This window comes from Thermobia domestica, chromosome 1 (assembly GCF_964235325.1).
Source record: "Thermobia domestica chromosome 1, izTheDome1.hap1.1, whole genome shotgun sequence".
Lineage (NCBI taxonomy): Eukaryota > Metazoa > Arthropoda > Insecta > Zygentoma > Lepismatidae > Thermobia > Thermobia domestica.
The window spans coordinates 304827528-304899616 of record NC_137454.1 but is presented as its reverse complement, the minus strand read 5'-3'; the positions used below and the strand labels follow the sequence as shown (position 1 = coordinate 304899616).

Below are 72089 nucleotides of genomic sequence, written 5' to 3'. Positions count from 1 at the left end.
AGAGGTGATAACTTGATTTTGTCATTTTGTAAATAGTTGAAATAGAGTGAAAAACTGACCCGGAACGTTTTATTATTTCAAAAATGTATAATAAAGCGAGGCGGTATACAGGCTGCACGCTATTTCATAAATCAAAAGAACGCTATTTCCAAGCAGAAATTCGTACTCCATGGGAAAAACATGAGTGCGGTGAGTGGTAGGCCCGGTTTGAATCTCTTCGCCACCACATACCTTTTGTTTCAATATTTTTATTTATAATTTTTACTTCATTAATTTTTATTTAAATCTCATTTTCCAGGGGGAGTGGAACCCTTATACTTTAAAAAAATTTAGAAAATCACTTTTCGTCACATTTTTCCTTCCTTCAATTTACACGCTAGAGCGCGGGAACAGTGGTGCGTGTTCTCTGGCGAGATTATAATGTTAACAATTAATTACGAAAATATCTTTAAAAGATAATGCTTTTCCCAACTTTTTAGTACAATCTTGCAGAAACTCTTTGCATCAAATAACAATAAATGCACAAATTTGGTTATGTAAAGAATCAAAGAGTTCTGTATTTTCTTATTTTTTTATTTAGATAAAGTTCATCAAATTTATTTTTTCTTTCTTTTCCTTCTTTCAACCTAATGTTCAGTAAGGTAACCCAGTTATTATTTATTAAATCTTTAAAGTCTCTTGTACTTCGTTGGGATCTTCCTACGGTCTCAAAGCTACATAGATTGATTTACTTATTTATATTGTGTCCCTTCACTGGTTTCTTCCCAATGACTATAGTTACCGTAACACATATGTTGCTGAGTCTTAAGGAGCCTCATAAACCAAATTAAAGTACCGCTAATTTTATCGTTTTTCTGTAATCAATCTGAAAAATATTCGAAAAATTGCTTCGTAGGAACAGTAGTGTGCATAAGATAGAGTGAACACGGGTCGGCTAACTCCTTTCGTTAAGCAGAAATTTGTGGAATTCGCATTAACGAAAGCAGTTAGCCGACTCATGATAACTATCTCGTGCACACTACTGTTCCTACAAAGCAATTTTTCCAGTTATTTTTTCAGTTTGATTACGGAAAAACGGTAATATTTAGCGGTACTTTAATTTCGTTCCTCCGAAACCTGGTCCTTGAGACAGGCATTTATTCATCCGGCTGCCTGCGTACGGATTTGTGGTCGTAAAAATCACAGATCGCTTACCAACCCGCTTGCTACATTTTGGCAGCAGCAGACAAGTTAGCGCTAAGCTGGCCGACGGCGGAAAAACTGTGAAGTCGTTGGTGGGACGCTGTCGATACTGGTCCGAGGCCCGCTGTTTGGCTGCTCTTGGCCGTTGTAGGCCCGCTCTTGTCCCGCCAGCGGATTGTCAATGGGTAACGCTGGTGGCGTGCCGACTAAAAGATTTTTTCGATAGGCAATTAGTGGAACAGTAAATATGATAAATTAAACCATGACTATTCTTTTCTTTGTAGTTGCCGATTATTGGCCATGCTCGCCAATAAAAACTAAAATTGACGTTTAAAATCCTTTTTCAAATACAGTGAAACCTGTCTATGTTGGCCACCGTTGGTTCCATTGAAAAGTGGCCAACTTACAAACTTACAAAAACTAAATATGATTGTTGTATTTTTAGAATAAGATTTCTAGTAATACTTGATTATAAAATTTTAATAAGCAATGACACAACAGCTACTTTTAAATAATGTATATAAAGTAATCATAACGATATACAGTACTAGAAAAAATACTACAATATGTTTAATATATGTACTAGTTGGTACACTGAATTATTCGTATTGAAAACACATTAACACAAATAATCATAAAATAGAAACTGTACGCATTTTACTGGAATTGATATTGTAGCACACTAAGTTATTCAGATTCAAAATAAGAAAAGTAAAATTATAAATTGAACAATTTGTATGCAGTTTATATGGCTTTTTTCTACAGTGACAAATATTTTCTGTAGATACTTTTCGAACAATAGCAAATCATTTATTGATGGTGGTTCATTCTAAACCTATTTCTTTTATTCTTTTTGGCAATTGTGCACGCACATTCTAATTTTGTAGTACACTATCTCTTGTTAATAAGCTACAAGTGTTTTCCTCGGAGCATGTTTTGAGAAGGATGTTAAGGAAATTCATATCTCAAAACTTCCGCTACCTTTCGACAAGCCGTCAGGTGCCAATAGTTCACAATTGAGATGGTTAGCTTTAACATTGCGAATTTTTTAGAATTACCAAAGCTCCCCACAGATGAAAGGAGCCGATATAACTAATGGTTTCACCAAAACAGACAGGGTAAACAAATACGTACAACCTTTTTTGAATTCCTATACGTGCTTTTTCTTATTCACATCTTCCTTTACCACCCCTTTATCAGGGTAGTGTTCTGACCATTGACCTCCAAGAACAAACCGTGGGAATCCATGTTCCTTGTGTCCAGTTACAAATACAAAACATCTGTCTCTCATATGGGAATACGAGAATTAAGAAAAATAACAAAACTGTATTTTGCGTGACCAAGATACGCAGGTAAATTTATTATTATCATTATAGGGTAAACATTGCCTCAGTGCGGCCAACTTCCAAGATAGACAGGTGGCCAACTTACAGAGTAATAAGTAGCGAATACCTTATGGGAAGATGCAGGTTCAAGACGAACCAGGCCAAGATAAGCAGGTGGCCAACTTAGGGAGGTAGCCAAGTTCACAGGTTTTACTGTAGTTGATGGGAAAACAACAGCCTGAAAAGTCCGTATTCCGACTGATAATGATGAGCAAATGCAAGACCAAGACCAAGACCAGGGTGGTCTTGGTCTTGATCTTGCACACCCAGTCTTGGTCTTGGTCTTGCTTGCAAGAGTCTTGCAAATCTTGCATTTAAGAAGTCTTATGCTTTTTATAGGTAAATTTTACTCTGGATATAAGGGATAATAAACGCTACAATGCGCCAATAATAACGAAAATACAATGTATGTTTCTATATGTAATATAATTTACCTTTGTGTAGGTATGATGATAGTGTACAACATAAGTGATGACCTTCATTCTTTTTAATGTGCCCACGCTTCACTATTTATAAGATAAATCACAACGTTTCGTAATATGTTTATATTTTTTAACAGATACAACACTCCACTATTTCCCAAACTGGGGAGGCTACCCCTGAGACGCATGAAAGAAAATCAAGATGCCACAGATTATTAAAATACCATGTATTGCAAAATTATTTTTAAACTCTAAAGACGTCAGATTTTTCTTTTCAACCACGATTAGCTAATCCTTGTATTAAACAAACTTCCAATTAAATATTGAGATTTTGTTTTACTGATTTCAATATCAGTATGGGGCAAAAAAAAAAAAAAAAAATGACATTACGCAAAAGCGATGAAAAATTGCAGACTTTCGAAACATGGGCATGGAGAAAAAATAAGAGAATTAGCTGTGTTGAAGGGAAAACGAATGAGAGGTGTTAAAAATATTAGCAGTAGGGGAAAAAAGAAGAATTTTAGCTAGTGTTAACAGTAGGAAGAGGAACTGGTTGGTATATTGGTGGAGGAGGAACTGTATTATGAGTGACGGGCTAGAAGGTATGGTGGAAGAAAACAGAGGGAGAGTGCGAAGGAGACTGTATTTGAAGGAAGGTATTAAAACAGCAAATTGCTACGTCAAGGCGAAGATACTAGCTGAGGACCACCGTACGTCTAAGTTTCTCAGTTGCAGCAAGTATCCTGTCAATAATAGTAGAATAGCTATGATGATAATGATGATGATGATGAAATGTTCAGCAATATTGACCAAAAAAAGGAGAGAGACAGAGAATTAAAATAATTATTATTACAATCTCTTAATATTTTAGAATAATGTGAGTGAAAACTGAAAACGACTCAACTGTCTATGTCTTTTGTGTAAACTCAAAAATACTTTCGACCTGTATTAGAAATATAGAATAACGGCATCAAACACCAAGTTATTTGAAGTCTCACTTGAGAATATGGATTACTAACACCAAATACCCACTTCGTTGGGTTAACTAATAATAATAATAATATATTTCGTTAGTCGGTCACTTTTTACTATTACTAAAGCGCTCTCTGATATCGGTCATTTTCGATGATTTTTATATTTTACTCCCCTCCTCGTCCCCAAGTTACTGTGTTGAATTTGGATTTAAACGGCATCAGAAGTGTCACTGTTCGTCTCAAAGACGCCGTAAACTATGAATTCGGCACTAATATCGATCATTTTCAATAGACTTATATATATATCCTCCTCTCCCATGTTACGAGGCACGGCATCGGAAGTGTCATTGTTCATTTCAATGACCTCGAAAACCATGAGTTCGACATTGATAATGGTCATTTTTGATAGTTTTTATATATCTTCTGCCTGCCCCTCCCCAAAGTTGTAGTGGCGAATTTGCATTTAAACGAGATCGGGAGTATCACTGTTCACCTTAACCAAGCCGAAAACTATGGATTCGATACTAATATTTGGTCATTTTTGATCATTATTATGTATCTCCCCTCCGCCAAGCTACGGGGCTGAATTTGGATTTGAACAGCATCGGAAGTGTCAGTGTGTATCTCAGCGACCCCAAAAACTATAGATTCCTCTTTAATATCGGCCATTTTCGATCATTTTTAAGTATCTCTCCCCTCTCCCTCCCCTAAGCTGCACAATCAATGTGATATGACAGAAACCATCTCAGGTCCGAAACTCATCTATGTTGAAAATGTGATTGAGATCGGGATCGGGTGTTTCAAGAGTTATTAAATTATATATATGGTCTTGGTCTTGGTCTTGCAGGTATGGTCTTGATCTTGGTCTTGCACCCCTTGGTCTTGGTCTTGCATCGGGATTCCTGGTCTTGGTCTTGATCTTGCATGCAAGACTCTTGCGCTCACCGCTACCGATGGATTGCTGCGGCTTTTTTTTCTCCAAAGAAAGCGTTTGCAATGAGCAAATTTTGAATGCATAGAACAGTGTTGTTCCTAGTGGTCCTGATAGTGAGAAATATGCTTTCAGGGGGAAAATGTACTGACAGTTATAAGTTTTTCACATTAGGCCCACAGACGTGTTAATTGAATTATTCTTAACGGGCATTATTAGCTGCTTACTTGTTATTTTTAGGTCGCTTTCAAGCATTTGTAAGTTATTCCCAGATACTTTCCCTCTATATGGCACTTAAGTTGTACTGATAATTGTAGAAATGTACTGCGTATGTACCGAGTGCAACATTACTAGTGGGAATCCGTCATGATTTCCATTGCATAGGCACCTTTTCTGGTGTTTGCCGACTGCTCGGAAAGGCTACATTTTATGCGCCTTTCCGGATGTTTGCCGACTGCTCGAAAGAGCCTCTTTTCGATGTCGGCTCCCGATTCTCCCATAAGCGGCATCCGACCTCTTGCCGCCGTCGAAAAGTGGCCCTTTGCCGACTGGAAATCAACCCTTCAGGAAGGCAAAATTTTCACTACCTTTTACAGTAGCTTTGCCTAAGTTGGCCTCCGTGCTATGATTTCTCGGCAAGGGCACAATTGCTAGCTCTGAAAGTTGTACTTGCATGTCTCATTCAATTTCTTCTTTTTTGACTTAGAGTGCTGCAAAAAAAGGAAGAAATTTTATAATGGAACACACAAAAAAAATCCATGTATTATACTTCAAGAACTTGCAAGGGTGCTCCTCCTCGAGAAATCATAGCATGGGGGAAGACTTAGGAAAGACTAGTGTAAAAGATGATGAAAATTTTGCCTTCCTGAAGGGTTGATTTCCAGTCGGCAAAGGGACACTTTTCGATTGCGGCAAGAGGTCGGATGCCACCTGTGGGAGAATCGGGAAGCCGACATCGAAAAGAGGTCCTTTTGAGCAATCGGCAAACAGCCGGAAAGGCGCATAAAATGCGCCGGCGCCGCCATCGAATAGTTGCCTTGCCGAACAGTCGGCAAAAAGCTAGAAATGAGCATTAAATGCGCCGGCGCCGCCGTCGGAAACTTACCTTGCCGAGCAGTCGGCAAATAGCCGTAAAGGCGCAGTTAATGCGCCGGAGCAGGCGTTGAAAAGAGGCCGGCAGAGGGTCGGAAAGAGACCTCTCCAAATGTTTTACCGACTCTGACGGTCGGCAAAGAGTCGGCAAAGGGCATTTTTTTTTTTACGATTTTCGACCACTTGCCGCCTCGGCAAAAGGTCGGCAACTTTGAACAAGTAGATCGTCGTGCCGCCGCGGACGTGTTTCGGCTGCCTACTGGCGGCCTGCCACCGTCGACGACGGCAATCTCTCCTGCCGACCACGACTTCCTGATGGGGTATATTGAAGTATTTACTTTTGGATCGAAATGAGTGTTCCACAGACAGCTAAAGATATACCACATTGACTTGACACCTAGTCTTCCGTTCTAAGCGCTGCTGTCGGCTGAAGGAATTCCACTCCCTTTCGTGATCCGTTCTCTCGCTTAGCAACAGCTGAACCCTCATTGGCTAAACACGTGGGTGTGTGAGCTTTAGTTCGCATTTTGCCACAGCTCAAGACATTTTGGCAGCACTATAGTCTGTATTTAATCTTACTAGCAAAATATTTTATTAAAACATTTTCTATTTGCTTAAAAGTGATAAATTCTTCATTGGGTGAGTAGAACCTATGTAATGTTATTTTATCAAATGCGTACGGAAATGCCTGAAATAACGTCTTATCGCAAAGATGCAACAATTTAGCGGTGTACTTTAATTTTTGTAAATGCTTATTAATGCAGCAGATACGATAATAGAAGAGGTTTCCTGCTATCGATTAAACACCCCGAGTAAATCTTTGCGGGACAGGATGGTAGTAGAATGTTCATCCCTGGTGCGTGGGGCCTTTGGTCCGATCTCCAGCCAAGTACGTTTGTTAAAGATAACATCGTATCCATGGGTTGGTGCACTTCCGTTTGCTCTTGCATTATCATTTCCCTAATTCTTCCATCATCATTCACTTGCCTTGATCAGCCATCTCTCTTAGCCTTTAAAGGTATATAGAATCGTAAGATATTAAACTAAAAATATTCATTTCATTTGCAAGCATCTCTATGCTTAACTATACTAAAACCGTAAGTGATTGAAATCGAGTACAACTTGTGCTTGCAATATTGTAAAACTTTCTCAGTCATGTAGGCAGTGGCGGATCTAGCAAGGGGCCGGGGGGCGTAGTCCCCCAGTTTTCAGAATACCGAAAATAATTTAAGCTATTATTTATATATTTTTGGAAGTTTATAGTAAGCTCATGATATACCTATCATAGTCTGGATTCTGGCAGGCTCCCAGTTTTTACCTTCTAAATCCGCCACTGTATGTAGGGTAGAGCAAAATACGGTACATTGGAGATTGGACTTTCCCATCACCTTTTTATTATAAAAGATCCTCCTGAGTACAAAAGTATATTACAATTAGTAGTTTACTCTAATTGAGCTGAGCGAAGCGAAGCTCTTATACTCGGGTTAGCCGTTTGGTTGTCCGCGAACTCCTCCTAGACCGTTTGGGCGATCTCAACCAAACTTAGCAAGCTGATAGAGTATGTCGTGCTGAGTGACAACATAGGTCGAAATCAAAAATCCGATGTACCATCGAGGAATGATCACCGAAAAACGCTTCCTCCTAGACCGTTTGGCCGATCTCAACCAAACTTAGGACGCTGATAGAGTATGTCGTGCTGAGTGAGAACATAGGTAGAAATCAAAAATTCGATGTACCATCGAGGAATAATCACCGAAAAACGCTTCCTCCTAGACCGTTTGGCCGATCTCAACCAAACTTAGCACGCTGATAGAGTATGTCGTACTGAGTGAGAACATAGGTCGAAATCAAAAATCCGATGTACCATCGAGGAATAATCACCGAAAAACGCTTGCATAGACTTAACATGGGGAAAAAGTCATGATTACGTAGTTTAAGCTCGCTCAGCTCATTTCATTGCAATCGGGTATATCCATTGCATTCCTAGTATATAGGTAAATAAGGAACCCACTGACCAGGCGTCTTAAGGCTTGTAGATTAGGTTACTCTCTTTGACCACGCGTCTTGAGAGGAAAAAGGAACCCAATGACCAGTTGTCATGAGAGGGGTAAGGTGTTTCCAATGGCCAGGCGCCTTAGGGCTTTTGGTAGTTTGATCAACTGGGTGAGATTGATACTTCTTATGGTGAGTTCTCCTTTTTTCTACCATTTTGTTGCTGACTGCTGGGCTCTGCGTCACAAGTCGAATGGTGGCGATGATTGACGACCCTTCTTCTTTACTGTCGTTTGAAGTGTGTTTGTTTACTGCAAGCACGTGTAGTAGGCACATGGTTACAGCATGGTGTGAAGACACGTGGAATCTTACAATATTGATCTACATAAATCGAGAACGATAAGAGAGAGCGAGAAGCGGTTTAGCATTCTAAGAATAGGCACCATATTATCTCTTAAATGTCTCTTTTAAATCTGAAAGTGGCAGAAATTAATTACTACCGGTTTTAACGTTACTCTCTATAGAGTAGAAACGGTAATATATATAGCACGAAACGGTCTCCTGCAATCAATTTCACGTCTCAAAAATATATTCCATCTCCAGTCTAATCTCTCCTAATCTCTCCACTAAATGCAGATGTAATGAAAATCTCCTACCACTTCCGGTTTCAGTATTAATTTAGAAAATATCACGCCATATAAACCAAACTCCTTCACATGTTGTACACGTGGAACTGTTACTTGTTTTGATATTCATAAACCAAAATTCACTTAAGTTATATTAGCTTTATACATAATGGCAATCCATTTTGACAAAGGGACTAGATTTGAAGAAACAATTAATAAGATAAAACTATGGAAATCGTTGACCATTACAAATAAAAGACAAGAGCACTTCCCTATGTAAATCACGGGATAAAAATAAACAAAGATGAAGGAAATATATAACACCCTAAAGGGATCTAAGTAGGTCTTTTTCATGTGGGTAAAAAGCATTTACCAAGAACATTAAAAAAAATGAAAGCCTATCTAGTTACTAGATATGTCCCACTCCTCTGCATGAGTACGTTTATATTTGCTTCTTTTCCTTTGCATCTGATCTCTCTATTTGTAAAATGGAATTTTGTAGCTGCTGAGCGAGGGAAAATAGGATTTGGAAAGTGTGGTGAAAGAGGAAGTTATTTGCATGATCATCAAATAGGTATCTTTCTTCTTCTTCTCACGCTAAAAGAAAGAGGAACAAACTTCTAATATTCGATTGAAAGAGATATCCATGTCATTGGAGACCCATTTAATGGGATCATATTAAAGGAATGCCATTTTGTGGTTGCTGTTGCGACGAGTCTCTTCTAAGTGATCCATGGGATTTTCTCCTTCTGGGAAATCTGCTCCGAAACCTATGAAACTTCAAAGGTATAAAAGATTCTCTTCAACAATTCCATTTTCTTCTTTTCTATTTTGTTTCTTCTTCTTTTTTTTTTTTTAAAAAAAGAAAACTTTTGTCAAAGTCTTTTGTTTTCCTCATCACATTTGCAGACAAAGGCATTTTATCGTTTGTTTTTTTTTCTTTTGCTATTCCTTTCAAACCCAGTTGATTAGTGTGAGATCCTCGTTTCCTTTTAACTCACAAAATACTTGAAATTGAACTATTTCTGTAGGGATAAAGAAAAAATAGATATTGTGAATTATTCAGTTATTTGTGAATAATGTTATTTTTATTTAGAGTTCAGTTGATTTTCAGTTGAGCGTCCCTTTCAGCAGGGAGGCTAAAACCTATGAGACGAGACCAACTGATCAACGTGGAATCCAAACCACATGAGCTTCCGCCGGGAATCGAACCCGGATCTCCCACGCCAAAGCAGTGTTGGGCAAAATCAATTGAAATCAATTGCAATTGATCAATCAATTGAAAGTAATTACTCTGAAAATTAATTGCAATTGATTTCAATTTGTAATTGACAATTAATTTCAATTGCAATTGAATTCAATCATAAAATTTGCAATTAATTTTCGTCATTTGTTAATTGGTCGCCAGGCAATTGAAACATTTAATTGTTAATTGTCAATCGCAAAGGGTGCAATTGAAACATTTAATTGTTAATTGCAATTGACAATTGAAAGTTGTAATTGTTAATTGTGATTGTTAATTGCAATTGAAATCAGCAATTAAAACTGAAGATAAGAAGATGTGTGTATATTGTGTTGTCCACTTGTTACTGTTTTACATATTTCAAATAAGTTACTTATAAGAAATGCTGGATAACTCCCATCCCTTCGCCCCCCTGGGAAGAAAGCCGTGAAACTAAGTATTTTAAAATATATTATGTTTATGGTTCTATCCCCCTCGAAAGAACTTTATATGCCCGTCATGCATACAATAATGATGGGCACGAGCGAATTCGAGCGCGTTTTCTTTAAAACTCGACTCGACTTGAAGCAGACATCTTTGAGCTCGACTCGAGAACTCTGCTCGAAAAATTTCCCCCAACTCGACTCGAATTCGGATCGAGTTTCGAATCGAGTCGAACCAAAACGAGCCAATTCGAGCTAAATCCTTTGTGTAGTTCCAAGAACTACTCTCTACAAGTATCCTACATAGACAATATAATTATCAATGATACTACTACTACTACTATAACTAATTATTATTATAACACCGTGTATAAACATGGAATATAGGCGGTTTGTATCGGAATACTAAAAATTAGTTTACTGTCGATCTCGGTCGTCAAGAAATCTTCAGGAGGCAAGGACATCGGTCACGAGGTTCTAGGTTTGAGTTCAGGAGGAGCAAGTATTCGGACTCGAGCCAAAAATTGTTAAAAGTTATAGGAATCCAGCCAAACATGTTCAAAACTGCTCGACCCCGGTTTAGGGTTGTCAACGACTCAAGCGGCTCGCTCACAGCTCATTCACTTATCGAGCTGAACCGAGAAGTGAGCCGAGTCAACAGCTTACCCAACCGAGCCAGCTCGAGCCGATGGCTCACACGAGCCGAACCGAACCGAGCTGATTGCTTACCCCAACCAAGCCGGTTCGAGCCATCGGCTAGGCGAGCTGACTCGAACCCAGCGTATGGACTCGTTTCAACCAAGCTGGTTCGAACCATTGGCTACAATCGAGCCGAGTTGATGACTCGTCCTTACCAAGCCGGCTCAAGCCATCGGTTCAATTGAGCCCAGTCGATGGGTCATCCCAACCAAGCCAGCTCAAGCTGTTCGCTCAGTTGAACCGAGCCGAGCCGGTTGACATCACTATGCCTGTTGGGTTTGTGCTTTGGCTAAAAAATTGGACCGTGGAGTTCTCACTGTCAGTCTTGATGGTAAGAACTACAGTATATACTTATATTGGTGCTCACGGCATCATTAATTTCTTCTGCCACCAACGAATTTCGAGGTACTTTGTTTTGCATCTTTTGTTCGTGTTTTGTGTCGTTTCCTGCGCCTATTCCCACATTTTGTGCGTCACCGGAAGTGGGTCAAAATGGGCCTATAAATATGGCGGAACAAGTTATTGCTGTTCCGCCACCAACGAATTTCGAGGTCGTTTCCTTCACATCGTTTTGTATAATTTTGTGCGTCTACTTCCACGTTCTTTGCGTCATGGGAAGTGGGTTAAAATGAGTCCCCAAGGTGGGACGAAAATGACCTACTGTTCCGCTACCAACGAATTTCGAGGTCGCTTCTTTCGTTTCGTTTTGTGCCAGGTTCTTGCCGTTTTGTGCGTTACCAGAAGTGCGTCATAAATGGGCCTCGAAAGTGTGGCGAAAATGACCCACTGTTCCGCCACTATCGAATTTCTAGGTCGTTTCTTTCGCATTGACTAGTGCCTATTTTGTGCCGTTTTGTGTCCCTATATCCACGTTTTCTGCATCACCAGAAGTGTGTCAAGATGGGCCTCAAAGGTGTGACGAAAATGACCCATTGTTCCGACACTATCGAATTTCTAGATCGTTTCTTTCGCATCGTTTAGTGCTTTTTTAAAAAGTTTTCTGCATCTATTTCTCGTCTTGTGCATAACCCGAGGTGAGTTAAACAGGCCTTTAAAGTGGGAGTTAAATGGCTCTATGTTCAGCCACTATCGAATTTCGAGGTCCTTCCTTTCGCATTGACTAGTGCTTATTTTGTGCCGTTTTGTGTCCCTATATCCACGTTTTCTGCATCACCAGAGGTGTGTCAAGATGGGCCTCAAAGGTGTGACGAAAATGACCCACTGTTCCGACACTATCGAATTTCTAGATCGTTACTTTCGCATCGTTTAGTGCTTTTTTTTTTAAAAAAAAAAAAAAGTTTTCTGCATCTATTTCTCGTCTTGTGCATAACCCGAGGTGAGTTAAACAGGCCTTTAAAGTGGGAGTTAAATGGCTCAATGTTCAGCCACTATCGAATTTAGAGGTCGTTTCTTTCGCATCGTTTAGTGCATGTTTTGTACATTTTTTGCGTCATCGGAAGTGGATCAAAATGGACCTACGAATATAACGAGACAAGTTAATGCTCTTCCGCCACCAACGAATTTGGGGGACGTTTCCTTTACATCCTTTAGCGTGTATTTTGTACCTTCTGTTCGCCCACTTCCACGTTTTGATCATCACCAGAAATGCGTCAAAATGGTCCATCAAGGTGTGAGGAAAAAGAGCCATTGTTCCGCCACTATCGAATTTGGAGGTCGCTTGTTTTGCATCGTATAGTGCCTGTTTTGTATCGTTTTGTGCGCCTATTTCCACTTTAGTGTGATAACGATAATGGGTCAAAATGACTTACAAGTATAGCGGAATAACTTGATGCTGTTCCGTCACCATCGGATGTTGAGGTCGTTTCCTTCACATTTTTTATGCGTGATTTGTGTCGCTTTGTGCATCAGTGGAAGTGGGTCAAAATGTACCTTGAAAGAGGAATGAATATGTCTTTTTCTGACATTTTTGTAGGCCCTCTTTGACCCACTTTTGGTGGCGCACAAAACGTGAAAATATACGCAGAAACGGTACAAAACATGCACTAAACAATGCGAAAGAAGCGACCTCGAAATTCGATACTGGTGGGACAGTGTGTCATTTTTCTTCTCACATTGAATGCTCATTTTGACCCACTACCATTGATTCACAAAACGTGAAAATAGGCCTACAAAACGGTAGAAAACACGCACAAGACGATGTGAAGGAAACCAATTCGAAATCGTTCCTGACGGAACAGCATTAAGTTGTTCCGCCATATTTGTAGGATAGCATTGACCGATTTCCGGTGACGCACAAAACGTGGAAATTGGCGTACAAAACGACACAAAAATGGTACTAAACGTTGCGAAAGAAAGAACCTTGAAATTCGATAGTGGCGCAACACTAGGTCATTTTTGTCCCACCTTGGAAGCCCATTTTGGCCCTCTTCCAGTGAATCACAAAACGTCGAAATAGGCACACAAAACGGCACAAAACAAGCATGAAAGTACGTGTAATTAACGACCTCGAAATTAGAAAGTGGCGGATCTCTTGGTCATTTTCGTCCCATCTTGAAAGCCCATTTTGACCCACTTTCGGTGACGCACAAAACGTAGAAATAGGCGCACAAAACCGCACAAAACAGGCACTAGGCGATTTGAAGAAACGACCTCGAAATTCGTTGATGGCGGAAGAGCATTAACTTGTTCCGAAATATTTGTAGGCCCATTTTGACTCATTTCCGGTGACGCATAAAACGTGGGAATAGGTGCACAAAACGGCAGAAAGCACGCACAAAATGATGCGAAAGAATGCACCTCGAAATTCGTTGGTGGCAGAACAGCAAGAACTTGTTCCGCCATATTTGTAGGTCCATTTTGACTCACTTGCGGTGGCGCACAAAAAGTGAGAATAGGCGTACAAAATAGCACAAAACCATGAAAAAGGAACCATATCGAAATTCGTTGGTGGCGGAACAAGTTAATATCTATAGTCGTTTCGCTATCGAGACGAGACGTGTGTTTAGCGTTCAGAGCTCAAGGAAATCAAGTTGTGAGAAAAAGAGACATAAAATTTGTACTGTAATCTTAATTACATGGAAATTTTAAGTTTGTACGGTACGCTTAATTATATGGAAAATTTTATATTTTTGTTTCCTTTACGTTGATCTACTTTAACTAGATTTGCGACTTTCAAATTTTATTCTTTTTTCCACTGAAGAGTATCTATAATTCGACAAGGAAATAATTATAAATGATAATTAGAATAATTATCTATATAATTGAATTCATTGTAATTTGGTCCATGACAAACACTTTACCATTTCGTACTAGTTGTTATGCCCGTTCTTCGCACGGATCAGATAAAATATCAATGTAAACAAACTGAACAACGGGAGAACAATTAAGAAACATTTCTAAAATTGGATATATTTTGTGTGAAATATATCCAACAACATACATGTGTTTTCATTGGGAAGGCCGATGGGGGCTGAATTTGAACGTAAACACTATCGGGACACGTGTCAATATACAACTGAGCAACCCCGATAAATATGGATTCGACACAAATATTGGTCATTTTCTACTACTTTTACATGTCCCAGTGAACGCCCCCTGAGACCCCCTTGGTTCGAATTGTGAAAAAAATCTCTGGCCCCCAACCGATACCGCGAAAACTATGAATGTGACACTAACATCTGCCATTTTCTACTACTTTTTACATATCCCGGTAAAAGTCCATATGATACTCTGGTTCCAATTTTGGAAAAACAACGCCTCTGGTCCGCAGCCGATGGGGGCTGTATTTGGAAGTCAACGCGTGTGGAAGTATCACCATTCATCTCAGCGACAGTGAAAACTATGGATTTGACACTAATATCGGTCTTTTTCCATTATTTTTACATGTCTCGTTATTCTCCACCCCCGGGGACTCCCGGCCCGCATACAACGGTGGCTAAATTTGAAAATCATCGCTAATGAAAGTATCACCATTGATCTCAGCGACCGCGAAAACTATGGATTTGACACTAATATCGGTCATTTTGGATTACTTTTACGTTTCTGTAACCCCCCCCCCCCCCGTTGACTCCCGGCCCGCAGCCGAATAGGATGGATTTGGAAGTTAATGCGATCGGAGTTTCACCATTGATCTCAGCGATCGCGAAAACTATGAAATCGACACTAATATTGGTCATTTTCTACTACTTTTACATGTCCCGGTAAACGCCCCACTGAGACCCTCTGGTTCGAATTTTGTCGAAAACGGTTCGCCTTGGTGTGTGACCTGGACCAATGTATCCGTGACCAAAATTTGGTAACTCTCGGTCAACTTGTCTGGTACCCAGGCCTGTCCCGGTAAACGTCCCCCTGAGACCCCCCTAGTTCGAAATTTGAAAAAAGCTCTTCGTCTTGATCTGGGGCCTAGACCAAGCTACCCGTGACCAAATTTTGAAAACTTTCGGTCCACTCGTCTGGTCCACAGGCCGCACAAAGGTAGACAGACAGACACAAATAAACTCTTTATTTTATTTATATTAGAAAGGGAAGATCCACCGTTATTGTAATAGAGCGGTGCTTGAGCGATTAATCGTACGTAGAAATTCAAACTCCGATGAGTGATAACTTCATATGCTTGTTTTATTACAAGTTTAAACTCTTAGTCAGTAGAGAAGAGGGCATGAATCATGGTCAGAGTTGATGACAATGGGTTTGGGTGGGTCTGTGGGTTACAGTGGGTGAGAGTGGTTCATGGTGTGTGGTGGGTCAGAGTGGGTCACGGTGGGTGGTGAGTCAATTGGTCATTTCTAAAGTTTTTATAGCCCCACGGCCTCTCTGAACTACACGTTGAAAATTAATCAGTGAAAATCAATTGCAATTGATCAATCAATTGAAAGTAATTGCTGTGAAAATCAATTGCAATTGAATTAATTTCAATTGCAATTGAATGACTGAATTCAATTGCAATTACTTTCCAGTGCAATTACTTTCAATCGATTGATTAATTGCAATTGATTCTCCATTATTAATGGCCAACTGCAATTAACAATTAACCATTACTTACTTCAATTGTTAATTGCAATTAACAATTAAATTTACAGATTAATTGTTAATTGTTAATTCAATTGAAATTTGCCCAACACTGCGCCAAAGGCACGTACGCTACCCGCTTAGCCACGAAGGAGTCTTATATTTCCATTTAAAGTTAGATATTGCTACCTATAGTTTAATATAACGTATTTGTATAAATACCAGTAGTGATGATTGACCTCTAAAAGAAGTGGTTGCAAAATCAAAGACATGTGCGTAAATCTACTTAGATACTTACTTCAATATTAAGAAAATCTAAATACGAAGATGTCTTCTCTGTTTTCATTATTGTTGATCCAAGATTACATTCTTGGCTATTATATTAATATTCACTTGCAAACATAATGAATAATTACAGCTCAGCATTAAGATTATAAATTATTTCTACACAAGACTTAGCTTTAATCTTATTTAATATTAGTTATATTAAATATAAGTAAGATCTACTGTAAGGCAGAAATCGTATTTTAATAACTAAGCATATTGTATTTCATTTACGAAATTAAACAATACAATAATCACACTCTCTCTCTTATAAAAAAGGACATAATGCATGGTGTTTAATTTTTAATGAGAGAATTAAAAATATACTCGGGGTATTTTTAATCCTCCCCCTACTACCCCATTCATAACTCAAATTCAATTGAATGCACCTCCATCACGCTCACATATTAGTTTCCTTTCACAAAGTGCGTTTGTGTTTTGCCAAACATTCATTCCTTTCCTTCTTCCCACTCCTCTGTCACATATTCACAAGATATAGAAAATGTTGAGTCAAGCGCTGCTGAGGAGTTATGGGAGTAGACTACCGGTAATTTGTAAGTAACTGCATGCAGTTGTTAAAAGTACGAGAAGGAGTGAAGCAGGTTCATATGTGCTTCTCCACTTAAGAAGTAGAAGCCCCATATCTTACGTTTAATGTTACTGGGTGCTCTAATTGTTTATATATAAAGAACATGAATACTGTGAACAAATTAGACTAAATCTTGATTTCAAGTATTCAATACTCCGATTTTTGTATTCAATATTTTGATTTTGTTCTTAATTTCATCTATAGAAGTTATCAGAATTCTTCTGGGTCACGATAGATCCTCGAAGAGTTTTGATATAATGGCATTTTAACCTATATCTATTATTAAAGTATATTATGTAATGACCTGCGTATCTTTACAAGTTGATAAATACTCTTTATTATGTTCGTACAACCACTTTATCTATTTAGGTTTTTTTATGCTATGAATCACGTAACACCAAAGCAGTGTTCGAGACCTAAGATTTGGATGAACTATGCTTCCCATGTAACTCGAGAAATTTTCCGTTTGTCTCAAATTTGAAAATTTACTTCTCATTTCTATTCTCGTCTCGTTATTATGTAACATTGCTTGATTATGATTCCAACTATACGACTACACTGTTTTGTTTCACACTGTTAATTCATAGTTCTGTTTTATTTTCAGATATTATATATATATTGTAATATCCTATGGGATGTTCTAAACAAACAATTCCACGCATCAGTGTTTACGAACACCACCATGTGATTCGGCAAGAGGATCTCCCATCAGATGGATCTACAGTCACATGCAGACGACGGCTTCTGACATCTCCAACGGAGCAGAAGACGACACCGGAGCAGCAGGGCCAACGGTACCCAAGGAACCCTATAAATTGGATGGACGAAGGCAACTCGAGACCAGTTTTCTGGTGACCCTCCTCTAGTCTGCTACGTCACTTTTGGAGTAACCTAACCCCAGGCCTCTAGTCTGCTACGGGACTACGCCTATCCTATCTCCTGGCTTAGTCTGCTACGGGGCTCTGTCTGGGAATCCTAACCTCAGCCGCTTAGCCTGCTACGGGGCTCTATTGGCCACTTAACCCGCTTCTGCTTGCTACGGAGCATTGGTTCCTTAATTCCCATCTGCTTAGCCTGCTACGGGGCTCTGTAGAGACCCTGTCAAAGATCACCTATTTCTAGCTTTTCATATTAGAGAGATTATTTTGTATAGTATTTTGTGAAAAATACTTTTATAGTTGAAGCTTTTATAATAAAACTGGTAGTGGGAGTCGATTCCGGACGCTCTTTTTATTAAATGCTCTACCTACAACCTATATGGGACAAAGTTTTACAATATATATTCAAAATAGACTTTTACTACTATTTATTTTAGGTGCCCCAGTTTTAGTTGTTGAAATTATCGTCGCCCTATTCCGGAAGCTTTCCGCCCGAAGTTGTCCTGCCCGCCTTCCTTCCGGAGCTAAGGTAAATTGAAAGTAGGTATATATGTCCCTCTTGCGCAGAGTACATCTTTTAGCAAATAGTGTTCCAGTATAGCCACCTAACATTTTGATCTTCTCTTAACAAAATTTTCTCAAAGAACGTCTCATCAATGAAGTACGTGTTTACCTGTCTTTGTTACATCTTGGTTCCTCATTCCCTAGCGATTTACGACAACGCAATGCAAATTTAGCATTTTGTTTGCGATATTCAGCATTAATTACTTGTGTATGTTTTACGTTGCGTGATTCTCAAATTTTGCCGAGCACCGTTACGGAATGAGACCTCCTATGTTTCTCTAGTTTACGGAATGAAATGTTTCAGTTCAACATTCCACGATTATACCGTGTGGGTTAAAGGACATGATGGCGATGGTAATGAACGAATGGTCATTTGAGATTTTGCCAGGGAGGGAAAGATGCTCCACCGACATAAGAATTTCACATGTTTTATTACTATATCAACATACAATCGATTAAAAAGTATGGACGTCTCAAGAACGGGAGATGCAATTACTTTACCTGTCCTCCTCAAATGAGGCCCTTGCTGGAGAATTCAAGAAAAACCACGCACACTGCGCGCCCACCTCAAAACCCACTTGGCGCGAGCTACAATAGAACCACGGACTCTACACACCCAAGGTGAATGATCTATGTTGTGAATATGAAAAGCAGGAGTTTGAATTGACTGATCGATCGCATTAGAGTATTTCGGATTTTGAGAATAACCCTGAGGGAAAATAAAATCATGGTCAATGTGGATTGCCAATATTTTTCCAGTACTACTATTGACCCCCTGTGGTTTGAAACTTCACCGAGGAGAAATCTGAAATAGCAATGTTTCGTATTGCCTTTGACCTACACAAAATCTCAACTGAAAATGTATATACTAACATCCAATATATCACTATTTTAATGCCAATGTTAATTTAGCGCACGTTCTGAAATGTACCGCAAATTTTTCAACGTTTGGTTGCGTTCTGTTAATATGCTATTCTATTATAGACAATTGGAATACACGCTCGCAATACCTCAGAAACGGCAAGTGTACATTTGTGAAGTTTTACGTATAGAAGTTTTCGCGATCCTCTTTTAAAGTCATCTTTGTAATTGATTATGCATAGGAAACCCAGTTCACGATTCCATCAAATACCTGAGCATTATTATAATATTATATATAAGTACTATTTTTAAATCTTACCATAGAGAATCCCAAATAAAAATTCACGAGGGTATATGAACATTTGAACGTTTCTTCAAAATTACAGATTGATAGTATTATTTGTACTTATTTATACTCGCAAAATATGTTTGAGTTTCATGCATACACTAATTCTTGAGGAGTGGTTAATAATATCTTAAACAGGACCGTATCCAGGATTATCTGAGGGGGGTGCACCAAATAACTGCAAGCAAGGGCGCCCATCAGGGAAGGCAAGGTGGAGCGCTCGCCCCCTAGAGGAAATTGTACTTCGGAATATCGAAAACCCAATAGAATTTTTAGAATAGTTACATCAAAATTTGAAATTATATTTGAAATGTCGCTTATGCTTGCCACCCCTTGGAAACCACAACATGGGCGCCCTTGACTGTAAGTACATTTGAATTAAATTTGAGTTCTTTAAATGCCTTTAGGCATCTGTGGTGTGAATGAGGAAATGCCCTGGAAATGCTAAGTGTCTGTTATTTGATGAATTCTTTTCCTTCAACCTTCAGAAAATTGACTGAAACTATTGATTTTGCAAAACTCACTGCTAGATTCACTTTAGGTAGTGTATATTTACAACGAAAGGGGGTGCACGTGCACCTATGCACCCGCCCTAAATCCGGCCCTGATCTTAAACTATTTTCTTGCGCGTAGTTATCTAACACTGTTGTAAACATTGGACCTCGTTACGTAGACCGTCCTTCATATCTATTAATAGATGTATCTGCTTATCTCTAATCTTCTGCAGTGAGTCTCTAGAAAAATACTCAACACCATTAATATATTTCTTTCTCATTTTCTTTGTTTCCTTCACTCCTCCGTAAAATACGAGCGAGATTAAGTACTATATAATCTAGTACTTCTTCACTATGTAATACAATCCTTAAGTGGATTATTATTTAACAATGTACAAAGTGAATTCTCCTCAAGAAATTAATTTCGGTAAGTAGTTTGTAAAGTTCATTTCAAAACATAATATTCTCATTACCAGGAGATTGTTACTATTAATTATCCGAGGCCAGACATCCCTAATACTCTACTTAATATCAGAACTGAAAAAACTGCTCTTGACTGTAGGTTTGTCAACTTCTCATAAATTTATTGGCATTGAAGTAGAAGTTACCTTCAGGCAAGTGTATGTAATAAAGCATTTTGAAATGAACTATGTGCATATTAATATAACTACTTTCAGTGGCGTAGTTTTTTGGTTATAATTTTGAGTAAGCTCCTTCAGGGATGTGTTTCGTTCTCATATATCGTCTAACAAGACAACGGTGAAGATTTAAAATAATTGTTTAAAAGTTTTGAAATATCAAATCAACATTAACATGAAAATATTATTGAACATTAAAATTAAAAGAAGTGAAATTAAATCATCATAATCATAATCATAATTTACTGCATCCGTTCATCGTCATACAACGAAATTGGACATGTCATTTATATATATATATATCAGTATACATAAACATACATACTATTATTATATATGGATTCTTATGGTTTCACTAATTTACTTACTATACATTTAATTTTACGTATACGAATTATTTTCTACATATTCTTCAACCGAGTAAAAGCAATGTTCTATCAAGTACCTTTTAAGTTTGGATCTAAAGCTATTGACCGAGACCTGATTTTTTATACATGATGGAAGTAGATTGTATAATAGAGTACCTTTGTGCGTAACTGATTTATTGTATATATTTGTCCTATGTGCATGCAAGTGAATGTCGTCCTTACTTCTTGTGTTATAACTGTGAATGTCTTTGTTAACAATAAATTCACTACTATGTTTTTTCAAATACATTAATATTTCGAACAAATACATTGAGGGAAGAGCCATTATTCCAAGTTCCTTAAAAATATTTCTGTAAGTAGAGTCATTTTACTCCTGCAAGTATTCTTACTACTTTCTTCTGTAGCCTAAAGATAGCAATACTTTTAGGTGCATTTCCCCAGAACATCAAGCCATATTTTATTGTAGAATGAAAATTTGAGTAATATATACACTTAGCTGTTTTTACATTAATCTTATCTCTTACACATCTAATTGCATAGCATAGTTTGCTTAGCTTACTTCTTACCTGTTCTATATGTGGTTCCCAGTTGAAATTATTAGATATTTTAACTCCGAGAAAGGTAGCAGTTTCTACATATTTAACTGTTCTATTATTTATTTTTATTATTGCATTGGCTTGATTACTTTTACCATTGTTAAAATTTAAGGCACGTGTTTTATTTACATTAATGATTAGGTCATTTTTATTCATCCAACTTGAAATCCTTGTGGTACTCCACGATTAATAGTTTCTTCACTTGACACACATTTTTGAATATTATTTTTAACTATTCCTGTGATTTCAGTTACTTGTTTCCGATCTTTAAGGTATGATTCAAATCATTTATTTGCTAAGCCTCTAATACCATAGCTACTAAGTTTTTCTAGCAATATATGATGATTTACTAAATCGAAGGCTTTTGTCAGATCTAAAAATCTATCTATATATATAAAAGAGAACGTACAAATCCTTTGTTAGCTCATCACGCTAATACGGCTGAACCAATTTCTTTCATTTTTGGGGGGTTATTAAGATTTGGACCCTAGATGGTTTTTATCATATCACTTTAATTTTCAATTACCAGTGTCTTGAGATAATTGACCATTCAAGTGTCCATAACGTAGAAATCCTTTGTTAGCTCATCATAGGTAAATCTAACCGTATTTATATGCAACCCACATGACCGTGTCACTCGGCGGGTTAACATAAATGACAGGCGATATAATGTTAACATTTACTGCAATCTTCTATGGTTTTTATCATATCACTTGAAAGCGAAAAAGTAAAAATTATCTAAGTAACAAAGTTTATTGCGTTCCGGGGTGACCCCAGCGAAGCGGGGTGAACGCTGCTAGTATTCCTATAGATAATTTTTTCTCATCCAGTAACTTCCTGCAGTTTTCTAGAAAATGAAAAATTGCTGTCTCAGTAGATTTACCTTTTAAGAAACCATGTTGTGTGTTGGATATAATAGAAAATTTATTAATGAAATGCATTTTTTTATTAAATGATCATCCTCTTAAATTAAATATATGAAACATTACCATGCTTAGCATGAATCATATTGACCAGAAGTCTCCAAACTTTTTAGCCTAAGGGCCGCACTGACTTCTCCACTGAGTCCCAACGTCAAGACCTAGGTAGCTCATAATATCAAGATACAGTACTACCAGTACCCTCTTGCGAGTAGCGGCGGAGTTATGCGGAAAGTCAAGTATGGATGGTTAGTCAAAGTATACAGCGCTATCTTGCATCGAGTAGGAAACTAAAGCACACTCTTTAAAAGTTCTGTTTCGTGATCACTGGTCTGAAAGATTCGAGTACTTTCGAGTGTTTTCAAATATCTTCTACACACAGAGGGCGCGTGGTATAAATACGGGAGACAAGAGTTGGACAGCTTCAAATTTCCAGTTCGGAGCGACAAGTGCGATCTGAAAAGTAAAATATAGTACGACTAGTGTGTTTTGTGACTAGAGTTTCTTAGTGAAAATATAGTGTGTGAGTAGATAATACAAGTGCGTACTATTTATTCAGAGCCCTGGCTTGTAATGGTAGCATAGAAGTAGCCACGGCGTGTGCCGGGTGTGCCTAGGCACAACCTAATGTTCTGCTTTATCAAAGAGAATTAAAGACAGATATTTCAATATAGGAGAAAATTTGCGTAACCTTTCTTTTTCCAGGGCAAAATTATTAAAAGTACAAATTATTCGAAATATTGAAATTGCTGAATATACCCTCGAATTCCAAATCCCTTCCTCAAGTTACTCCGAAGTCCAGATGTAAATCTACTTTCCGCTGTATCTAGTGTCAGATCGCTTCTCAATACTGTGTAATCCATGAGAAATTCGTCTCAGTTCATGGAACTTTACAACAAAGCTATTAAGATCTGTGATAGTCTGGAGATTTCAATTCCTCCAATGAAGGACGCCAAATTTTAAAGTCTTGACAAATCAAGTCAGCTTGCAGTATATGTTCGAAACAAAGAGAAGATGACAATTCTTTGTTATTATTTTCTTTTAGACTCAGTTGTTTGTGGTATTGATGAGAGATTTAGTCAAGAAACTATTGGGGTCCTCAGTGCCATGGGAAATCTGGTTAACTTGAATATAGAGGATGAAGAAATAACCCTCTTAGCTAGAACATTCAAATTGTCAGGAGGCGAGTTGGCAGCAGAAGAAGACTTCTGAAAGTAAAATCCTAAAAGGAGTTCTTCCGTTATGCTACAGGAGTGGTTTCGGTGATTGGAAAAAGAAGATAGAAAGAAGATATTTACTGCATTCTATTCTGTAATACGGCGCTTCTATACCTCTTACAAGTTGCATGTGTGAGAGAGCTTTCTCCAAGCTTACCCAAATTAAAAATAAATTAAGAGCAACTCAGGAGCAGGATAGATTAGAAACCCTGCTCTTGATGTTTGTTGAACAGAAAAGAACTTCGTCCATTGATGTAGATGAAGTTGCTGATGAATTTAAGTACATTGTACCTTTTGACAGACATCTCTTGTTACAAATTATGTGCATTTTGATGTATTGTTTGAAACATTTATGAACATTGTGCGTGTGTATAATTTCTATGCAAGTTGATTTCTTTCCACCACATAACTATATCTAGAAATTTTCAACTCTGTCATTTAGTGAATTTATATTCCTTTAAAAACATTAGTGGAATTAAAGAGCCAAGAGATTGTATTGCAAAGCTACAAAGGTATTAAAAAGGCACAAGACCTAATTTGTTTCCTTTGTGCACACCCAAATATAAAGTTCTAGCTACGCCTTTAAATGGTAGTAATTAACATTATTTTTATTTAAAGTTGCATGGATTTTGTTTGGATTTGTAAAAATATGGGAGAGAAATGACAGATAGATTGTGATTGCAATACAATGTAACCGCTCAAAATTTATGGATTATTCAAAATAGTACTGGGATAAATTCTAATTACGTAGGGCCAGAATTTTTTCCCTGAGAATTCATACTTTTTTGATAATTATAGCCTAATTTTGGTTAGGTTAGGTTAGGTTATATTATGTTGTATTTACCCTCATTTGTATTAGCCTCCAGCCATTAGAATTAACCCATAGTACTGTGACGTTTCAGATCTAATTGTTCCTTCAACGTTAATTTTATGTTGTATACATGAATAATTCTTACGTTTGAATTTGTTGGACATTAATGCGGTTGCAAATTAGAAGGAATTTAATGTTAGTTCAAGTATTGTTAACCTGCACCTGTTGCACCACGTCTATTTCTGCATAAGAGCAAGCTTTTTAATAACTACGCTAATTGTATTCTATTTTGTATCAACTGACATTATTGAATCTCTTTGTACGTTGAAATTGTGTCTTGAGTTCATGTGAGTTGATCACAAAATGGTGGAAATGGGAAAATGGATTCTATCTCTATGCCAATTAAAGAATCTAGATCCAGTTGCTATTATTCTTTCTGCTTTCAACAATTTATATCGGAGGAAATATTCTTTCTCTTTACGAGTTTACAAACCGTGAATTCCTTTCAAACAATATTCCTTATTAGTATTACATGTTGTATATACATGAAATAGATTATTCTGATTTCTTAAATCCAATGTTAGAAAATCCAGGAGGCAGTTTTCTGTTGACGTTTATAAATAATTTATTTGCCAATTAAGAAAGCTGGATTGATTTGTAATAGTTTTGTTGTGTAGAAGTGCATTGATGTATTTGTGTCTTGGTGCAATATTAAGCTTATATGCACTAATCATGAATAAATTAAACATTTATCTTTCCTGGATTTATGTATCCGGTCGAATGTTAGAATAGGGATGTTATTGGTCCTATATTTGTTATAGTTGTAGATCAATTCGTAACTACTTTTAAAGCCAGTTATGTAACATTAGATCTCCTCAATCATGAAAGCTTGTATATTATGTATGCAGCTCGTTCACACACGGAGATCCAAAAGTAGTAATTTGGTCAATCGCATTGTATTGTTGCAGAGGAAGGATAATCATATCTTGTTAACGTATATCTACATTATGACACTAATCGTTATTGTAATATATCAATAGCCTCTCCTTTGAAGAAACTCTCTTCTCAGATAAGATGATGCCCTCCATGGTTGATGATGATACTTTCCGTGGTCCATATAGTAAATTGTATGCTACTGTACTGCATATAGAAGTTGAGGTCCTTTGTATTGCACCAAACATTGTTACATTTTTTGCGCCTTCAATAGTTGTTTCTTGCGATAAATACTTCTTGTACTGCCGTCTATTTCTGTAGTTTTATGACGATAACTACGAGAAGATCAGTTGTATAAAGTTGCTTCATGTGAATAAAATCTTTCGTTTTATTTTCCTACGAACTAACGACAGTTACCATTGATTCAGTGTTCATCGTGGCAAAATCCTCCAGTTCGCTGCGTCGACATCTATGTCTCTAGTCTATCGAAGTTCTCACATTTTACGAGATTATTGCCTCCGAAACAGTACGGTCAACTATAAACGTTTTCCACCTCGGGAGTGAGCAACGACAATATAAGTAATTTGCTATCAAACAATACCAGTCTTTAAAGAACACAATATAAAACGTCATTATGAGATTATACATTCTCAGAATTACTTCAAATTTACAGGAAACCTACGGTTGGAAAAATATGAATCTTTGAAAAGTGAGTTGAAATCTTGGCAATGTTGTTTAAATAAGTAAATCCTGGACAAGAAGCAGCAACTCGTATTAGTTTCCACATAGCTCATTCAATATGAAACATTGCGAACATTTACTGACGGTGAATTAATCAAGGATTGCATGCTTGCAGCAGCAGAAGAAATATGTCCAGGAAAATCTAATTTATTTTAAAAAAAACAAAAAAAAACATCAGTTTGTCATCAAACAATGTGGATCGATGGGTAGAACAAAATTGCAAATGTATCAACTCGAGGCAAAACGTCAGAATGTATCAACTCAATTGTCTAGCAAAACTCGATACTTAGAATGGTTCTCTGGACCTAGATGAGTCAACAGATTTTTCAGTTTTTATTTGAGGTAAAGATAAAATTTACGAAGTGTATGAAGGGCTTGTTGACATTCATAGCATTTATAGCAACCGCTGGAGAAGATGTTTTTAAAGAAGTTGAAAATGTTCAGGAAACAATATTTATTGGAAAAAATAAAGTGTATCACTACTGATGGTGGCAAAAATGTGTGTGGAGCAAATAAAGGTGTCGCTATTCTCGTTTTGCAGATCGTAGAAAATGATGGTGGTTCAAAACCATTAGTCGTATTATATTGCATCATTCATCAACAGTTTTTGTGCGGAAAATGTTTGCATATGACAGAAATTTTAAAACTAGTAATGTCAGCTGTTAATTACATCAAATCACATGCGTTTAATCATCGTCAATTCCGTGAATTTATTGAAGAAATTGGAGAAAATGACTTACCGAATCATACTGCACTGCAAGCAAATGACTTACCATATTAACTGCGGAAAAGTTCTAAAGGGATTTTTTTTTCGAACAATAACCGAAATTTTCTTGAAAGAAAAATATCGTTCTCTGGCTGAGTTACACAACAAGGAATGGTCACGGAAATTAGAATTGTATACAGTTTTAGCTAAGTATATGAATTAGAAATTAGTTGGAGAAAATCAGCTTCTGCCTGATGATGCAGATGACTCAGAAGTAGAATTAGATAAGGATGCTGTGAAGCAATTAGCTGGCTTAAATATGACAATAATGAATAATATTAATAGTAATAAAATGAATGAATAAATAAAATAAGACCAAAAACATAAAATCACTGAAATGTTACTTTTAGTAGGTTACTATATATAATATTTGTAATCTTTTTAGTGTTGTAGCTAGAATTTCTTTTCGGGGCACAAGTTGAGCTAATTTTATTTCTCCAATCAATCATTATATCTATCTCTGAACCTATCTATCTACAATTATTTACATGAAATTATTTAGATACTACTACAATTTCATAGGTTTTTGCCGCAGGTGCCTTCTCCTGCCTACCCTATTGTTTTATAAAAATTCTTAAAGGTACTTGTAACAAAAGAATATGAATGGACCTTGAAATTTGTAATTTATATTATATATATGCAGCATATTTGATGTGTCTCCAATAGTGTCCACAATGACCTCTGAAGTGAGTAAGTGGGAAGAATACTTCCTACATTATAATTTATGGAAAAAATGTTAAACTTTTTAAATCTTGTTTCATAATTCTCTTACTTTACGTTTTCGGTATTAGAGCCACACAATCATAACTGTGATATTTTTTTTAATTTCCCACGAAAAGAGTTAAAAAACGACATTAACTCTGCAGCCAAAAAGAGTACTCTGTACCTTTGATGAGAAGCAAATTGTGGAACGAGTTAAGACTGTGTGAATTCTACTCAAAGAATTTATATCATTTGTTTTGCGCCAGCAACTTGTAAGTTACTGAACAGAATGACGGAAAAACTTAGTGAAATTTCGACTGTGAATGGGGTAACCAAATTTTTAATTGTAAGTAACTCTGTCACTGCTAGTACTATACATCTTCGCAATTGTATCTGCCTTTGTCTGTGACCAGGCCCGCAACCAGATGGAGGACTAGGGAGGCCTGGCTCCTTTAGACCTCAATACAAAATGTCATTATAAATACAATAAACAATTTGTAGGAGAATTTTTAATGACTTTCCTCCTAACATATTCGTGCCCCCCAAGCCCCTGAGACTGTTTGCGGGCCTGTCTGTGACTACGGCAAAAACTGAGTAATCATTCAGTAAATTAACAATTATCGAAACATATATTCGTAGCACAATGTCACAGATGAGCTTGAGCTCCTTGTCAATCCTGAGCATTGAAAGTGAAGAAAGTCGACATAATGATATTGGGCAAATAGTCAAGAAATTCTTTTCCCAAAAGGACCACCGATTTGGAAAGTTGTGAGCAGAATTCAGATTTTTTGTTTGTAAGTTTCCATATATTAATTGTAAACATTTCATGTATTAATTTAGAATGTTTTCTGTTACGAAACGCTTTTTTTAGTTCCACGTAATTGCTTAATAATAATAATAATAATAATAATAATAATAATAATAATAATAATAATAATAATAATAATAATAATAATAATAATAATAAATAATAATAATAATAATAATAATAATAATAATAATAATAATAATCTGAAATTTTGTATAATATGAGCAAATAATGACTGAAAAGCAAAAAAAGAGCTTTCTAGTGCTATATTTTTATGTATTCATGGGCGTGGAAAGAACGGGAGCTTTTGACATATTCCGGGAGTATGACTACGTTATTATGTTTGAGCACTCCCTTTCTCCCTTTGATAAACTTCAGTGTACGCTACTGTGTGTAAGCACCATAGTTAGCTTGCTAATTTTGTCATGATTTATAGATATTAATGCCTCATTGAATAACGAATTGTATGTACGGAGCTTTCGATTGCCGCCTATACACAGACACCATCCGTTGGTAGCATTGAAAAGCATCTTGACATAGCTTTCAGATGTGAGTTTCCATTTCTTGGCGGCTATAACATAGTTACTATTATTTATAAAGCGACACATATTTACTTGCTTGCACACGAAGAACAATTACTATAAAAATTTGAATGTGAAAGTCGTGGAAATACAGAGTCAACATAGAAAGTATAATTACTGTGAACAAGGAAAGGTTCTTTGGATAAATTCATTTTGGTGATGTTTCGTGGTTTATTCAAATTTTTGTTTGGTATAAAGCACAAAAGAAGTGAGAATTAAGTAAATTTACAAAGTAGATAGGACATGACACGAAAAGAAATCAAAATGAGCAACAAAATAAACAAACGATGCTGCAATTTTATTATGAAATGGAAAGTGTTTCATGCAACGAAAGTTAAATGGTTTTTATTTATTTATTTATTTATTTCAGGAATTTGTAAAGGCAGATTTGTCCTTATTCTTTTGTACGATTATGTTCTTGCCTATTAAAGTTGAAAAAAGGAAAAATGTTAACTTAAGATTTAGTGAAAGAAGACGAGTAGCACCTGCATACGTACAATGCGAAGAGGGAATGAAATTCAGTAAGAAGATGACGCAATATATATAAGCCTTCAGCATTACGTTTTCCATAAGAATATTTTAACTTCTCACTGTATCTTGTCAACAATGGAACTTGCTGTCGTTATTGTATAATCCTAATATTTACATTTAGAAGGTCGAGTGACTTCAATTTCGTTGAGAAATTTGAAAATAACAAACAAGCAACTTTCACCATAACTACAGTTATGTTAAGAAATAAAATTAACCAAGTTTTTATAAACAAAGTCTGATAAAGACGGTAAAAAAAATCACGCTGTTTCATATCGTCCTATTATAGACAGTTAACATTTCTTTGCTACTGTGTAAATTATATAGAACCTACGGGATGTTATATGAATAGCTATCGTTAACATCACTGTTAACTGTAAAATAATAATAATAATAATAATAATAATAATAATAATAATAATAATAATAATAATAATAATAATAATAATAATAATAATAATAATAATAATAATAATAATAATAAAAATAACAGATTCACTCTATTAACAAACTCGTCCAAGATAATCGCTCTAGCTGTCTATTGCAGAAATAGAATTTTAAAAATTTGCTTGCATTCAAGATTTATTGTGTGGAGTAACGGACTGGTGGACTCAATCTTATTAGCCCTACAATGGCTGGACGAAAAAAAAAAGTTTCATAAACGGTCGGACTGGGTCTGAGAGACCCAACAAAATAAAACTGCATAATTAGTTTGTTACCGATATTTTTTTTAAAAATAAAAAACATACTTTTGTCTAATTACAAGTATTTCTAAAACAGAAAAAAGCATTTCAGCTCAACACTAGTGTTTTTACTTTTTTTTTTTAAAAAAATGTAATTGTTTACATATTTTTGTTAGTAAATTATATGAGCTTTTGTAGAAAATTATATAATAAAGAATACTTGTTTAAATGTTGTTATAGATAAGAAATATTGTAAAGGATTCTTCTTATAAGTTTATTTAACATAACCTAAGGCACCACTTATGTTGAAATGTACTGAATGTCAGCGGGTAAAGTTTTTCATTTTTCATTGTTGGCAAGGTTGTTATCTAATGGCGGAGTAGATGGAGTTTTCTCAGCAGCAACAACTGATAACTGTTCTTCACTCTTATCATCTTCTTCACCCCACTCATTGTTAACATCATGGTCACTAAATAATTCAAAATCAGGATCTGCATCGGAATCATCCAGTTCACTTTATGAACGTATAAAATTCTATGAATTTTTCACTCACAGAAACTGTTTCGCGACTCATTACGTTCTATAGTTGTTCAAAATACCAACTGAAATGTTCTGATATATACACTTTAAAAAAATGTCGAATAGGTAATCACAATAAAAAATCTTCCTACAAGATTCTTGATTAGCAAAAAAAAAAAAAAAAAAAAAAAGTTACGTGAACGGTCGTGCTGGGTCTGACAGGCCAATGAGAGGTTCGGAGCAAACTAACAATAAAACAAACTGGTTTGCAACACTAGCGTCTGTTATCCGGCGCTTCAGGAAAGTAAACAAAGTTATAACTCAAACCGCTAACTTCAAGTTGAAAATTTTATTTAAAATATATATAGATGGGTCTCACAGACCCGGCCCGACCGTCCTAGAGTTAAGCCCAGTAGCGCGATTCTAATAAACAAATGTAAAATCAAACTTTAGCCTGAAAGCACTAAATAAAATTTAGGCACAAAGCAAGCACTGAATAAAATTTGGGTAATAAGAAGTGCAGAAGGGAACGTAGGATAATGAACTCTGGGTAATGATTGTATGTTACCTTTACACTCCATATTTTAAGAAGGAAATGAGAACCGATGAAGTTTATCTATGAAAAAAAAAAAAATAGTCCTCAGGGATTAAACTTTTACTACAAATACGAGTTGCTTGTAGTTAAGACACTCAATTGGCACAACTGAAGAATATACAACAATGAACAATAAACTCAAATTGTCTCCATGAGAGTCTGTCTTTCCAGCATAAAGAAAATTTGTCAATAAATGTCATTCGGTAAGCCATCATTGCTATATCGCGACAGGAGTTAAAATTCCAGCTATTAACACATTTTATTTCCGAGGTTATAGGCTTGAGACAATCAGAAGAGAAGAGACGGCTATCCGACAAATGTAGATCTGGTGAAGATATATCTGTACATAATTTGGTGGCTTTAGATGACTCCTTTTTTATGCAAAACTTTTATGGCAGACAAACAGACACACGTTATTATATGAAAATAATAATATACCTACATATATACTTATATATCTACCTATATACAAAGAGTGTTCAAAAAGTTTTGCACAGTGGTCTCTAATTTTTTTTATTTGTTGCAGGAGGAGAATGAAACTTTTTGTAAACATACTTGGAACACTTAGCTATACACTGAGCCTACTCAATGTAGCCTCCATCAGCTGTGACGCAACTGGTCCAACGTTCTTTCCATGATGTAAATGCACTTTGGTAAAATTCTGGGGATTGACTTTTACACCATCGCTTGACACAGGAAATAAGGTCTTTCTCACTGTCAAATGTTTTACCGCGCAGGTGGGCCTTCAGACGTGTTTTGCTCTCAGGTTCGGACAAAAACAACCATGTTTCATCCTGAGTAATGACGTCGTCAAAACACTGTTTCCACCCTTCAGTAAAATTCGTCATGAGACCCTCGCACACATCCTTCCTCATCTTTTTCATAATCTAGGCACCCAATGTGCACAGATTTTTCTGTGCCCTAGTGACTGTACCACTGACACCACACTACCCAATGACAAACCAGTCATTTCAGCAAACTGTCGTGCCGTTACACATCTGTCATTTTGGATGATTTGATTAATGGTCTCCATATTCACATGACTCATTACCGTCGATGGTCTACCGCATCGTGGATTGTCCAGTAGAGAGAAATCACCTTCTTTAAACATCTGCAACCACCGCTGGATACTGCTGCGATCCAATGTGTCCTCCCCATAAACAGGAAGCAACTTCCTGTAAATCGATGTGGCAGAGTCATCGCCGGTCTTGAAGAGGAACTCCATCACCGACCATTGTCGCAATCTGAAATCTACTTCACGGTCCATTATGGCTCACCTGTAAATAAAAAAATACTTTTATATACCAACTTATAGCTAAATGTTCCAAGTATGTTCACCAAAAATTTCATTATCTTTCTGCAAAAAAAAAAAAAAAAAAAAAAGACCACTGTGCAAAACTTTGAACACCCTTTGTATATACAGGTAGATTATTTTCATTTTTAAACAGTAAAGTAGCAATATGTATGTATCTCATTGTTTTCAGTTTTGAATAGTAACATAGCAATATTACAATGATTGTTTCATTTTCAAATAATAGTAATTTAATGCAGGGGTAGAGTGGCCATAATCAAGTACCGGCCCGATGGCCGCTGCGCCCTCCTCACATCAGTGCCTTTGCGCCCTCCTCGGGAGGGGCTAAGACCCGTCTTAGCCTCGGGAAGGCGCACAGTTTCCTCTCTGAACATAACTAAAAAAAAGCTACATAATTATTTTATAAATTCGCTAGCCTTTGGCCAGCTAGGGCTCCACCCCAGACCCCGGTATTTGCTCGGCCTGCAGCCTCGCTCTTTCTGTTTTTGCCTTTGGGAATCATTATAATGATCTTAGGGACCCTGAAATTTATAGATTTGACTCTAATATCGATCATTTTGGATGATTTTTATATATCAACCCTACTACTCCCACTGCTCCGCCCCCAGATCCAGTCTTTACTCGGCCTACGGCCTTGCCCTTTGGCCGAGTTTGGGTGTTTATATATCTTTCTTTGGGCTTCTGCAGGAAATCAAATATTTTTGAAAGAATCCCAGAAACGACTTGAGGTGTACTTGGAACAAAACCCAAGTGTCCGTCTTGAGGCTATTGGGATAACTCGATGGAGAAGTAAAAGCAACGCTGCTGTAAAAATATTTGGACACTTTCATTACTGGGCACCCGACTCAAAGGATGTCAGACCAAGAAAATCAAAACCAGTATATATGAAACTCGCAGCAGCTTTAAGTGTGATTGGCAACTCGCAAAAATTCAATTCCAAAGTCAGACATGATGCAATGTCTCTCATTCAAAAGTTGTGCTCCTTTGAGACTATCATTGTGGCTGTGATGTTTTTATTGATATTTCAGCATACCACACCTTTATCAGACTACTTGCAAACAAAAAACTTAAACTATGTCCAAGCATGACGCCTGATATCCTCAACTCAAAATAAGTTGAAAGAAGCTAGGGACCAGTTTGACAAAGTCTACAAAGCAGCAGAACACTTTGCAACAGAAATGTCAAATAGTATTGAAGGACTCATTACAGATGTTCCTAGTCTAGAACAAGTTATTATAGAAACAGAATTGCCTGAGGTAAGATGTAGAAAAAGAAAGAAAATGGCAGGGGAATCAGCTTCTGATGAAGTAATTGAAGACAGTAAATACGGATTTAAAGTAACAGTTTTCAACTATGTTCTAGACCAAATTTCTAACAGCATGCAGGAACGATTTGCTGAAAATCAAAGCTTATACTTAGATTTAGAGTGTTTTAATCCTAAGAAGTTCAAGAGTTTAAGTCTGGCTTCGTTGTCACTGAAAAGAATCACTGAATTAATTCCTGATTGTGAAGAGGGAAAACTTAAAGAAGAGCTTCTTTCGTTTTCATCAATGAGGGAAGAGTTTTCAAAATCCCCTTATGAGAACAAAGAAAAGAATCAACAAGCTGTTGAGGTTCGTGCGATTGAAGATTTGATTGAAGAGGACAAGTTTTCTGAATATTTCATGGAGGATGAGGAGGAATATTTGGGGCCAACTGACGATATTGTGGATTTAAGGTCTATAAAATGTGATGGAGTGAAGTGCAATTCTTGCTTTAAGTGCGCCTTCGATATGATTCTGCAGTACAATATGTACTCAAGACTCTACACAGAATTATTCAAAGTTTCTAAGTATCTCCTTACATTACCGGCAACACAAGTGTCCTGTGAGCGAGCATTTTCAAACCTCAGATACATAAAAACAACACTCCGTTCAAGACTTACAGATGAACATCTGGAATCATTGTTCTTGATGAACTCAGGAAGAGACATCCTGACCAAAATAGACAACAATCTAATTATTGACAAAATGTGTGAGAAAAGCAAGGAGATGCGAAGGCTACTTCAAGCATAAAGCAATGACTACTTTCATTTTCCAGTTTTCTTTTTGAATTTCTTTTTTCACTTGGTAGGTATATAATTCTAAATTTACTTTTGTTAATTTGTAGTAAATGTTTCATGTATACTTTTAATCAACGGTTTTAAAAATAGATGAAAAATAAGTTAATGTTATGATGAACATAGCTTTAAAAGGACGGAAGTATGAAAAATAGCATAAGCCCCAAACTTAACTCAAATCTTCAGTTATAATTAGGCTGTTAACAAATGTAGCCGAAGAATTTAAACAACTGGTGTGATTTTTGTAGTCTCAGTTAAAGTGTGCAGATTTATATAGGCCTAATATATTTAGTACTCAAAGTCTCTTTGTTTGTTTATGAACATATTGAATTTGTATATTTCTATCGTGATTAATTGCAATAGCTACTTAATCTTTTGTTGTTTTTTATGTACTAATTTTCCGGGGGAAGCCCCCCGGGACTTCCTTTTATTAGGAGGGGGTATTCCATACAAGCGAAAGCCTCGGATGGACGGCGCCCTCCCAGAGTATGTGACCGCGCCCTTTTTACATAGCCAGTCCACCTCTGATTTAATGGTTGTTTTAAATTTTTCAAATATAAATAGTATAATGGTAATATTAGTTGTTAATGATTGTTTCCTTTTTTTTCAAATTGTGAAATAGTAATAACACATTGTTTCCATTTTCAAATTGTAAGAAATTAAATGTTAAAATGAAATTAAATTTTATGATTTTACAGTATTTCATGAAGTGAAGAATGGCAGTAGTCGTTAAAATGATGTTCTTTCCATTACTTTAAATGGACAATTACATTTTTAATTTGAAGAAACTGTGCATATAGTAAAACTTTGAAAACCTTATTGCGCCTCTCTTCTTGACAAGCCTTTCATTTCCTTCTTTTGCAGGTGTTTCTTCCAAAGTGCGACCACACTTCCAGTAGTTGTATTAATTATGCAAGCGTTCAGTTATTGGCAATGAGTTAACCTGCGCCTCAGAAGGGAATCTTGAGACGAAGAGATCGTTATTCATGAAACAGTCGTTAGTTAATTATGAATATTCATCACATCATGTCTGAGGCACCGGTGAAACGCGGATAGGTGCACATGGAGACATTCTCAAAAGTATTCCTTAACAACTTAGAACATATCGAAGATTTGCAGAGTCAAATGGAGTTGAATCCCTCGTGGCTAAGCAGTTAGCGTCGCGCCTTTTGCGTAGGAAACACTGGTTCAATTTCCGGCAGGAGCTCACATAATCTAGATCCCATGTTAAGCTGTAAATCGTCTCATGTATCTTCGTTGCTCAAAGGGGCGCTAAACTCAAAATCAAATCAAATGGAGTTGGGCTGTAATTTTTAATAACGCACTTATCTCTTTCTTTTCCTTTTTTTCTTTTATTCAATGCAGTGAAGGAGAGAGAGAGAGAGAGAGAGAGAAAGGGGAAATAAGATAATTGTTTGTTTACTTAACACTTTAATCCTGTTTCAGGAGTTCCAAAGTTAACACGTAAAAGACAAAACAAGAAACTAAACAACACTTTAATTTCTCCCAAGATAATTAAATCAAACGTAAACCAATAAATATATGTCATTTTCAGGATATAACACATGGTTGTCTCTGTGATTGATCAACCTAATCCAAAGTATTTGCTGTTGTGCATTTAATATGTTATAGTCGAATTTTTTAATGGACTTCATATTCAAACTGAAATTTCTTCCTTTTAGCCAAAATCAAACTACTTTACTCCCTTTAGCACTCGCGTAAAGTCTAATGTTACACTGCTCACTCCTGGTGCTATATACAAGTAACTGAATCATATAGTATTGGAATTTAAGGGAATGGCCATAAACGTTCGAGAAGTAGGCATGGAGGAAGACAAATATATGTTGAAGATACAAATAAGTATCTAACTAAATGATGTTTCACAAAACAAATAGAGAGAAATATTAGATTCACAGATAAAAATGATGAAAAAGCTTGCTAAGAAATTGTGTTGTTAGGGAGCAGTAAAGCTCCAATTCTCTAAAATTTAATTCTCTTCAACGAGTGCAAAGGTAGAAATCTCTTAGTTCAAATATGGACTCAAACTTGTCATGTAAATTGATTTAGTCAAATACTTTTATCTCACAGGACCCACATGTACAGGATAAATACTCGCAAAGCAAGCAAGAAGTTTGAAGTTTGTCGTTTCCTTCTTTCCTTCTTGTAGTTGAAATAGCTACTTTATTCCAACTAGAGTAAAGTAGGAAACGTTTGAATGAAATGAGCTTAAATTACTGTAATACATACATACACTAATCATTGTTAGAATATATAGAAGTGCTTCTATCGTATGATACGGAAACTGTACTTCTGGCCCATTATTATTTACTACCGACAGTAGTGACACCATGCGATACAATTGTTAAGTTTTCCTTCCACCGAAGTCAATGATGACAGAATCAGCGCTACACTGATTAGCATAGAAATATGATACACAGCGTGTACGGAAAGTACGGACAACGGATAGTATTCATTCATAAAACGCGTATTTGACAAATTGTCTACTGCAACACATTTAGTGATAACATTGGATATTTCTCGACATAATTGTCCGAACACTTGTTAAGTCATGGTACGTGCTCTAGTATAGAGTTCCCAGGTGTCCGTTTTGTATGGAAAGTTTGTATTTTAAATCTTGTGTCCGTATCCGTATCGTACTTTTAAAACAAAGTGACAAAATGTCCTTTTTTTTTTTTTTTTTGAACTCGGAAAATAGATTAATTAGTTACTACTTCCTTACCGATTACACGATCACCAAGGATAATAGCGTGAGTTTTGTACTCTTACATTTTAAGGATATGTGAAAATCATGTAACATGTTGTGGGCTCTGTGACAGAATCGCAGCGGCCCACATTGTGAGTTTACTTAACTGTATAGAGAATTGTGAGCAAAGAGTGAAAGTCTCTTTGCGAAACTGGAAAATGAATTACTTTGATCTCGCCTTCAAAAGTCTATCTTTCATAGACTTAAGGTCAGGAGTAAAAATGCGGGAGAACACGGGGGGACGTATCCCCCTTCCAGAAAATATCTGTGGCGTTCCCTACAATGGGCAAAAATAGGCACGGTCGACGGCTTGACGTCATGCGTCCCCCTACCTTTTTGATATCCACTTTTATCCCTGCTTAAGGTTCCTTAGTTCCTATGAATGTTCGACTGCTTAACATGTTTAAAAACTCTGGGCCTTATGCAGAGTCGTTTTGACGTATGATTAGCGTCACACTAAAGGTCTGACTACTGCAGGAAACATACGTTAGTCGAACTCTTTAGTATGGCACTAATAACGCGTGTAAACGACTCTGCATAAGGCCCATTACGTTTAATGAAACAACTATCTTTTAAATTTATAAAAAAAGAAAGAAAAAGAAAGAAAGAAAGAAAAGAACAAAAACGAAAGAAAAAGGAAAAGCATTTCAGTGTCATGTGTGTTTAAATAATATAAACAGATTGGTGTAGCTGTTTTAACATTCAGGATACTAATTTTATGATAGCAGTTTTAATTTCAATGTTAATCTTGTTATGTATAGATATATTGTAGTAGGTAGTTTTTTTTTCCCTTTAATTAAATGAATTCACCGATTTTCAGTAGAATCGAAAGTGTCCGTATATTTGTATCCAGAAATTTGTCCACCCTACTTCGTATCCACAGTAATAGAAATTCTAGCGCCTGCTGATGGAACCACATTTCAACTTTGTTCCTAGTCTCTTCATCATGTTTACAACACCACTTCATTACATGCCACTGACTTATAATGTCTAAATAAATGGGAACAAGTGCTTACCTTTTTCTTGGAGAAAACATAGGAGTATGATGAAGGCACTTCACTTTTGGCGCAGCCATTGCAAACACTAGTGCTCTCAACGGGTCGGGTGGGGTCGGGTTGAAGACCGACCCGACCCAACCCGAGTGACCCGACCCGTGATCCGACCCGACAACCCGACCCGAGTTGACCCGACCCGACTCGTAACCCGAGAGCACTAGCAAACACATCTTACTCAAACTGCACAAGATGGAAGCGGAAGGCTGACAGTTAAAGCCAGTAGTGCCAATTTACTCACCAAAGTACTAGAATAATTCCAGGTGAGATGGCCATAGTTTTCTCAAAGTCTTAAAACATTAAGGATTTTTTTATAGAATTTTGTGATAAAGAGATTAATTAGGTTCTAGAATATATAGTTTTCGTAATGAAATGCATTTTTTGATGGCAAAAATTTCGACGACTTGTAGAAATGGTCATTTTTTTTTTTTTTTTTTTTAATATGACATTGGTCATTTCTCCTAAGGTAGGGTATATTTGTGCATCATGTTTTTGAAGGTTGGATTATGGATATTTACTTTCTAAACAAAGAATAATAATATATTGCTTCTACAAACAAAAGCAAGTACGAAGTTTAATAAAGAATACGGTATATCCCATTATTAAAGAAATCTAGTTCTAAGCTTAGGACTACACGAACAACAATGAATCATATACAAATAACTTTAAATGACAAATACATCTGTCAGCAAAGAATTCGTTTAACTTTTCCTTTTTATCACTTTCCCACTGGACGAACAAACATCATTAAATATACTACATGTTTTGTGAAGCCACCGTTTACAGCGAACATAATGAATCCAACGTTTTTCTTCTTTGTGTGTTCATAGTGTTCACCACAACCAATACATTCATCAGTAGGATCCACGAACTCATCATTAATGGACTGGTCATCGAATGCAATCTTTTCCTCGGAGCTGGAGCTGCTGTTGGATGAAAGAGATTATTCCTTGGAATCAACTGATTCGAAATATATTTAGGACAGCACTTAGATCTACGTTTACTGCTACCATTTACTGATTTCATCTTTACTTTCTTTATGTTCTCTGACATGTTAAAACAGTGGCATGAAGTCTGCAGGAAGTCTGACTAAAGGTAAGATAGTACCGGCGAAATCTCCTCCCAAAGTTTTGAAGGAGTCTGTTGCATGTTAAGCCCAGACGTAGCCTGAAGTGGTTGAGAATTTCTTGGACCAACAGAAGTGGAATTCAGCAAGGTCCTCGTATTCGTATTCAGGTCAATCAAGCCTACCCAGCAGTTTCTGCTGTTGAATGTTAACTTGTAACTGGATTTGCAGCCAGAAAAGTGTAGTCTGGAATAACGTGGCGATTGTAGGGATATATAACCGTAGATCTAAATCCAGGAATTGAATTTTCTGGTGTGATTTATTTTCTCCAAGATGAATTCTGCAATTTTCTTTACTGCAACGTTAGTACTCTGTTACCAGGATGATTCCTCACCCCTCTTGCTACAGCATTATATACATATACACGTATATATATGTATATAAGTCATTGATTAAAACCTGCCCTGTTTAAAGCCTGAAGAAAGTGTGTCGTGTGGCTCGGCAGACAAACCAATTCGATTCCATTCATTTCTGCAAACTTTAAGTCTCTACTGACTTGCAATGGGATGTGTATGTCTAAGATGATAATTATTTTTTCTTCTGGTTTTGTAGGAGTGAAATGCGTTCTTAGCCACGCAGAGAATCGAATTGTATTTGTGTTTACTAACCTTTCAGACATATAGACAACTGCTTTTGAAGACATCAAATCATCGAATTTTTGCTTCATGTTTTCCCCCTTCATGATTGAGACTTGTGGAAGAAATGTATTTCTGTACTGCAGCGTAAACTGGCTGTTATAGTTTCTTCTTTTTCTGAAGAAGTCACTACTGATACTCCTAGTCTTAAGCTTTACACTAACAATTTGATGTTACAAGATTTTTCTTCGAAATTAAATTACCGTTACAGGCTCTAACATGTTCTCCGTATAGCCATGCCACTCAGAATAGCCCTACTTTTCCGCCTACAGAAGTTGTAAACCTTACTTTACGAATATACATTTTATAAAGTATTAGGACGTTATAAATAATGTTTTTTTCTCTTTCTTTTAAATTACAGTTATGAAGAATAAATTTTACATTGATAACGCAAGTGATTGTGACTGCGGTCTCGAGTATATTTTAAAAAGTGCCAACTACCCTGCTAATAATGATGTTTGATTACAGTTTTTTCAACACTGTGTCTATATGAGACATAGATCTACAGCTTGACGCGGGATCCAAACTACATGAGTTCCTACAGGGAATCGAACCCGTATCTCTCGCGTCCTAGATGCGTATGCTAACCATATAGCTATGAGAAAACTCTGATGTTGATAATGGCAGAATATTTATTGTAATATTCTTTTGATACATTACTTTTTTGCGTTCCATATTAGAATATCTGACCATCAAATGTAACATGACTAGATTGGTTCTATCGCTGTTCGCAGTTGTGCTTGCTCTTTAATCATTTATAATAATTTCATTGTGCTGTCAAAGTATCAATCCATGCACGTGCTTTTGTCATTTGGTTTAGATATCATTACAGTTTCCAAGCAATTCGTTATTACCGCATATCGTAACTTCACTGGAAACACGCGTTGAGATGACAGGCAATCGAACGCTAGAGTCCATATCATCTACTAAATTCCAGCGAAAAAGCAATATTTATTTATTCACGTACAAATTCAATCTATTCCCTTTTTCCTGTATATATCTATTAATAGGTAAATGGGCACATAATGCTGTTGAAAATCTACGTTATTATTGTTTTAAAGTCCATTGATTTATATATTAAATTATTTTAATCTTTTCTTTGAAATAAACTGGATTCGAGTATGAGTGTCTTTTTCAGCAGCGAGACCATATCGCACGTTGACCTACGGTTTAACGTGGAGTTCCAATCAAATTCACTTTACTAATTGAAATTATATACTCGTATATATATATATATATATATATATATATATATATATATATATATATATATATATATATATATATATATATATAGAGAGAGAGAGAGAGAGAGAGAGAGAGAGAGAGAGAGAGATGAAGGGTATCGTAGTTTTAGTTATCACCAGGAAATTATTAAGATGTGATGATGAAATTTTGGCAGTGTTATGTTTGGTTCTTAATATGCATGATTAAGAAAATTAGCTAATAATGATTGTTATTTTTTTACAGGGTGTGACAAAAGTGACCAAATTGCAAGATAGATAAGATTGGGGCTCGCAGTGTCATAAAATTCCTGCATTTAAAGAGTAATAATGCCAGCATTCTTCATTTGGGGAAGCAAGAAAAAGTAACTGGGCATAAGAACCAAACGTGCGAGGTCGGGAGAATAAGGAGGATGCTGCAATACCTGGAAGCCACGCGCCCTTGCTTTGTCGACAGCAACTTGAGACAAATGAGCTGGTGCATTCTCAGCTAGAAGAAGAACGCCTTTCGAGAGCATGCCGCGGGATTTCGTTTTCAGAGTATCGCTCAATTTGTCCGGGAGATTGCTGTAGTAATCCCAGTAATGGTTTGTCCTTTTGTTAAGTAGTCTGTGAGGATTACCCCATGAGAATCCTAAGAAACGGACAACATGACCTTCCCCCCTGACTTTTGCACCTTTGCCTTTTTGGGAGGGTTGAATCGGATGCTTCCACTGCATGCTCATTGTTTTGGTCTCCACATCATACTGATATATCCACGCTTCATCCATGGTTACCAGACGCCCGAAAGTCCTCTTCTAAAAGCGCCAACTCTTAGGAAAGGTAACACTGTGCCTGCTTCAGAAAAGGTGTCGGCAAACGAGAAGTCCAATACACAGATACCTTAGATATATGAAGTTCGTCATGGATAATTTTCCACATACTAGCAGAACTGAGACCAGTCTCATTCATAATAGTTTGGATGGTTACACGTCTGTCTCCGAGGATTAAACACTCCACTTTCTTCATAGTAGCCACATCTTTAGTCAGGGATAGCCTTCAAGGTCTTAGGTCGTCTTTGAGGGACATGTAACCAGTTTCCGTTCCACTTTACAATGATGTCATAACATGGATAATCATCGCCATACACAGCCTTCATCTAATCATGAATTTGTCTGGCATATTACCCTTTAAATGCAGGAACTTTGTCACATTGTGAGCCTCAATCTTATCCATCTTGCACTTTGGTCACTCTTGGCAGACCTTCTACAAAAAACACCCTCTTTACTCCAACCTCAATTTTCTTTCTTCGTTCTTTGTAGTAATTGCGAAATATTCTCCAACCATTATGTCGAATGATGAGCACATCTGTGAGCTAAACTATATCTGCCACATACTCTGAGTAGTGAATTTGGAATGACAGCTACCTTATATCGTTTGCTACAGGAAGTAAACATACACTGCACTACAATTTCGACATTTGTACCACGAATTGGCATATCTCAAAACGGGAGACCAAATGAGCTCGTTCAAGCATTGATAATATTCGTTGAGTCATTCTGCACTGCTCTCGTCACTGTAATACTCAAAGACATACCTTCAAATCTTCTCTTGTGAGGAAGAAAGATATTTTGTTTCATGTAAATAAATAGTATTTAAACAAACTGTTAGCAACGTTCAATAATGGGTTAATTCTCAAAAATATCATTTGACGAGAAAGGATTGACGACACCTCATATACATAGTCCGAGTCGAACTAAATTTGTACCACAGAATAAATGTCTGCATAGGTGATCACAGTTAACCTTACAAGGCAACTTGATCGTAGAGTCTGTAGAGAGTATGCTGCTAGTAGTTTAAACGTCGGACAACATCTGGGCAAGGGAATCCGTTTAGTGTGTATCACAATCTATCTTCAATCCCAGGTCGACACCACCGAATTCCACTATGTGATTAAGTGACCTCGGATGTGGAAGGCAGACTGCTCGTTTCACAGAACTACCTCTCAAGTGAGTCATAACATCTGTTAACGAGCCAGATCGTGTTACTGGTTGATGCTGTACATGATGGAAGACAGAGGACTCAGTACTTGTACAGAAAAGATTCGTGACTCTTTAACTGACAAGACGAGGACCACCAGCATGATCAGAACAACCCTTTTACACATGTGAGTACTCTAAGGATTGTTAAAAGTACGTTTACGTTTCCGAGTTCCAGATAGGACTCTCATACCTATGACATCTTTGCATCGCCGATAACATATTCAGTACAAGCTGTAGTGGTGAACAGAATGAAGGATGATGATGTTCAGTGATGAAAATCATTTCTGTCTTGGACACAGCGACAGTAATGTGAGCATCTGAAGACTTGCAAAAGAGCAGAAGAATTCAGCGTGAGTTCACACTCTCCATACAGAACCCATACCCGGCATTCTGATATGGAGCAGAAGAAATTACATGGAGCAGAATAAGTTCCTTTGAAAGACTATAACTAGTGAATTGTACTTGCATGACGTCGTCAATTCTAATCTTTCATTTTATCCGATTCCTTGGCTGGACACAATCTTAGATCAGGATAACGCGCATTCTGTATGTTCTTATCAGTATATTTCTTGCACCCTGTCCTGCTTGGTCTCCGGACCTAAATCCACTCAACACTGGGGGACGTCTGGGCAGTATGAGTACGACAGATTACCTACTTGTATGGCCTCTCGGAATGATTATATGTGTTATATTGAAATGAGTACTGTATTGTTTCTGAATACCCTGTATATCAAAATTTCTCATGCGTTCAGGATCTCTTTCATCTACCATCATCTCCAGCTCCTTCTTGTGTACCAACTTTGAGCTAGGTCCGTAATTTTTTCTCGTTATCCAAAAATGTATTTTCACCAGTATATATAGAGTTATACAAAAAATAGAAACCCGCGGTAATGGCACACTTAATCCTTGAGGGTTAGTAATACTGGACATTCGTGTACTGCAGCTATCTCTTCTCTTATTTGCCCATAGCTACTAAACTAAATACCAATTAATAAACTCCCAAATAAAAATGTAGTTTTTGAAATGAGGAACATGTTTGTGAAGTTTTATATTATTATTATTTTGTTCACATAAATTCTATATAACTAGTTTCCCACAATAGATTTAAAATAGCCATGTTTGAACAAAACTTTAACCCTGATGCTTTGCAACTAATGACATAGTGTTAATTCATAGAGCCACTAAATACATTTCAGTCTTAACGCATCACTTTTTAAAAAATATTTCGTAACATTTTCTAACCGTAATTTACACCTGTAGTGAAACTGGGAATTTGGAATCATAAGGTTTTCTAAAAACAAAAACAGAACTCCTTGATTAGTTATTTTTGCACTGTCGATGGTAATTGATGAGGATTTAAAAAAATAAAAATATTAAAAAAAAAAAAAACAACTTCAGAACTGCTTGTGGTTTCCTTTCTTTGTATACATCTCTTTGACGTGTCGTTTACAACAAGCGAAGAACTATAATACGATCCAGATGTTTCCGGTTTCTGCGAGTAGGATAAGTGGTAAAGTGACGAGAAGTGGCTGTCAAATGAAGTATTCTAACGAAGAAATTTTATTACGTTATTAGCGGAAGTGTCTTTCCAGTGCTTTTGTAACAGTCAGTAAGGTCAATGAATTCTAAGGCTACCAGAACTACGATTTATCTGAGCTGCACGTATAAACGAAGTTTCATATTATCTAAAGCAAACCTTACGTGTGTAACAGTAGTAAGCGATAGAGAAGCCTCTGATTCCAGGAGCGTAGATTCACAATAACACTAGCAAGGCCAAGATGTGAAATGAACTATAAAATACCCACACTTTTGATATTTATATTCTCATTTTTGTATGTAATCTCCTATGCCAGCTTTTTATTTTGTGTCAATAAGAGTATAAAACGTGTATTTTCTAACTGAAATGTACGGTATTTAAATAATAAATATAAGATTATGGAAGATATTTGAAGGTTATATTTGAGCCCCCTTACTCCTTTAGGATAGGTGATTAAACAAAAATAAAGTATTGAAAATCCAGTTCTACCCAAGTGCTACATACAGACATTAAAATATTCATTCCAAATAGTCCAGCTGTTGTACTTTACACACACACACACACACACACACATATATATATATATATATATATATATATATATATATATATATATATATATATATATATATATATATATGAAGCACTTAGAGGATAAATGTGTTATGTAACAAATTGAACATAATATGACGGGAAAATTGACTTTCACAACTTTGTCCGTTAACATACCGCCTTCGTCGTTTCTAAATATTTGCACTCAGACAAGGACTCACTAAATAATGTGTTATGTAGCATGATTAACATATAACAGATACATGAACCGCCAGAATGCAAGTTTTAAAAAAAGGAACGTAACACCTTTATCCTCAAAGCGCCTCATCGTACAGTGACTCACAAAATTGATCGTACACTTCTCCTTATGAGATAAATGAATAGAAATAACCTCTTTTACCTATCTTATACTACAAGAAACTGAAATATATTATGTCAAGAGATCTTATAAACAAAATGTATTTATTTCATTCCTTTACACAAAATCAGAACTTGAACATAGGAACAAAACACAAACTTAAGAGACACAAAATTATTCGTACACCTTGTCCATTTACAAATTTTAAAGTTCAGTAGCGTGTTGCCAACCCGTTTCTTCTTATCTCCTTGGCTAGTTTGTTTCGCATTGATTGTACCAACTTCTTTGTAACAAGGTGTAATCTTGAGCCACTCTTATTTCAGGAACGTCTCCAGTTATATCAGGTTATTCAGTTGGCGCTGTTGCACATTCTTCTCTGATTCCCACCACAGATTGTCTATGGGATTGAAATCTGGTGATTGAGGAAAGGTTGTAAGGGTCTTTGATGTGTTGTATTATCTGTCAGGAAAGTAAATGGACACCTACTTTTCGAGTCTGGCATTCCTGCGCTTCATCCGCGGAGAGTATGAAAATTAAATCAATCAAATCTTTACTGAGGGGCAAAAAGAAAAGTTTAATCTGAATAAGACATTGCAGAGGGGTACAAGCTGTTAATACGAATAGTGCATAGTGTAAATAAAGGACGACACCAAAACAGGAAGCCAGAAACAGCTGTTAAACTTAGAAATAAGAGTAAAAATTGTCGAAGTGGGAATATAAAACACAAATACAACAAATACGCCGACAACTAAACGTTCACTACGCCATGATCTTGGTGTAGTGGTTAAGGTGCTGGCTTACAAATGCAAAGGACACCCGTTCGAATCCCCGTCAAGGACGTCTTTAAAATATTTTGTTAACAATAAACACAGCTCATGAGAGATGGTAAAAAAGGTAGTATTTAGTTTTTCGTAGCAATTATTATTGGTAATGTTTAGTACTGATAATACTTTTTGTCTTTGCGTATTGCTTTTATTCTTGTCTTCATTTCGAAAGAGAAGAATATCCGAACAAATGCCACCAAAATTCCTCATATTTTGAATGTAAACGCCATTTGCAATTAGTGAAGAATAAAAATTGAACGTTCCGATGTAGCTGCAAAAAGTAAAAAGAAAAGCATGGACGTGGACCATAGGTATTAAAAATAGGTATTAAAAATACAATTTCTACATGCCTTACACCTCCCGACCACGTTTCTACGTTAGCAAGTAAGAGGTTTGTGTTTAGGTTAGGCTGGTCAATACGTTTTGCAAAGGGGCCCGGTTTAGCTCTAATGCACCACAGGTGCGAGAAGGGAGCAAAACACTTTTTCTCTCTCCGTCTGTGTGTCTATTTATCTATCTATCTGTATATATATAACGCTATTTGCGAATGCCATAACTACCCAAATTTTCAGGGGATTGAGACGAAACTTGGCACAAACATTAATTGTTGAAATATCTCGATGAGTTCGTTAACCAGAATAATCAGATGAAAATGTTCAAAATGGCGTCCCTTCAAACTCTTAAAAACTTCCAAGGGAACCAAATTTTGCCCATAAATAGGTATTCAGAAAGTTTGAATAACTTTTCCTCCTTTACTGAAATGTTTGTGTGCAGGGACTTATTGAAATATTGGACCCGATTAATAGCCTGAAGAAGGTTCACACCCTCTCGCTACGGTCAGGCTTTTTCTTTTTTTTGCAGGAGGGGGTTATTTTCGTATCGGAACAAGATGATTATTAGTGATGATATGGAATTACATATAGAAAGTGAAGTAACTTGTGAAACGTGTTATTTGAAAGAATAATATAATAAATGTGCTTTCCTCTAACACAGTGAACTGTAAATCATGTATTTCGAGTTCGAGAGCGTGAATGGCGAGAAGTGTTATTTGATTTGCTTTATAGTAACACATTGAATTGCAAATAAAGGTAGGCAACATTAGTGATAAGTAAAATAATAATAATAATAATAATAATAATAATAATAATAATAATAATAATAATAATAATAATAATAATAATAATAATAATAGGTGTTGTTTGTGGCAAGGCAATATCTTACTCAATTCTTCTTCAAACGTAATGATTGTAACGCCATATCTCTCTTACAAACAAAATATTAGCAATTTATATCGAGAGAACGGGAAACTATTGAGTGATGGGAGCAACATTGGACAGTATGCACTCATAGTACTCAGAAAAATAAGGGATTTCAATGCAAAATGAACGAAGAGTCATTGTCATGAGTAGTCATAAAGCCACGATAGATCCCTCTTTAGGCAAAATGTCGATAACTTATATCGAGAGAACAGGAGGTGATAGTAGGCTGGACCAACGTTGGACACAGTGGACCCATAAGGCGCATCGAAAAAATTAGGGGGGCGGGCGCCAGCCAGCCTTACTTATTTCCACATAATAATATAAAATTATATTGTCGAAATACACACACGAGTTAGCTACAAATATTTCATATTATCATTATTATTATCGACAGCGTCTTTTCATTACGTGTGCATGTTTGACATGAAGCCAAAGAGAAGAACCATCATTCGTAGAAAGAATAAGAATAGTAAGTTACTTTAACTGTGAACGGCAGCGAAAAATACGAATAGAGTGGCGACCTGTAGCGAAAAGAAGTAATACTTTCTCTCAAATGGATAAAAGATAAAGCCCAGATAGATCGAACTCGCATGGACGCCGCGAAAAGACAGTGCTTTGTCCACATTTTTTTTAACTGACTCACCGAACGTGTTTCAGTAACTTACTTATTGCTAATTTTACTTGCTTCACTCGTTTAACTTGCTTTTTCTAATAACTTATAACGACAGGGACACGAATACAGAAACATCGAGAACAGTTAAAAATCATAGATACTCTCCCGCCGGGAATCGAACCCGGGACACCATACACCAGAAGCGCACGTGGTGGCCACTAGACCAGCGGGGAGGGCGCCGCTTACTCGCTGTGTCGTTAGGGATTACGACCACTGTATTGCCAGGTATCACTTCTGTGGGTTGTATACTATGATCACATGTTTCTTCTTTGGTGGAAGAGTTAAACCTACATTCTATGTAATACATGAGGTATTTAGACCTACATGCTCTTCATATAATGTAATAAAAGGGTCATGCTGGGAATAAGAAAAAGAACATTCCTTGGATAAAACGGAAGCTATTGGCATCAGAAATATTTATCTACGAGGCATGCGCAGTAGTATATTTCAGAATAGTTACTGTTTAGTTCAGTAAACGAAGAAAGGGGTGTAAAAAAGCAAATATGTCGCGTCAACGAGATCGACCAGAGTTGACAGAGGCGGACGCAGATGTGTAGTAATACAACAACTTGATTAAATTGATAATAGTTTTTTTTATTTTGTAGTAGATCGTATCACAACTTTACGGGAGAGCAGAGGAAGACTTACTAACGCCACATAGTAAGCTTTAGAAACACGATCATATAGACACAAATGGATGTAACTGTGAGTACCACAACTTGAATGTAACGAAAGCCGTTTAGATATTCAGTGGTTTGCAGGGTTGTATAAGACACAAAAAGATAAGGCACAATACAATTCTTCATACCTCAGCTTCCAGTAGCTAGATACATGCAATTTCTGTTTAGATACTGAAACTGCTGTCGGATTTTAATACATGACGTATTGCAGGATACAAAATGCTTTGCATTACTTGTTTGTTTGTAGACAACTAATAACTTAGGTTCTGAAAGGTTGTGTATAAGCTATGGATAGCCAATTCCGGAATTAATACTTTTCGGACTCTCGAAAGAAAAACCGGGCAAATTCCGGAATTCTGAAAATTTTGGAATAATTGCGGAATTTAAAAAAATCCGGATTTTAGAAATTTCTGATTTCGTTAACATTCCGGTATTCGGAACAATCCGGATTTCTTTCGAAATCCAGAGTTTTTCTCAATTCCACAATTTTCTAAATTTCGTATTCTTTCCGAGTTCCGAAATTCATCTGAATTCCGGATTTTAACTGAATTCCATAATTTTCCGAAATCCGGAAAGTGAAAGTTCCGCTTCCGAAAAATGAATTTATTTTGGTTGATATGAATCATGGCGGAAATAAGTCTTTGACCAGGTAATGGCGACTGCTTTGAAAGAAATGGGGAGTATGAGAATTCAATCTGTCATATTTGTAGTTTCGTGTAGAAAAAAAACTTGTGAACCAGCGGTTTAAGAACAACTCAAATTATTAATGTAAACTTGGCCGATTTCATAAAAGAAATACGAAAGACATCTTGAATCGAAGAAATATAACATACAAGTTTGCAAGCGGAGACAAAGAAACCTAACGTAACCAGACTAAAAACGAATCGTTTACCACGTAGCGATCGCGGTTCAGTAGTCAAGGTGCTTGTGCGAATGGACGTTTTTATTTATTTATTTATTTATTACTTTAGAGTTTTTGATGGCGATTGATCAGCGATAACATGCGTTTTATTATTATATTTGAATACTCGGATGTTTCAATACTTGAACCATCAAATCTTCAGGAATAATAATAAACTAATAATAATTATTATCTCGTAGAAGATGAAAAGCTAGAATCTAATTATCGCTCAGGTCATATCATTACAAGCAGAAACGTGACATTTGGAAAGAATATTTCGGTTTGGTTTAATGTTGCTCACGAGAAGAGGAATTTTTCATCTTGTTTCTAAAATAAATAAAATAACATGAGAATTAACATTTTACATTCGAGACGGGTCAAGGCTAACTCAAAATTTTCGTCTCTCTTTGGAGATGAGAATCGAGAAGGGACGAAAAGTATTCTAAACATTTCCCGTCTTGTCTCGAATTTTCGAAATAGTGTATGTCTATTATTTAAGTAACAATTGCTCTGTAGGTTGAATCTCATAGGCTATTTTGTTACATTGTATTTCAGAGCTCATTGAATTATGCTCTGTGTAGGTATTTTGTAGCAAAACTTTTATATTTACCTCTGTATATCCTAAAAATTAGTTTATTATATGCCTTACTGTTGCGTGACATTCAGTTATATTTATTACAGTTAATTTCCCTAAAATATACAGTAGAATACTTTCTACATGAAACTACAATTGAACATTCTAGTTTAAAATGTTGGTAGTTGCATAGGTGTGTCTTGAAGGTACGAAACCCTTTCCCCGTAATCTCTACTTTTAAGTAAGTTTTTCCAAATTTCAGGCCAATTTTAAAACTTTTATAATAATAATAATAATAATAATAATAATAATAATAATAATAATAATAATAATAATAATAATAATAATGTATTATTATTATTATTATTATTATTATTATTATTATTATTATTATTATTATTATTATTATTATTATTATTATTATATCAACACCGTGTATACAGCTTTGCTACAAAATACCTACACAGAGCATAATTGAATGAGCTCTGAAATACAATGTAACGAAATAGCCTATGAGATTCAACCTACAGAGCAATTGTTACTTAAAGAATGGACATACACTATTTCGAGAATCGAGACAAGCCGGGAAATGTTTACGATACTTTTCGTCTCGTCTCGATTCTCATCTCCAAAGAGAGACGATAATTTTGAGTTAGCCTTGATCTGTCTCGAATGTAAAATGTTAATTATCGTGTTATTTTGTTTGTTTTAGAAACAAGATGAAAAATTCCTCTTCTCGTGAGCAACATTAAACCAAACCGAAATATTCCTTCCAAATGTCACGTTTCTGCTTGTAATGGTATGACCTGAGCGATAATTAGATTCTAGCTTTTAATTTTCTACGTGATAATAATAGTTATTATTAGTATATTATTATTCCTGAAGATTTGATGGTTCAAGTATTGAAACATCCGAGTATTCAAATATCTGACTATAATAAAACGCATGTTATCGCTGATCAATCGCCATCAAAAATCCTAAAGTAAAAAAAAAATGTTGTAACGTGCATTCGCACAAGCACCTTGACCACTGAACCGCTATCGCTACGTGGTAAACGATTCGTCTTTAGTCTAGTTACGTTGGGTTTCTTTGTCTCCTCTTGCAAACTTGTATGTTATATTTCTTCGATTCAAAATGTCTTTCGTATTTCTTCTATGATGTTGGCAAAGTTTACATTAATACCTTGAGCTTTTCTTAAACTGTTGTTTCTCAAGTTTTTTTTCTCCACACGAAACTACAAATATGAAGATTGAATTCTCATACTCCCCATTTCTTTCAAAGCAGTCGCCATTACCTGGTCAAAGACTTATTTCCGCCACGATTCATATAAACCTAAATAAATTCATTTTTCGGAAGCGGAACTTTCACTTTCCGGATTTCTGAAAATTACGAAATTCAATTAAACTCCCTAATTCGCAAAATTCCGGAACTCGGGAAAAATCCGCAATTTAGAAAATTCTGGAATTGAGAAAAAATCCGTATTGTTCCGAATTCCGGAATGTTAAAGAAAACAGAAATTTCTAAATTCCGGATTTTTTCAAATTCTGGAATTATTCCAAAGTCGGATTTTTCCGAATTCCGGAATTATTCCAAAATCGGAATTTTCCGAATTCCGGAATTTGTCCGGTTTTACTTTCGAGAGTCCGGAAAGTAATAATTCCGGAATTGGCTATCCTACACAACCTTTCAGATCCTAAGCTAGTAGCTGTCTACAAACAAACAAGTAATGCAAAGCATTTTGTATCCTGCAATACGTCATGTATTAAAATCCGACAGCAGTTTCAGTATCTAAACAGAAATTGCATGTATCTAGCTACTGGAAGCTGAGGTATGAAGAATTGTATTGTGTCTTATCTTTTTGTGTATTATACAACCCTGCAAACTACTGAATATCTAAACGGCTTTCGTTAAATCCAAGTTGTAGTACTCACAGTTACAAACTTTTCTGTCTATATGATCGTGTTACTAAAACTTACTATATGATAGCGTTAGTAAGTCTTACTCTGCCCTCCCGTAAAGTTGTGATACGATCTACTACAGAATAAAGAACCAATTATCAATTTAACCAAGTTGTTGTATTACTACACATCTGCTTCCGCCTCTGTCAACTCTGGTCGATCTTGTTGACGCGACATATTTGCTTTTTTATACCCCTTTCTTCGTTTACTGAACTAAACTGTAACGATTCTGAAATATACTACTGCGCATGTCTCGTAGATAAATATTTCTGATGCCAATAGCTTCCGTTTTATCCAAGGAATGTTCTTTTTCTTATTCCCAGCATGACCCTTTTATTACATTATATGAAGAGCATGTAGGTCTAAATATCTCATGTATTACATAGAATGTAGGTTTAACTCTTCCACCAAAGAAGAAACATGTGATCATAGTATACAACCCACAGAAGTGATACCTGGCAATACAGTGGTCATAATCCCTAACGACACAGCGAGTAAGCGGCGCCCTCCCCGCTGGTCTAGTGGCCACCACGTGCGCTTCTGGTGTATGGTGTCCCGGGTTCGATTCCCGGCGGGAGAGTATCTATGATTTTTAACTGTTCTCGATGTTTCTGTATTCGTGTCCCTGTCGTTATAAGTTATTAGAAAAAGCAAGTTAAACGAGTGAAGCAAGTAAAATTAGCAATAAGTAAGTTACTGAAACACGTTCGGTGAGTCAGTTAAAAAAAATGTGGACAAAGCACTGTCTTTTCGCGGCGTCCATGCGAGTTCGATCTATCTGGGCTTTATCTTTTATCCATTTGAGAGAAAGTATTACTTCTTTTCGCTACAGGTCGCCACTCTATTCGTATTTTTCGCTGCCGTTCACAGTTAAAGTAACTTACTATTCTTATTCTCTCTACCAATGATGGATCTTCTCTTTGCTTTCATGTCAAACATGCTGAAGTAATGAAAAGACGCTATCGATAATAGTAATAATAATAATAATAATAATAATAATAATAATAATAATAATAATAATAATAATAATAATAATATTAGTAGCTAACTCGTGTGTGTATTTCGACAATATAATTTTATATTATTATGTGGAAATAAGTAAGGCTGGCTGGCGCCCGCCCCCCTAATTTTTTCGATGCGCCTTATGGGTCCACTGTGTCCAACGTTGGTCCCAGCCTACTATCACCTCCTGTTCTCTCGATATAAGTTATCGACATTTTGCCTAAAGAGGGCTCTGCCGTGGCTCCATGACTACTCATGACAATGACTCTTCGTTCATTTTGCATTGAAATCCCTTATTTTTCTGAGTACTATGAGTGCATACTGTCCAATGTTGCTCCCATCACTCAATAGTTCACCGTTCTCTCGATATAAATTGCTAATTTTTGTTTGTAAGGGAGATATGGCGTTACAATCATTGCGTTTGAAGAAGAATTGAGGAAGATACCTGTATTGCTTTGCCACAAACAACATCTATTATTATTATTATTATTATTATTATTATTATTATTATTATTATTATTATTATTATTATTATTTTACTTATCACTAATGTTGCCTACCTTTATTTGCAATTCAATGTGTTACTATAAAGCAAATCAAATAACACTCCTCGCCATTCACGCTCTCGAGCTCGAAATACATGATTTACAGTTCTCTGTATTAGAGGAAAGCACATTTATTATATTATTCTTTCAAATAACACGTTTCACAAGTTACTTCACTTTCAATGTGTAATTTCATATCATCACTAACAATCATCTTCGATACGAGAGTAACCCGCTCCTGCAAAAAAAAAAAAAAAAAAAAAGAGAGAAAAAGAAAAAAGGAAAGAAAAAATCCTGGCCGTAGCGAAAGGGCGTGAACCTTCTTTAGGCGATTAATCGGGTCCAATATTTCAATAAGTCCCTGCACACAAATATTTCAGTAAAAGAGGAAAAGTTATTCAAACTTTCTGAATACCTATTTATGGGCAAAATTTGGTTCCCTTGGAAGTTTTTAAGAGTTTGAAGGGCCGCCATTTTGAACATTTTCATCTAATTATTCTGGTTAACGAACTCATCAAGATATTTCAACAATTAATGTTTGTGCCAAGTTTCGTCTCAATCCGCTGAAAATTAGGGTGGTTATGGCATTCACAAATAGCGTTATATATATACAGATAGAAAGATAAATAGACACACAGACGGAGAGAGAAAAAGTGTTTTGCTCCCTTCTCGCATATGTGGTGCGTCAGAGCTAAACCGGGCCCCTTTGCAAAACGTATTGACCAGCCTAACCTAAACACAAACCTCTTACTTGCTAACGTAGAAACGTGGTCGGGAGGTGTACGGCATGTAGAAATTGTATTTTTAATACCCATGAATATGGTCCACTTCCATGCTTTTCTTTTTACTTTTTGCAGCTACATTGGAACGTTCAATTTTTATTCTTCACTAATTGCAAATGGCGTTTACATTCAAAATATGAGGAAATTTGGTGGCATTTGTTCGGATATTCTTCTCTTTCGAAATGAAGAGAAGAATAAAAGCAACACGCAAAGACAAAAAGTATTATCAGTACTAACCATTACCAATAATAATTGCTACGAGAAACTAAATACGACCTCTTTTACCATCTCTCATGAGCTGTATGTATTATTAACAAATTTTTTTTTAAAATGTCCTTCCCGAGGATTCAAACTGGCGACCTTTCCATTTGTAAGCCAGCACCTTAACCACTGCACCAAGACCATGGCATGGTGAACGTTTAGTTGTCGGCGTATTTGTTGTATTTGTGTTTTATATTCCCACTTCGACAATTTTTACTCTTTTATCTAAGTTTAACAGCTGTTTCTGGCTTCCTCTTTTGGTGTCGTCCTTTATTTTCACTATGCACTATTCGTATTATCAGCTTGTGCCCCTCTGCAATGTCTTATTCAGATTAAACTTTTCTTTTTGCCCCTCAGTAAAGATTTGATTGATTTAATTTTCATACTCTTCACGGATGAAGCGCAGGAATGCCAGACTCGAAAAATAGGTGTTCATTTACTTTCCTGACAGATAATACAATAGCCTTAAGCGCACCATTTAAGTGGTATGCTTGGAGTCGTTGTCCTGCTGAAATCTGTAGAAAGACCAAGTCCTAAGTTTTCTGCATTAGATTTCAAGTTTGTCTTCAATATGTTGAGATATGCACATTTATCCACTGTTCCCTCAATAAGGTGTGGATTTCCTACGCAAGAAGCTGCCATGCAGCCCAAAACCATGACTGATCCTCCTCCATGTTTTACTGTTGGTCTAGTGTTTTCCTTCTTAAATTCTGTATTAAGTTTTCGCCAAATAATTTTGTGTCTATCTGATCCATACAGGTTAAATTTGCTCTCATCGCTAAATGTTACGCTACTCCGATAATCTTCGGAGCATTAATTGTGTTCCAGAGCAATGTGAAGCCTTTGTGTTGATTCGTCTTTTTAATATAAGGCTTCTTCCTAGCAACTCGGCCATTCAATCCAGCTTTTCTTAAAGTTTTTCTGATTGTTTTTGTGGAAACGGGTCTGCCAATGGATGATGCCACTTTTGTTATCAGTTTCGGTACACTCTGACGAGGCTCCTTTTTTATTTTTAAAATGATTCTTCGTTCGTCTCTCTCACTCAATATAAGTTTCCCTCCTCTACCAGCTTTATTTCTTATCCTGTGTCCTCATAGTTGAATTTGTTGATAACTGCCTGGATGGTTGAATGTGTTGCCCTCGCTACTTTGGCTATAGTTCTTAAACATTTGCCCTCCATAGCTAGCTAAATAATAAATTTACTTTTAGAGTGTGTAGTTTCACTTTTTGGTGTCATTGTACTGCACTTTCTTCGTGTTGCATTCACCTCAAATACGTAGAAGAACGTGGACAATCTACTAGTACAGTGACTCACTTATTCAGCTTTGTTTCCACCTCCTCCATCAACACGAGCTAAATGTAAAATGTAGATCAATTTTGTGACCGTCTTTTGTGCATGGATCTGGAGCATCTACCAACAATTATAGACACAGAGGCCAAGAAGGTGCGATACTTATACAAATGGATCTCATAAACATCAGTTCCGACTCAATAATTGCAAACATGTAGACTTTATGACAAGACTTTAGACTTTAGACTTTATTGAATGACTTTACACGTTAATATTTAGAAATTAGTATATTAGGTTGGAGCGCTTTGTACTTTTGTTGTAAATTCGATAACAGCTAATGTGGAAGAGCTGCCGTTAGTGGCACCGACCTTACTAAATCTTTGGGAATTTTTTCGGACAACTCCTTACCCTGCCCCAAGTTTTTTATCGTGTCTGGTTAGGCAACACGCACAACACCAATTTCCACCCTAGTGCTACATACAGACATTAAAATACTCATCCCAAATAATCCTGCTGTTGTACTTTACACACACACACACACACACACACACACACACACACACACACACACACATATATATATATATATATATATATATATATATATATATATATATATATATATATATATATATACAGGGTGATTCAATAAGAACGTACCAGGCGTATGTCACAGCAAAAAATTGCATTACCAAATCGTATGTATAGAATGCAATAAAAGTAGTAGCGAGACCAGTGGCGTCTCGTGAATACCTCCAACGGGGGATAACTTCAAAATTTGAAATGGAAAGTAGTATAACTGTTGGAATCGTTCGAAAGAACATTAAAGGTCATGCAACTTTTAGAGGACAAACTTTGTCATATCCTTTCCCATTTAGCCACTAGAGGCGTCAGCAAAAGGCCTGATTGTTTGCAACCAACCAAACCACCGTGAGTGGTTTTTATTAGCAACCGGCGCTCGATATTATTTTTAAATTAATTTTATAGTAAAACCATTCCATCATTGTCTATCTACTATATGGTAAAACTATAGGTTAGAGCGAAAATTATGTAGAAACACCTATTTGTACAGATTTTAAGATCTCAATTTACATGTAACACTTTCAAAGTGTAACACTCCAAATTTGATCAAATTTGGCAGGTAGGTACTACACAGGAAATAAACGAATACGTGTTTTTGATTTCCTTCGAAAAAACGATTTTAGGGGGGAGCAAAAGCCACCACCCAAAATTTCGAAAATTGACACCCGAAAGGCAAGAAGTAGACCGAAGTGAACGAAATCGTGCACACATATATAGGCTTAAAATAAGGGAAAAGGTGTTTCGTATTTTTCCGAAAGAAGAAAAAAAAAAAAAGCGGTTGGGTGCAGCACCGATCTCTCCAAACCTTTGATCACAAAATATGAAATGTACGAATAAGTATACGTCAGAAGTGCCTAAACAACATGAAGAATTGCAACGAAACTTTGTGTAAGGACAATAAGTAAAAAATAAACGAATATATGATTTTGATTTTCTGCGGAAAAACGGTTTAAGGGGGGCAAAAGCCCTGACCAAAAATTTTAAAAGTAGACTCCCGACAGACAAGACGAAGAAGAAGTGGATCGAAGTGAATGAAATTATGCACAGATATTGTGGAAGTACGTAGAATGAGGGAATATGTGTTTCGTATTTTCTCACGAATCCCTCCAAACCTTTGATCACAAAATATCATAAATGCTAATAACGGTATGTCAGAAGTGCTTAAAGGAAACGAAACTTGTCATACTGTTATTTCATGTGTAGTATCTACCTGCCAAATTTTATCGAAATCGAAGTGCTGCACTTGGGAGAAGTGTGTGAAATTTAAATTTCAAAATTCCAATTTCCTTTTGTTCTAGCGTACGCGCTTATGAAATTAAAATTTAGGCTTACTCTTAATCACATTTTGGATATTCAGGTTTATTTTTAACCAGTCCCTGCGATGACATCTCATTTATAATGTTCTTTTATAATAACTCTCTCTTAGTTTCAGGCCAAATAAAATCGTGTTTAGGTACAGTACATAATGAAGATAGAAACTCCTTGTTCTGGTTTGTCACTGTAAAGAGATGATAAACAATTTGGCAACCCTGAATCATTCTTTGGATTTCCTTTATGTCCATTAAAGCTTTGAAAGAATTCTTCAGAAACTTTTCCTTGATGCAGAAGCTGGTAAGTGTCCCTTTATAGCCTTCAGATTGTTGAAGTTACCACATAAATATGACAATGTCAGTTGCAACCATTTTGGGGGATATGCTGAAGTTCTAAAGAAAATACACAGATAAAGAAAAAGACGTTGCAGAAAAAAAATACTTTCACAGCCTAAAACTTTCCCTTCTCTATGGGAAAATTCAGCAAACCTCGATGTAGGATTTAAAAAAAAATCTGGAACTTGTCCCCCGAGAGAGGCACTTTCTCTCTCGATTTGTCCGAAAAGAAAAGAAAATTACTTTCATGCATGCAATGTAAAATTTATTTATGGATTCAACAAGAAAAAAGAAACCTAAGTGCATCGGAAAGATCCCCCGAGGTTTTTTTTTTTTTTTTTTTTTTAAGCCTTCTGTGGACAAGAGGATGGTTGATATTTGTCATATTTCGTATGTTCGATCTTCTCCGTAAATACACGTGCCGTGTTGTGTGCTCTATAACCCCTAAGAGAAACCATCACTCTTGCAGTTATGTTTGTGGTTTCCTTCTGCGGATTATAAGAGTGGTACTCTGATCTGATGCATGTCATTAATCATTGTCAAAGCTTGGCAAGAAAACAAAAAAGTTAAGTCTCTAAAAAGAATCTCCTTCGGACATAGTTATATATGTTCTCTTAACTTGAAAACATAGATTGGTGTACAACATACTATGGTGCACAAAAAAGATAGCTTCTGAAATTCGAATAACTCCATATTGTTTGATTAGAGAAAGCATAGTGGCTCCGTAGTTTACAAAAAAGTGACAGAGCGTTCATTCCCAGTAGCTGGTTCGAAAAGTTCGATTCCCGATAACGTGAGTTTGTGGTGAACAACATCGTTTCTATGGGTTATCTCGGGATTTTGACTTTTTCATTCCATGATTTTTTTTCATAATCATTCACAGCTATTATTCATCCGTCTCTTTTAGCCTAAATACCATACAGTGAGACGTAAAACTAAAAATTTCATCTCATTTGATTGGTTAAAACGTCTCTTTTCAGCACTGAAGATATATGAGATATAATCTTCCGCTTAAAGTGAGATCCGGACCACTATTCGCATGCAGGGAACCACCCCAATAGAACTCGAGACCATAGGCACAAAAAGCATACGAGTTATAGTGCGTCCAGTAAGAGAACGTCTCTGACAGCTCGCAGTGGCATTGCCAATACTCGCGTGTCAAGGTTTTTTTCGGTGTAACTGTAGTGGCAATTTAATTAATGGTATAAGACAGAGTGATCGTGGTTAGTAACATTGGTATCAAAGTAGGGGCTGCAATGTCCCACCGCATGTGGTAAGAAACGTCACAGACCATCTCTTGTTGGCCGTGCTATAGTCACTTTACAACGAAAAGGCCCGATAATTTAGGGCTTTTTTGTTTTTGTTTTTGTTTGTTTGTTTAAGTTCAGGATTATAAACCAAGGCGGCCACAATGATGAACCCTTTCGGGAGGCTCGCTACGCACTGGCGGAAGAACATGCTTAGGCCCTTGGTGACAACAGTTCTGCGTGTATTGGCACGAACTTTACACCGTTTGTGAGGTAAATCCACGCCTAATCAAGGGTAGCAACAAACTTCTACCGTTTACCCGCGTGATGACGTTCATATAGCCATCTGCAGTGCCTTTTTTACTCAATCACATGACACGGTTTCAGAGTGCGCACACTTCTCTTGCGAACGACCTTGAGGTGGCAACAAGGGCGCCGATCCTGGGGATTCGGGGATTCCGGCGCCCCCAAAGCTCATGTGGCCCATATTGTATTTATGAATACACAATATTTGGCATAATTTGAGTACAATTTGTCTTAAAATATTAATATATATATACATTCTGCACCTGAAAATGAAATGAAATCTTTGAGTTTAACGTCCCACGGTTATGCCGGTTAGGCTAAAGGAGACGGTGATTATGAGAAATGAATGAAATGGTGGAATGAAGAAAGTGGGAGGAAACAGGAGAACCCCGAGAAAACCCACGCACATGGTATTCTGCACCTGAATAGGTCCCCCCAAATTTACAGAGAAATTGGCGTCCTTGGGTGTCAATTCCTGTGAATTGCGCGGTTAATTGTCGTCTGCAACATAAGCAATTCCTGGTTATCGCACGCTGTGTGTGTGTGTGTGTGTGTGTGTGTGTGTAGATTTTCGTAAGTCGGTATACACCGTGCCACATGTAACAACGGCGAGATGCTCTTCACTGATAGCCAGTTTCTAGCTATTAGCATTGATGTGGTAAGCCCAGGACTCTGTGCCGTATATTTCTGTATGATACGATTCACAATGGCACGTACACTCATGTCCAAAATTATTGTCGCATGTCTATAAATATGTTGTTCTAGGAATATAAATTGATAACGAAGTCGCCCGGTATTTCTTACAATGTTAGTATGTGTATAATCGGCAAAGGCATGTATGTGGCAAATTTCATGCCAAAAGAGCAGTAAATATGGACAATGAAACGAAAATAACATTTTCCTGTCCATTTAGCAAAATTTTGTTAAACTCATTCTAATTTTCGTATTTAGGGGAAGGGTGGGTCAGAATGAGACAAAAAGTAGTAAATCAGTAATATTTTGTTTAATAGTGTCTATAAAATTAAGAACCTAAGTTATAATGAGAATTTGGTTCATTGTGCACATAAAGCATGTATTTCCAAACAAATATCGGTTACAGTAAGGAAGTGACGATAAATCGAAAAATAGTCTCGTTTGTCTCATTGTGGCCCTATGATGGGCCACAATGAGACATGCCATGGACCACAGTGAGACATAGTAAGGATTAAAAACAAAAACAAAGAATAGTATGGTCTTACTAATAAAAACAAAGCAACTTATGGTTTCTCTTGCGAAACAACATAATTTTAAACTGTTACGGCTCGATATGCGCTTATATAGTTAACGGATGTTAAGCAAATCAAGTTGTACTCGAATGTCACAAAAGATTGCAATCTCTTTGTGGATCCTAAACGTTTCGGATTTGGGAATATCATTTTCACATCATTGCGACAGATGAACTAATGCTACATCTGGAACACGAGGAAACGAAAAGTAGCCTTCATATTTTACGCACTTTCTTAAAAAAAACTAACTTGTAAATCATTATTATTGTCTTTTGACATGATAATCTTTGCGATGTAAAAAATGCTTCTAGGTCCCGTGAATTCAGCCAACACAAAATCATCAACTTCTGGATCACGTTCAAGCTCTTGAAAACTACTAGGATCAACATACGAAAATGTAGGAAATTATATGTCACCACTGCTTGATGAAATGTTAAGGTCACATACATCGTCGCTATCAGAGGAAATGAAATCATATTCGTTTCTTTTCTTGTTGTAAGGAAATAAACCTTTACACACACCGGATGATTTCTGTTTGCGCAATTGTCTTTCTTGTAGCTTCTTTTCAATTTTCTGTTTCTCAGGCGTATCAGTTGGAACTGTGCTTGACGCTTTCGTGCGACGAGTCGCAGCTCGTTTCCTTTTACCAGCTTTAGGGAATCCTTTGAAAAGGACTGGACTGATAAATTTGGAAGTGTTACTTTCAACAGGGCTATTGGTTTGTATGCCTATTTCTATACTTGCTCCTAATACACTAGGACCTGAAGAGTCGTCAACACTTTCAGCACAAACTACCATTGGGAAACTTTCACTGATTGCTGGAGCTGTTATATCATTTGAGTTATCACAAGGATCACGATCAGTCACACAACTGGTTAGAAAGTCATCAGCTGTGAATATTTCACTATCGAATGCAAAAACTCACGTTTTCTTAAAGCCAGATTTGATGTTTGATAGTGTCATAGAACATTCGTGAGCTACCCCAACACAGGCAGCAATGTCGTAAATTGTCATTGGCGTTCCAGGGTGATGCATCAACCACGAGTCGACAGCTGCATTATAATGAGCTTTAAATGAATAAAACACACTTACATCTAACGGCTGTAGTTTATTGCTACAGTGTGGTGGTAAAGTGACTACAATCACGCCAGTTTCTTTAGCAACATTCAACGCCTCAATACTCAAATGACTCATGATTATCATATATAAGAATGGTTGGATTGTCCTTTGAAGAGCTACTGTGTTTAATGAAATGTCTCATCACTTCAGGAAACACTTCACCTGTCATCCATCCAGAGCTAGTAACTAACCCCAGTGTTCCGGGAAGGACACCTCGAAACATGTGTGGCTTGAAGGTTTTTCGACGGAAGATCATTGCTGGTGGCAACGTATTTCCCGATGCACTTATAATACAGCATGTTGTAACCAAGACACCTCGTTCTCCACTCGTACACTTGCTCACTTGTTTCACGCCTTTCGGTGCTAAAATCTTTCTAGGTTTCTGTGCTGTTGTACTTGAGGTTTCATCTAAATTATAGATGCGAGTTCCATCAGAAAACTTTTCAGACCGAGCGTACGCATTCTCTAAATTTTCAAAGAACTTAGTAACATTATGCTTATTGAATGAAGTTGCACGCGAGATACTGCAGCCCTCAGGCTGACGAATACTTAAGTGGGGATGACGTTTTAAAAACCCTTGCATCCAATCAATTCCCGCTTTTTTCTTGGTCTCCCATGAATCTGGAACCGTCTTATTATTTATTTTAGCCATTTCGTAAGCTAGTTCCCTGAAATCCTTGGTGGATTTGCCATAACACATTTTTGAGCACTGTATCATGTAGTCTGCTAAAGAGATTTCTTCTGCTTCACTGAACACTTGTCTGCTATTATATTTTGGCACCATCCGAATCTCATCTTTAGGGTTTAACTGATGCTCTTTAACATATCTTTGCAGAGTTTGAAATTTCACGTCGTATTGTTTTGCTGCTTGCCGCAGAGATAATTTCTGACCATCGACTCCAACCAACACTGCTTCTACTGCTTTTCTCATTGATTCTTCCGTAAATAATCCCTTGTTGGTTTTCCTCTTCCTTCCTTGTGGGTAGGTTTTGTATTTATCAATTTACACTGTAGATGGCGACATAATTCATCCGTGCAAACGAGAGATAGCTCAAACGTATCACTGTGGCCCGTCTCTCATTGTGGCCCAGCCTCCCCTGTAATTCTTTTCCTATGAAATTTACCACAATATACATTTCCCTATGATACACATAGCATCAGTATTAAAAGTACCCTGCAAAATCATTATCAAATTATATTCTTACAAGAAGACAGTTATAGATATGCGACAATCATTTTGGACATGAGTGTACATACTTGACACATTTCTACGCCGTGAACTTGGGATCGGAAAGGGCCACATTCAACCCTCCCAGAATTTGTTCAGTTTTGGCGGCATCAGACTACACTGCTCTACTGCGTAACTAACGAGATGGCAATCTCACAGTAACATGTTGATAATGCCCGGTACAGTTTCACATTGACTAGCTGAATATAATAGAATCAACTTCTGTAGCACAGAATATTAATTTCTCCATGTTGTCCATCAATATTTGCTTGAGAATAAAAGACAACTTGAAGGTACTGCAATAGTGATATAAATCTTTTGGGCTACGAATTACCTTGAAAATTTAATTCCTCCATTTTTATTTTTATTTATTTATTTATTGTATATACAAAACGAAAGTAAGCACTAAAACCAACATTGAATAGATGAACTCACATAATTTTCTTTTGGCAAAATAACACATAATAATTATATAGTTTCCTGAAAAATCAAAATAACATTTTTCTTTGAAGGCCAAGATCTACGGTTGACAAGGAAAGAGTAGTTCAATATTATTGTGTCTCATGGTAAAAATGACAGTTGATTAAACTTTTGTACGGTATACTAACAATGGCAACATTTCACTCATTGTCAGTCCGCACATTGCTCAACTGCCTTCAGGTAAGACATGCTTGCATATAGGTAACCAAGAAAGTTCTGTTACTTTTTCACCCATCTCCTTCGAAAATCGATATGTCACCTAAGAAGTACCAGGAAGATCAGAAACAGTTCCCATCAGCATCGACGACCTTCTGCCAACGTTCTGGAAGGCCATGGATTCTATTGCGGTAGAACTTGGTGGGCCGTAAAGTAAAGAAAATTATGGGTGAGCATTTTGCACTTCTACTAGGGATTTGAACTGGCATCCTCTAAGGTGATTATCCAACCAATGGAACAGGTAATAATCGGACGGTGCATGGCCCGGGGAGTCTGGCGGATGCAATAATGTTTCCCATCCAAGGCGTAGGATGGTGTCCCGGTCATCCTAGCCATGTGGGGCTTGGCTTTGTCCTGTAATAGGAGGACCCCTTCGCGATTCAGAAAGGCTGGCTCCAGAGTTTTGAGTTTTTTTGAACACGGCTCAACTGCTGACAGTACACAGTAGCATTGATGCTCTGATCAGCTGGTAGCAATTCCCGATGCACGATGTCGTGAGCAGTCCACCAAACACACAGGAGGACCTTCTCCTGGTTTAGTGCCGGTTTCGGCTGTTTTGGAACAGATTAATGGGATACTAACCAATGATGACGGCACCGTGGAGCTTTGTACAGGACCCAATTCTCATCATGTCAACACCCTGTCCAGAAATGGCTCCTTCCTTAGATGAGGTGGCAAAGAAACACAGGTGTCTGCTCGCGTTGCCTTCTGGCTCGGAGTCAAATCTTGTGGGACCCATTCTCCCAACTTGTAGTGTTTCCCAAGTTGATGGAGGTGCTGCCAAATGGTTTCTCCACTCACACTTAATTGTAGTCCCAGTTCCTCACATGTCTGGTCACTGTCAGCCTCAATTGCTGCCTGAAGATCTTCAATTTGTACATGTGTTGATCTTCCGGCACGTGGTGCACCTTCGATGTTTCGTCATCGTCCTTAAACTTGTTAAACCACCGCTGCACTGTCCACATAGTCACGACACCCTCAACAAAGGCCTGGCATATCTTCCTCCCTGCTGTAGCAACTGTTGAGCCCAGTTTGAACTCGTACAGCATACAAGCCCTTATGACGTTCTGTGGATTTCCCATGTTCATTGTGTCCTTACGCAAGCTCACGGTGTAACTGAACTCACTGGCGCAAATCTCGGGAGGATGAGGGGGGCATGTTCCCCTCAATCTTGGAACTGTGTGGACTGTACCCCCAATGATCCGTTTGAAATGTGTTCTTTTGGGAGGAGAATGTGATGATTTGTGCCAGACTGCCACTTCATCTATATCGCCTGATATACAAACATACAACAGGTTCACCTCAGAAATCAGATACATCTACCGTGATATGAGTCTCATCTCCCCTTCTTTCAGAATAGGCCTCAAATCTGCTCACCTCCCAATGTTGAAGGCAACTGCTGCCCAGATCCTCCATAGCGTTGTTTTTCAACTTCATAAATATTATGAATATCGCTTTTTTTTAAAAAAAAAAAAAAAAAAAAAAAGGTTATTGCAACGGTCTTATCCGCCTCCCGCCCAAATGCTAAAGACAGATTTGCACCGCTGACTGAACTGAAACAATCATTTAGTATGTTGAATATACCCACACCAACAACTGGCCTTCTCCTTATCTCCATTCTCATTCAACTCACGGTATGAGAGCCAATTGAGCACAGATCTCCACAAAAAGCTACAAAACTTTCTTGGTTATCTTTACAATTCTACTATGCATCAGATCTCAGTAACTGAAATTTTAATGGTCAATTTATTATTTTGCAGCTTAACCCTTTGGTAATATATCTGTATATGGATGCAGCACTCCAAAAATTATTTCACTGATATTCCAACAGAACTGAACACTGAAGTTGTTATAAATACACTTCGAGGTAAACCCTGTAAAGCTCAGCTCCAGGCGTACAAACATGTGGAATACAGTCTCTGTTGCCGATCAGAGCCTGTTCATAGCTTTAGCTTGACCACCAAATATTTTAATATTTATCCATCATATGATGGTCTACTTACCCACCTAATTTCATTCAGATCTGCCAGTAGGTACCGTACACACTTGAAACTACGTATTAACTCCCTTATGCTTATACCGGAAGCTAATAATCGCAAACTTTTCTCAATAAAGTCTTTTAACTTTTAGTTTTATTTCGTTAAAGAAACCATTAACAAATAGTTGAGTTACAGCATTTTATTATGTAAACTAATATTCACAGCGATCGACAACTCATGAAAAAGTGTGATAGTTTTGTGTTTAGCGGTAGGTTCAAATATGTTAAGCAAATTGTTAATATTCACACTAAATACAAAGCTATACGAGAGAGAATATAAGGATAAACGGAAGATTCGAGGTACAGCACATAAGCGTAACGTTCATCTGAAACTTGGACTCATGATTTTCACACTGAAGGCGGGAAAAGTTACCATTTACGCGCAATGGGTTCCGCCTACAGCAAGTTACAAAAAGAAATTAAATGTTGCAACCAGAACTTAAAAGAACTACGTAACTGGTGAGTATCCATACGCATTAGCTAACTATAGAGAAATAATACCGGTACTTGTGAGCTTTAAACCATGGATTTCCCTAAATGGCAGATCTAGCACACAGCACGTTTCTTTGCATTACAAGGTTAGATTTGGCCAATAACCCACCATTTATTACTCTGCAATTATACTTAATAGCTAAGCCTGGAGACGTTCTGAATGTCTAGAGAGTTAAGACAATTAAGGAAGCTTGAGATGACTACTGCACCTAATTTAATTTCAGAATTCTCCTTTAATTTTTCTTCATTCCGTTTCGTTACAGTGCCACTTCATTCTATTTATGATTACAGATGAATTTCATTTGGCTGAAGAAACGTTGGTCATTAAGAAGCAAATGTCATTGAAAATATCAATTAAAATGCAATGAAAGAACAGTGGTATGAAGGATCATAAAATTAAAAAGAGAACAACATTCTTTAGATACGGTGTAATAATAGATAAAATGTTTGTTTCTGAGAAAGATGTGTATGATGTTATTGAGCGAAAGAACACACTACATCTTACAACGTAAATTAGGATGAAGTTCTTATCAACAGTTTATGGTGCAAGTTTGGTGGTGTTCTTTAATTAGGAACAATTAAAATACGATATTTGTTAGTATCTAATTTGCAACGATTGCATTTTAAAACTAAGTTGTTGTAAAAATGAATGGGAAAGACTATTATTCTAAGAAAATTGATTAAAATGTTTGTCTCGTTTTACGATTCATCGTAACGCGCTTAAAATTGTTTATTAATTATTAGTAGTAACACATGTAAGTATTATCTAATTTAACTATGACTATTCGTATTCATGTTCTTCCTTAGTTTATTTGGTCACTTTACATTGTTACTTCTTCCTTCAGAATTTAAAAGTATATTTATTACCTATCTACAGGGACACCTTGAGGCTATAAGGCTATGCCTATCCAAATATTTATACGTCAAACTGAAAATATTAATATGCTCTATTTTGTTAGGAAACAATTCCTTTTATAAGCTCAACCAATATGAGGCAAAACTTTTCAAATTTAAACTCACCTACAACTAGAGATGCAAAAAAGCCGGTTTTTTTTGAATCGATGGTTTTTTGCACATAAAAAGCCGGCTTTTTTGAAAAAAAACGAGAATTTTGGAAATTTTGGCTTTTTTTCGTTTTCATGATTTTTCTGTTTAAATAGCTTTCTTATAGTATACTCTAAAGTTAAATAAGATTCCATGACTTGAATGCCATATTTCGCTCTGGAATTCACCATCATGATGGATGGAGCACATGGTTTATGAATTAAAGTAAACATAAAGTACGTAGTATTTGAGGGCAATTTTAGAAGCTATTTAACTTGATTTTAACTTCTGAATTATCGACATTTTTTCTTCTCTAGATCATTTCTTTTTAGTCATCCGTGTTTCACTTCTTAGAGCTTAGTACTCTAGCTTCTAGCAAATAAATAAACATGTTTTTCAATATATCCATCAGAGTGTACGTTTTTCAATATATCTGTCAGAGCGTACTTCCACATTTCCGTTATACTGTAGCTGTGCAATGATTTAACAATAATTTTCCAGACACAACCTTGAATACAATTTGATAGAAATAATCAGTATCGGATTTAGAAAAATATTTGGGAGGGTTTTTTTCTGAATAATGTTTGGTTTTTCTAAAAATTTCTAACTTTTATTTAAGAGGAGCTTAAGATTATGAGTACAAACATAACAAATATTTCGTTTCGTTTGTATATTCAGCTATAATCTTCCAGATACAACCTTAAAGACCATTTTATACTGAATCAGTGGCGGATTTAGAAAAGTATTTTCGGAGGGGCTTTTCTTATTAATGCTTAGTTTTTCTAAAAATTCCTAATTTTTTATTTGAGGACAGCTTGAAGTTTATGAGTAAAGGCAAAACAAATATTTAGTTTGTTTTAGACATTCCGTAATTTCGGGATAGAGGCTTCAATCCCTCTTCGCAAATCCATCACTGTTGGTAATTAATAATAACAAAGATTTCAAAACGATTAGAAAGTAAGTCGGCCAGGACTCACAGTACACGCACTATCTCTACATTCACAGATGGAATTAAGAAAAACTTTTGTCAAAATGGTCGAATGCGTGGTTAAATCCCGGACTTCACGATAGAAGCGCGAAAGCTAGCTACTCACTCATGTCTGTTGTGCAGTTGTGCTTAACTTAAATGTATTCTCTCTCTCTCTTTCTCTATGGTCACAAAAGCTCTCCATTGACTTCTGTCCTTATCCAATTCAATCCAGTTTCTACCCTGTATTCCTATTTCTGCTACATCCATCTTAATATTGTCCTCCCATCTGGGCCTAGATTTTCCTAATGAACGTTTCCCGATTGGAATTCCAGTTAAAGCTTGGAAAGCGTTCCTACTTTCTTCCATTCTGGCTACATGACCTGCCCACCTGAGCCTCTTCGACTTGATGACTCTAACGATGTTTGGTAAACCGTATAAATTACGTAGTTCCTCCTTATGAAGTTTCCGCCATTCCCCTTCCTCTTGGATCCAAATATTCGTCTCAGAATTTTATTCTCAAATAATTTCAGTCCGTGTTCTTCCCTCAGCGTAAGCGACCATGTTTCATAAACATAAAGCATAACAGGCATGATTATCATTTTATATATTTTAAGCTTTAAATTCCTTGACAGAATTCGCGACGACAAAATATTTTGAACTGAATAATAACAAGAATTTCCTGATTTTAGTCGACATTTAATTTCTTTGTGGGTATGATTTTGGTCTGGTAATACTGATCCAAGATATTTGAAAGTATCCACTGTGTCGAAAGTATTAATTGACATTTTAACGCATTCATAATTTGCCGTAACTTCCTTATGAACTTCCTTCTATTTAGATTTCTCTGCATTTACTCATGTCCCTGCAAGCGTTTAATAAGGCCTCTGTATTTCTTTCGATCGTTCTGCTATCAGATTTACATCATCAGCATACACCATAACCTGGTGAATACCATTCAACTCTAGGCCCTGGTTTCTATCTTTGATTTTTCTTATAGCGTACTCCGGAACAAAGCTAAATAATAACGGCGATAACGCATATCCTTGATTCAGGCCAATCTCGACGTGGAAGCTCGCATTTTTCTACTCGGACTTTACTATGGAATTCATTTAAACACAATAAATCTAACTTTTTCGGTATTCCAAATTCTGTAAGAATGTTGTATAATGTTTCCCTCCTTACCGAGTTGTAAGCCTTTCTAAAATCAATAAACAGTTGATGTACTGGGTAATATATATGCCCATTTCTTTTCCAGTATTTGTCGAATGGTAAATAACTGGTCTATTTCGACTAAATTCACGCTGATAATCTCCAATAATTTCATCTGCGTATGGGGTCAATCTTATTAATAGAATGTTAAGAGAAATCCCTCGATAATTATTACAATCAATTCTGTCGTCTTTTTTGTGAATTGGAACAGTGATTGATTCTTCCACACTCTTTTAAAATGAATTCCATAGTTTTTCTTTTTTGTAAAAAAAAAAAAAAAAAAAAAAAAAGAATCGTAACTATATGTTAAATTTTCTTGTTAAAAATTTAGAAACCTTCAGCATTGAGTAAACCGTAATGGTGATTATATATTCTACAGCCTAGGAAACCGTACGCCCAGATGAACCGTCTATTACGTATATGATCCATGAACAGAAAATTCGATATGTTCCCGATTCTGAACAAGCTTAACTAGCAGTCAGTGCATTACAGAATTTGGGAGCTTTACCGATTTTGCAGATCCGAAGCACCTGATAGGTGGTAACAGATTACGTATGTGATCAATCAGTGAAAAATTTGTTCGAAATATTCATACAATGTATATGAAAATTAAAACTTAACTGAAACATTTCAAGAATGTACAGAACCACCCGAAACGAAGCTCTTGATGTGCAGATTTCTCTCATGTTTTTCTTTACTTTGCTTCAGCAAGAGGGTGTGTGATATTTTGAAGTAAAAATACTACATACAATTTTGCTAGTCATTTGTGTATCATTTTTTAAATTACTTATTGTATATAAGAGGTTAAAATATTATTACATATATAGGTTAATCCTTTAGAATTCGTAATGTAAATATGTTAAGAATTTTAAAATCTTTTTGAAATTCATGGTTTATTTTCGAGGTTTCATATTATTATATGCATCAGCCACTATTTAAATGTTCTTTTTGTTGTAGAGAAGCGAAACAAAGTCAGCTTTATCAGTTTAAAACAAAATTCCCAAGCAAAAAAGCGAAGCAGAAAAAACTGAGTTTTTTTTTCAAAAAAGCCGGTTTTTTTCCGAGCCCTTGCATCTCTACCTACAACACCGTAAATGTTAGCCCGTTCTAGTCTTATCTTTATAACACGAGAGAATGGGCGAAGATACGATCACATCGTCATCGCTTTTAACAGAAGAAACTATTTAGACCAGGCACTATCAAATTTGAAATGTTTGAGCTATTTTGTCTGTTTGAACTGTTAAGCGTTGCTTGAACTGTTCTTTGAACGAAGACAATGAAACACGTGTAAGGTAGTTCGATCACGTTCCAAGTGCGTAGAGAAACACGCTATATCACAAAGAGTATTCGCAAACAAAAAACGGAAAGACGTGTTTTTCCTTTATGATTTTACTTTACAATGTAAAATTTTACAATTATTT

General features: G+C 36.5%; 1 protein-coding gene across 1 annotated transcript; it reads right to left on the bottom strand.

The window, feature by feature from the left end:
• Nucleotides 1–41925: 41925 nt before the first annotated feature.
• LOC145680512 (histone-lysine N-methyltransferase SETMAR-like) lies at nt 41926–42378 on the bottom strand. The gene has a single exon (XM_081751113.1). It carries the CDS (start codon nt 42376–42378, stop codon nt 41926–41928), a length of 453 nt encoding a protein of 150 aa, XP_081607239.1.
• Nucleotides 42379–72089: the final 29711 nt, after the last annotated feature.

Coding starts and splice junctions, on each gene's coding strand:
- LOC145680512 (XM_081751113.1), bottom strand. CDS start 42,378: ATGGATGAAGCGTGGATATATCAGTATGATGTGGAGACCAAAACAATG.